The sequence below is a fragment of the Nicotiana tabacum genome, chromosome 14 (assembly GCF_000715075.1).
Source record: "Nicotiana tabacum cultivar K326 chromosome 14, ASM71507v2, whole genome shotgun sequence".
Lineage (NCBI taxonomy): Eukaryota > Viridiplantae > Streptophyta > Magnoliopsida > Solanales > Solanaceae > Nicotiana > Nicotiana tabacum.
This window is the reverse complement of record NC_134093.1, coordinates 55126719-55198807: the sequence shown is the minus strand read 5'-3', so window position 1 is coordinate 55198807 and position 72089 is coordinate 55126719. Positions and strand designations below refer to the sequence as shown.

The 72089-nt window shown below is 39.0% G+C and overlaps 1 protein-coding gene and 1 non-coding gene across 4 annotated transcripts; one reads left to right on the top strand and one right to left on the bottom strand.

Moving 5' to 3' along the window:
* Window positions 1-21296: 21296 nt before the first annotated feature.
* On the bottom strand, window positions 21297-21403 carry LOC142169251 (small nucleolar RNA R71). The gene has a single exon (XR_012698962.1). It is a non-coding gene; the product is annotated as a small nucleolar RNA R71 (small nucleolar RNA).
* An 18039-nt stretch (window positions 21404-39442) lies between these two features.
* Window positions 39443-46492, top strand: LOC107818208 (protein TIME FOR COFFEE). Of its 3 annotated transcripts, none has more exons than XM_016644159.2 (13): window positions 39443-39891; window positions 39975-40520; window positions 40608-40810; window positions 40897-41143; window positions 41234-41618; window positions 41695-41749; window positions 41847-41933; window positions 42017-42326; window positions 42412-42478; window positions 42580-42646; window positions 42758-43102; window positions 43212-45690; window positions 45832-46492. In XM_016644159.2, exons 1-13 carry the CDS (start codon window positions 39777-39779, stop codon window positions 45873-45875), a joined length of 4950 nt encoding a protein of 1649 aa, XP_016499645.1. In that variant the 5' UTR covers window positions 39443-39776; the 3' UTR covers window positions 45876-46492. The 3 variants fall into 3 exon arrangements, with proteins under 3 accessions (XP_016499645.1, XP_016499646.1, XP_016499644.1); XM_016644160.2 differs by having other exon boundaries at window positions 41832-41933; window positions 45861-46492; XM_016644158.2 differs by having other exon boundaries at window positions 41832-41933.
* The last annotated feature ends 25597 nt before the right edge of the window (window positions 46493-72089 follow it).

The following is a 72089-nucleotide window of genomic DNA, read 5'->3' as shown; positions in this document are numbered from 1 at the left end:
GGAGGGATTTTCCTCTATCTCTGCACCATTGACGAAACTGACACATAAGGGAGCTAAGTTTCAGTGGACTGAGGCATGTGAACAAAGTTTTCAGGAACTAAAGAAAAGGCTTACTACGGCACCTGTCTTGACTCTTCCGGATGGCACCGAGGGTTATGTTGTATATTGTGATGCCTCGAGAATTGGCCTAGGTTGTGTTCTTATGCAGCATGGTAAGGTTATCGCGTACGCCTCCAGACAGTTGCAAAAACATGAACAGAACTATCCTACGCAAGATCTTGAGTTAGCCGCAGTTGTATTTGCCCTAAAGATTTGGCGACATTATCTATATGGGGTTCATATTGATGTTTTCACTGACCACCAGAGCCTTCAGTATTTATTTAAATAGAGGGAGCTGAACCTACGACAAAGAAGATGGCAAGAATTACTAAAGGACTATGATGTTGATATTTTATATCATCCCGGCAAAGCTAATATTGTTGTTGATGCCCTTAGCCGGAAGTCCATGGGCAGTCTAAGCCATGTTGAATCTAATAAGGTCAAGATGACCAAATATCTATGCCAGCTAGCTAGTTTGCAGGTGCGTTTGGTAGATGTAGAGGGTGGACGCATTCTCGTTCAGAATACGGCAAAATCTTCTTTTGTTACTGAAGTGAAAAAGCGACAACACGAGGATCCTGAGCTTATAAAACTGAGGGAAAGTATTCCACAGCAGCGACAACCTTTATTTGAGCTAACTGGAGATGGAGTCCTTAGATACCAGGGCCGCTTATGTGTACCGTCAGTAGGAGAGCTACGTGCCAAGATTCTTTCGGAGGCCCATTATTCTAGATATGCAGTTCATCCCGGAGCGACAAAGATGTATCGGGACCTTCGACAGATCTTTTGGTGGAATGGAATGAAAAAAGATATCGCGGAGATGGTAGCCCAATGTCCCAACTGCCAGCAAGTTAAAGCCGAACATCAGAGGCCTAACTCAGTGTATTGAGCTTCCATTATGGAAATGGGACATGATAAATATGGACTTCATCACTGGTTTGCCTCGCACTCCACGGAGGTATGATTCTATTTGGGTAATTATTGATAGGCTTACAAAATCTGCTCATTTCCTGCCAGTCAGGACGACATATTCAGCCGAGGATTATGCCAAGCTTTATATTTGAGAGATTGTTCGCCTTCACGGAGTGCCGTTATCTATTATCTCTGATCGAGGGGCTCAATTTACAGCATATTTTTGGAAATCTTTTCAGAAGGGTCTAGGCACGCAGGTAAATCTTAGCACCGCTTTTCATCCGCAAACTGATGGACAGGCAGAGCGTACTATTCAGACAGTTAAGGATATGTTACGTGCCTGTATGCTAGATTTTAAAGGAAGTTGGGATGATCATCTACCTCTTATTGAGTTCGCTTATAATAACAGCTTCCAAGCTAGTATTCAGATGGCTCCTTACGAAGCACTATACGGGCGGAAGTGTAGGTCGCCGATCGGTTGGTTCGAGGTCGGGGAAGCAGAGTTGCTAGGTCCTAACTTAGTCCAGCAAGCAATGGAAAAGGTAAAACTTATTAGAGACCGGCTGCGTACAGCACAAAGTCGGCAAAAGTCTTATGCAGATATTCGATGACGAGACTTAGAGTTTGATGTAGAAGATTGGGTTTTCCTGAAAGTATCGCCTATGAAGGGCGTCATGCGATTTGGAAAGAAGGGGAAGCTCAGCCCCAGGTATGTTGGACCGTATAAGATTATTCGGAGGATTGGTAGGGTGGCGTACGAGCTTGATTTGCCTTTAGAATTGGAAGTAGTCCATCCTGTGTTTCATGTATCTATGTTGCAGAAGTGCATTGGAGATCCTTCACGTATTACGCCCATTGAGGATATTCACATTGCTGAAGACTTATCTTATGCAGAGGTACCAGTAGTTATTTTAGATCGGTAGGTAAGGAAGCTTCGAACTAAAGAAGTGGCTTCCGTGAAAGTGTTATGGCAAAATAACAACATCGAGGAAATGACCTGGGAAGCTGAGGAGGAAATGAGGAAGAAGTACCCCCACCTATTTACGACTTAAGGTGAGTCGCATTTAAATAATTGCCAATTATTTCTTTACAGCAACTTAATTGGATTTTAAATGACTTGAAAGTGCAATTTAAATTTTTTTATTGCGAGATAGCTATACGAAGCCTAGTAGTTGGAATCTTCAGAATTTGATTTATGCTTTGCAAATGTAACAAATATAGCCTCGCAAATAACGTATTAGCGGACAAGGATTGACTTGACCCATTCGCGGACGAATGTTCTTAAGGGGGGAGACTGTGAAACCCCAGGTGTTTCTCTCTTCTCTTACGTAATATACGTAACGTGGCGTGGTTATATTAGGTATATATGATTGGGTATAGCACATTGGGAGAATAAGACTGAAAATGTGTGGTAATATCAAGGAACTAAGCTAAAGCTTTAAGTCAAAGGAATCCCTTAAACAAAGGTTCATGGTTAAAGAAATGGCTCGGGTAGCACCCCGCGCGTTCGAAAGGTTTAAGTTAACTTGCACCTGTGGGATAAGACTAAGAGTGTATAATATACTAAGAATAATGTGTTATGAGGTATTATAATATCACACTGGTCACATGTTAAGTTTTGGAGTCAAGCAAGTTGTGAAATAAAGGTCGGCAAAAGTTATCACAAATTTCTCTAATAAATTTTCTAAACTTTGGGTCACATGTATCAGATCATTTCTCTCAATATATAAAGAGTTATGGGACCCGAACAACTTTTGTGAAGGAACTACAGGCATTCGGACGTTCGTTGGAGAGGTATGTTAAGGCTAAGCTTCGTCCTTCCTTTTAGCAAGAATTTTGAGAAATTCCTAAGATGCCAAATGTGATATTTTACTATTCTGTTGCTAGAAAGACCTTCTGTGAAAGGCATTGGTATCATAGCTGAAGTAATTTCATGATGCTATTAGGTTGATATTCCACTCGTTCAGTTAAAAAGGGTATTCGACATCTATATATGTCATTTTGTCGCCTTTCTTAAATATATATCCATATATATGAATTCTTATTCGTCTTTGGGTTGTGTGACTTAAAAATAAAGGTATTTAGTATTTGCGATCAGTCCTTCTTCCTTGTTAAAGTGTATTTTAAAATCTCTAAAGTGACACGTCAATTTTAAAATTTTCAAATATAATTTTTATGTTTAAACTACTAAAACATTTTTTTTTTTTTGAAATACTTTCTTTTACTAATTATCAAGAAATCAGGTATAAGGACTAAGTGAAGCACCTTAAACTTTTTATGAACATATTTAGAGTTAAGTTATCTTTCTAAAAGTCGAGTTAAGTTTTCAAACTTATTAAAAAGTATATGAGGTTCCACGAGACATTTGTATGCGATACGAAGGTGATTATGAGATTATGAGAATAAGAGTACCAATGAGCCAAGGTTGGCTAAGTTCTTGTTATGGCCTATTATGTGCATTCAAAATTCATATCATACATGACATATTATGTATGGACTTCGAGCTATAATCGGAGGTAAGGGGCCTATTTGCCCGAAAGACTATATATATTGTACAGATGGCCACAGGTTGGCAATATGATACCGGTTAGCTACCGGGAGAGACAGCCATTGCTAGCATTTGGTTGGGTATGTCATGCATTTACATCAATATATATGTATTCACGACATACGATTACACGAGCATACCATGCATATTTTATTACTATGAGGTCGGATGTCGGCCATGGAGGCTATCAGAGTTTCAGTGTCAAGTGGTATCTTTATTACCTTTTTACATCAGCTATGTATGATTCTACTTTATGCCTTAGATACTAGTACATTTTTATTCGTACTGATGTCCCGTTGCCTGGGGAAACTGCATTTTTGTTTCGTGCATGCAGGTCCAGGTAGGGACTCTGATCGACCCCTCCGCTAGGATTTCGGGGTTCAGCTGTGAGTTGGTAAGCTCCACCTCTTCCTGGAGCTTTCATATGATGGTTACTTTTGTTGTACAGTTTGGGTATAGTTGGGGCCTTATCCCGACAGTGCTTATGATACTCTTAGAGGCTATTGTGGACATAATATTTTGGGTTTCTTTTTGCTGCTTTCAGTCTCCAGCCCATAGGCTTGGCATGTATATATAGGTGTGTAGGCATGTATGTCTTTAGTTGCGGCCTCGTCAGCCAGCTAGTATTTTATTATTTTGGCTTGTCTACCTATGTTTATATGGCTTATTGTTATTCATGTCATAACCTTACGGTCCAGGCTTAGTATTTCAGATGTTGTGCTGCCCGATCTGTTGGGCCCCCAGTCTAGTTAGCTAGTATGTTTAGTGGCTAACTCGATCGAATACAGTATCGAGTGCCAGTCGTGCCTCCCCTAGTTTGGGGCGTGACACAAAGTCCCCAGGTTCGGCATGGTCCGAAGTATCTCACCTCTATTGATTTAAAGAAGGTGATAAAGATTTGGCAGTTTTTTAAGAAGAATTTTGCAGAAAAGAATCACAAATATGTGAATGAACTCAGAAGAGGAGAAAAGGAACTTAGAAAATTTGGAGGATTGAAGAAGTAAAAGTGATAAATAGTGAAAGGAAGGACTATTTATAGATTGAAACAATAACGGTTCAATATCAGCGGTGGCCGACCACCTTCTGACATGCATTAAATGCCTTAGGAAGCTAAACCGACGGACAGCTATCGTATACGTCACGGTCGGGCTCAATGCAAACGTCAGCTTATATCTGATCGAGCCATTGTGAAATCATGTCGTTTTTCACTATATCCTTCTCGAGAAACGAGGGGACTATCTGTATACTGTAAAAATTGGTTAGTCCTTCGTACGGACTGGTTTGAATGGTAATACATTGGATCAGAGAAGCGTCTTCATAGTATCAAGGTGAGGTCCGAAGTCGGGTCACCAAGCTTCGAGCCCGAAGGACCGATCAACGTCGAGCTCGAATCCAAATCGAACTATAATGCGAAGTAAAGTTATCGAGCTTATGATTCAGAGACCGACCAACACTGACCCCGAATCAATATAGGGATCCAAGTCAGACTCGAGCTCAAGTCAAGATCGAGAGCTCGAGTTAATATCGAGCTCACAGACAAGAGCCGTTGCAATCCCACTAGAGGAGAGAATCTTGGCAGGAATCATGAAAAAACTGATTTATCATGGGTCTCCCACTATATATTTTTAATTATATCTAAAAGTAGGATCCTCCACTATAAAGAGGATGACTATATTTGTGTAAAGGACAGTTTTTGTTTACATTGTAATTTAAGCATCATATTCTTCTATATTCAAGAGTTATTCTTTTAAGCTTCATTAATTGACTTTCTTGCTTAGTCTTAAAAATCATCTTTTTTCCAACCTTGTTTATTTTGCATTCTTTACAATCCATATTTGATATTTCTTTTTATCCTTACGATTTGTATCAAGCTATATCACATATCCTTAGAACTACGTACAAATTCAACTCTATCCATTTTTCGGATAAACAACATTTCAGAAATTAATTATGTTATTTTTTCAGCCAAGATTCAGACAATAATTATGTCAAAAACAATTATTGTATTATAGATACATTCTTTTGTTTATAGTTACTTCATCTTTTGAAATTAATTATTTAGGTTATAGCTATTTCATAGCCTAGTCTGGGTGATATTCAGAAAATATATAATTAAAGTACTTTTACTGTTTCCCTTGGAAAGTAGAGAGAGACTAAGGTTATGTACGTAATTACTACTGAAGTATTTATACAGCCAGGCAATTACTAAGTATAGCAATTAGAATAGCGTGTTTGTTTGCCAAAACATAATAACACTATAATCCTACAATTATTTTTTGTTGCACAAGTGTAATTTCATAGTTAGATTTTTTATTTTAAAATAAAAGATAATTATAAAAATTAAATAATTTTTCAGGAGAACATGTAAATAAATTTTAATATGTGACAAATATATATATATATATACATATAAGACAGAAATATTATGTATTATCTAGGTATTTAAAGTATATATTGACTTTAAGATTTATTAATAATTATCTATTAGTAATTAATATAGTATATAATAATCAATATCTTTCGAATAAAAATATTTTAACTTAAGTTGTTTAAAAACTTCCAATAAAAATTTAATGTCTTACCTGTGAATATAATATGAAAATTATGATTTTTTGCACTTTTAAGTTAAGTAAATAAATAAATATATGAGTTTAAAAAGCACTAATATTTATATGAATAAAATAAAACTATCTATAAAACAAAATACAAACAATACTTATTAATCTATCCACAACATAATTTATATAAAACTCATTATTATAAAGCTAGTGATAAAGCATAATATTATTTTCAAACTATCATATCATCCAGATACAAAATCCTACCACCAGTATTAGTGTGCAACGATTGCATTTGCAATAAGAAAAAAAAAATAAAAGAAGAAAAATATGTAAGTAGTTATGAAGTGCTAAAATCTGGAGTGGAGCGATAAAGTGGCACGTTTTGAAAAGAAAATTTTGAGAAGAGGAAAGAAAAGAAGAAATGATTTGAAAAATTATGTGGTAATTAAACTAAATTATCACTAATTCTCACGTTTTCCTCTAAAATTGAAGCGTATAATTACTCCTCTCAATGAACCTTATTTTATATTGACCAAGTAATTAGTCAAACAAACAAGTTAAACGGTATAATTATATCCAATTATATTCAAATTCAATTATAAGGCAGCCCAAATGAAATCAAAAGTTTTCCATTACTTTTATATTTATTTGTTTATTTGTTTGAAGAATACTTTTTACCTTGATATCCAACTTTTTTTTAAAAAGAATCATGCCCCATCAATAGTAGGATAGGAAGTTCCCGAAGAAAATGACTTCTTTGTTGTATAAGGAGCCCATCCATAATAAACTAAATATTTAAGTGCCAATATTAAATACATTATTTTATTTTATTTGAAAGACTGAGAAAATTAAAGAAGAAGCCTATGACCCACACACAACTTGCTTGCCAGCCATGTCACAACTACATTGCACAAAGAATTAAAAATAGTGCAACCATTACTGTATTTAAATATTCTATCTAGGTGTAATAAAACAAATCATTACGTGGTTTATTAGCTAAAAGATTGTGATAAGCAAAGCTAAGTTCCCATATTTAGAATTTCAAGATGGCATATTTTATATGATGCTAGCATTAAAGTAGTAAATGGCATTACATAATAAAAGTAATATACACTATATATAATCAAAACTTTAATTATTCTAATTTTCGTGTATTTATAATTAAGTATTTTATTTATCAAGGAATAAATGTACAAGTAATTGTTATTCTAATTTTTGAAAACTCTATTTATATAAGGTTCATATCTTATGTGAGCAACTTTATCTTTACAAAATCATGAAGAACAGCAGCGATAAATTAATTTTGTATTAGTAAATTGTGATAAATTTGATTTTAAAAAGTACATAAATTAATTTCAACTAATTAATTATTGAGGTACAATATTTCTTACATAATTCTGAAAATAAAATGTATTACTCGTTAAGTAAGCTAGCTAAGGGCATTGGTGGTGTCAATAGGTTTTTGTATCCTCGCACTCCCACGGTCATAGGGCAAGCCACGTAAGCTAAGATGACGTAGCATGTCGTTAGTACACGTGGCAGAACAGAGCGAATTTTTTAACGATAAAAAACCAGAAGCGACAAGAACAAAAGCAAAATGGCGGGCTCCACGTCAGTGGGCCATTCTCTTTTCCGGTGGTCCCACTGTGGGTCCCACCATTCCTACGTGGCCTCAACAGTCTATAATTATAATGGTTTTCCGAAATGGGAGGGCCGGAGCCGGTGTTAAATTTACGCGCCTGTGACACAAAGCTGCTTGAAGCTAGCGGAGATATTTGACTGCCACGTGCTCCTATTAGGCAGTGACGTTATCATTTCCGCAATTTTCTTAAGCAAAAAGATATTTACAGGTGAGAGTGAAGATGAGAAAGTAGTGGGCAGCCAATAGCAAGATCCAATTAAGAGATTCTTTAATGAAAAAATGATTAAATAGGTGTCAGTAGATTTAGAAAGACACGTAATGAAAAGATATGCCACGTAAGACACGGCAAATTTAGGTGCAAAGTTAGGTGCATGAATCTGAACCGCAATAGTTGCCCAGTTAAGGAAATGCATAAACCAGGAAACCAGTAAGATGCTTTGACCAAGTGTAAATGTGTAATAGTTGGCAAATATTCACACAATTATATAGGCAGCTAGGTATATATATATATATATATATATATTAACAAAAATTATATTGACAACAACAACAACATACCCACTAATATCCCACACCGTGGGGTCTGGGAGGGTAGTGTGTACGCAAACTTTATCCATACCTTGTGAAGATAGAGAGGTTGTTTTCAATAGACCCTCGGCTTAGGAAAGCATAAGCACCGCATTACAACAACATACCAAGTAATATCATATTAATGAAAATATAGACAAGAAGGGACAGTACCAACAAGCCATATAAAAGCAGAATAAAAACAACCAGATAGTAAGGTGATCAACAATGAAAGAAACAACAGTTAGTCATAAAAACCTACTACCAACAGAAAGCGAGATTGCGTGCCAATACTACTGTTATGAACACTCTAGACTACCTACTTTACTACCCTAATCCTTGACCTCCATACCTTCCTATCAAGGGTCATGTCCTCGGTCAGCTGAAGTTGTGCCATGTCTTGCCTAATCACCTCTCCCCACCTCTTCTTTGGCCTACCTCTACCTCTTCGTAGGCCCTCCAATGTCAATCTCTCACACCTCCTCACCGAGGCGTCTGTGTTCCTCCTCCTCACATGACCAAACCACCTAAGTCGTGCTTCCTGCATCTTGTCCTCAATAGGGGCCACATCCACCCCACCTCTAACTATCTGGCCCCTACCTAACCTGGTGTGCCCCCACATCCATCTCAACATCCTCATCTCTGCTACCTTCATCTTCTGGACATAAGTGATATTGACTTGCTAACACTCATCCCCATACAACATCGTTGTTCAGACTACTACTCTGTAGAACTTACCCTTAAGTTTCGGTGGCACCTTTTTGTCACACAAAACACCGGAAGCGAGTCTCCATTTCATCCATCCCGCCCCAATACGATGTGTGACATCTACATCAATCACCACATCCCCCTGAATAATAGACTCAAGGTACTTAAAACTCCCTCTCCTAAAGATGACCTACGAGTCCAACCTCACCTCCCCTTCCCCTCCTTGAGTCTCGCCACTGAACTTATACTCCAAGTATTCTGTCTTGGTCATGCTCAACTTGAAACCTTTAGATTCCAGGGTCTGCCTCCATACTTCTAATTGTGCGTTGACATTGTCTCGCGTCTCGTCAATCAATATAATATCATATGCAAATAGTATTCACCACGGCACCTCCCCTTGGACGTGGTGCGTCAGTACGCCCATCGCTAGAGCAAACAAAAAAGGGCTGAGTGTCGACCCCTGATGCAACCCCATCATAACCGAAAAATGGTCTGAGTCCCCACCCACCGTCCTCACTCGGGTCTTTACTCCATCATACATGTTCTTAATCAACCTAACATAGGCAACGGGTACACCTCTAGCCTCCAAACATCTCCACAAAACCTCCCTCGAAACTTTATCGTACGCATTTTCAAAGTGGATGAACACCATATGCAAGCCATTCTTTCTCTCCATATACTGCTTCATCAATCTCCTAATAAGGTGGATGGCTTCTATAGTCGAACGCCCTATCATAAACCCAAACGGATTCTCAGAAATAGACACACGCATCCTCACCCTTAGCTCTACCACTCTCTCCAGACTTTCATAGTATGACTAAGCAGCTTGATACCCTGATAGTTATTGTAATTTTGGATATCATCATTGTTCTTGTATACATGAACTATCGTGTTCCACCTCCACTCTTCGGGCATTTTCTTCGTTCTAAAATTGACATTAAATAACCCAGTGAGCCACTCCAAGCATGCCTTGCCCGCACTCTTTCAAAACTCCACCGAGATTTCATCCGGTCTGGTTGCTTTGCCCTTGCTCATCTTACGCATAGCCCCCTCAACTTCATCAACTCTAATCTGCCTACAATACCCAAAGTCACAACGACTCCCGGAGAGTTCCAAATTACCCAGGATAATGCTCTTGTCCCGCTCCTCGTTCAAGAGACTATAGAAGTAGGTCTCCCATCTCTGACGGATAAGTACCCCATCCAACAAAACTCTACCTTCTTCGTCCTTGATGTACTTCACTTGGTCCAAGTCCCGCGCCTTCTCTATCGCGCCTTGGATAACCTGAACAACCTCTTATCCCCACCCCGGCCCTCGAGTTCCTCATACAAATGACTAAAAGCTGCAGTCTTGTCCGTCGTAACTGTTAACTTTGCCTCTTTCTTAGCCAACTTATAATGCCCCTATTCGCCCTCTTCTCCTCATCGTCTACACTTTCCACTAGTTTCAGATACGCTACTTTCTTGGTTTTCACTTTTTCTTGCATTTATCCATTCCACCACTAGTCTCCCTTGTGACCACCAGAGTAACCCTTTGAGACCCATAATACCTCTCTTGCGGCTTCCCTAATGCATTGCACATTCGTGGTCCACAATTATATTGAAATTTAATTAATTTAAATTAGTCCCTTTGGGGACATCTGATAAAAATAATTAATTTAAATTTATATCATGTAAGACCCACTAAAAGGAAATGCATTCCATAAACTAATTTATTTCATTTTCATGTCTAATTACATTTATTATATAATAATATCATACCAATATAGTCCCACAAGTGGGGTCTGGAGAGGGTAGAGTATACACATACCTTATTCCTACCTTTAAGAAGGCGGAGATATTTTCGGTAGACCTTCGGCTCTAGAAAGATAAATGGAAGGGTCATTAACAAGCAAACCAAATCTAACAACCAAAGCGAAAATGCAAAACTAACACGGAGTAATGCAAACAGAAAATCGAAACAAAGACAACATCAAGTAATAACAGAAGTCTAGGATTACAAAATACATAAAAGACACGGAGCGACTACCTAAACCTTTACCTTTATTCTCAACCTCCACACCTTCCTATCCATGGTCATGTCCTCAGTAAGTTGGAGCAACGCCATATCTCGCCTAGTCACCTCTCCACAATACTTCTTCGGTCTGCTTTTACCTCACTGTTGGCCCTCCAATGCTAGTCTCTCACACCTTCTCACCGGTGCATTTGTGTCTCTCCTTTTCACATGTGCGAATCATCTAAGTCTCGCTTTCCGCATCTTGTCCTTCACAGGGGCCACGTCCACCTTGTCCTAGATAACTTTATTTCTAATTATATCTAACATGGTATGTCCGCACATCTATCTCAACATCCTCATTTTAGCCACCTTCATCTTCTGAACATGGGAGTTCTTGACTGGCAAGCACTCCACGCCATACAGCAGAGTCTGTCTGACCACCACTTTATAGAACTTTCTTTTAAGTTTTGGTGGCATATTCTTATCACATAGAACACCGGAAGCGAGCCTCCATTTCAACCATACCGCCCAATACAGTGTGTGACATCATTATCGATCTCCCCATTTCCTTGTATAACTGACCCAAGGTACTTGAAACCTTTTCTCTTAGGGATGACTTGTGAATCAAGCCTTACTTCTTCGTCCACTTCCTGAGTCGCGCCAATAAACTTGCACTCCAAGTATTCTATTTTGGTCTTGCTCAACCTGAAACCTTTAGACTCCATAGTTTGCCTCTAAACCTCTAACATCTCATTAATATCACATCATGTCTCGTTAATCAATACAAAGTCATCTGCAAATGACATGGCCCATGGGACCTCCCCTTGAATGTGTCGCGCCAATGCGTCGATTGCTAGGGCAAATAGTAATGGGTTAGGGCTAACCCCTGGTGCAACTCCATCACAACTGAAAAGTGTTCTGAATCCCCTCCCACTGTCTTCACCCGAGTCTTAGCTCTGTCGTAAATGTCCCTAATAGCCCTAATGTATGTAACATGAACTCCTCTAGCCTCCAAATATCTCTATAGCACCTCCATCGGCACTTTATCATAAGCGTTCTCTAAGTCGATGAACACCCTATGTAAATCTCTTACCCTCTCCATATATTGCTCCATCAACCTCCTAACAAAGTGAATAGCTTCCGTAGTCGAACGTCCCACTATAAATCTGAATTGGTTCTTTAAAATCGACACAGTACTCCTCACCTTCAGCTGCACCACCATCTCTCATACTTTCATAGTATGGTTTAGTAGCTTGATACCCCAATAGTTGTTACAATTTTGGATATCACCGTTGTTCTTATACAACAGGATCATCGTACTCCATCTCCATTCTTCAGGTATCTTCATCGTCCTAAAAATGACATTGAATAACCTAGTGAGCCATTCTAAGCCCGCCCTACCCACGCCCTTCCAAAACTCAATCGGTATTTCATATGGCTCGGTCACTCTCCCCATGCTCATCTTATGCATAGCCCTCTCTACCTCATCGACTCTTATACACCTACAATACCTAACGTCCCGACGACTCTCGGAGTGTTCTAAATCACCTAGTTGTAATGTTCCTATCCCCTCTTCGTTTAAAAGATTACGAAAGTAAGTCTGTCATCTCCGTCGAATAAGTGTCTCATCCAACAACACTCTACCTTTCTCGTCCTTGACGCACTTCACTTGGCTCAGGTCACGAGCCTTCCTTTCTCGCACTTTGGCTAGCCTGTACAGTTTTTTACCCCCCTCCCCTCCCCCCCCTCTTTCTCCAAGTTCTTCATACAAGCGTTCAAACGCAACAGTGTTAGCCGCTATAACTGCCAGCTTCACTTCCTTCTTAGCCACCTTACACCGCTCCCTATTTGTCCTCTTCTCCTCCTCGTCCGCGCTCTCCAAAAGCTTCAACTATGCCGCTTTCTTGGCTTCCACTTTACCTTGAAAGTAAGAAAATGACCAAGAATAAATATTAATTATCTTTAATTAAATAATGAAAATGTTCTTAAAAATACATGTGATGTATTAATTAGCTTAATATAAGCGCTAAGTAAGAGTAAATGTGTTTCTTTTAAATTATTATCTTAATTAGCTTTTTTTTTTACCGCTCCCTAAGTGCTCCCCATTTTACTTTTTTGGTGACTCATACCCACAACATCAAGGTTGGAGGTAAATAGTGCTTACCATTTGAACAACCTTCTCTTGTCATACTACAAATATCATTCTTCTTCTTATAAATATTGATTTAAGATTAAAAAGAAAACTACCTTAATCAAACATCATCATATAAACCGAAATGAACAAAATATTTTATTTTGGTGGGGTTAAGTTGTCAATAATTTACCATTTACGTCGAATGACAACAATTGAAGTTGTAACTTTATTCCAATTGTGAGTTATCTTTTTTGAAGAATTAACCCAAATAGTTGTCCATCCAACAACTTAAACTAAAAATAGTTGATGGAGGTATAATATAGACATAATTTATGTATTATATATATATATATAATCATGTATAATCAATATGTAATCTATGTACATAGCTAAAAAAAAGTAAATAGTGAATATGACTGACTATTTATGTAAAAATCCCTTATTTTTTCCCCGGGAATTTATAATGTAGTTTGAGACTTTTGAGTATTAAATACAAGTTAGCTGCATTGGGTGCTTCTCACTTTTAATTGTGATCGTCGGATTCATAGATTAATTCATCAAGAGTTTTAATAAGTAGTTATGTTAGTCAATTATTTATTTTATAATGTAATTTTCTAATATTATCAGTTTTATAAGACTAAGGCTATTTAAAATATAATTAATGCGTTTATTTGTTTATTCAAAGAAATAATATCTAGGTAGAACTTTTGATTATCCTCGTCTAATATACTTTAGCCAGCTGACCATATCTTTTTAATAACTTTATGAAGCCAAGCAACAAAAGTTGGGACCTAGGTGGTGGGAAAGTGAAATAAAGAGAAAGATGTACTAGTAAGCAAGACTCGATCGACACAATTTATTTATATTTGATATTTCTATTAAATCAATATATTCGTCATATGTTTACATATAAAGTTATTTTTAATTATAATTAACGAATATATATTATTTTAATCATGATAAAATAATATATTTTGGTGTAATACCAGATATATAATTTTTTTTGAACTTGCTCGTAGTAACTGGGGTGATTGATAGGAACGACCTCATGATGGGTTAGTCTTAACTGAATGTCTCCAAAATTAACGGTATTTGAAAAATAGACTTGACCCGAACATAGTTATTGCTCTTCATCATTTCTCCATCAAATTGGTAGTGTTTATGCTATATTATCTATCTATTAAAGTTGTTGATCAAAGTCTATCAGGTTTGCATAATTTTTCTCTTTAGGAATTTCTTTACCGGATTAGTAGAATTTATGTTATATTTATTACTCTACCTATCTGTTAAGTTGTCCATCGAAGTCTAGCCAATTGTCATAATAGTTTTGATGTTGTTTTAACAAAGTGTTCTTCAAATTTACAACTTTAATTTCGATCAAACTACCCTAAATTTGCTCCAAATAATCTTAAATTTGAATTAAAACTTCCAAATACCAACACAATGGTCCTCAATTATCAATTTAGTCAAATAATCAAATTAAAAGGCCAACTTTGTCTTCTTCAATACTTTCTAAGATTTAATAATGAAGTAGTTTTAAGCTTTTTATAGTAAATTACCAAATTAGTATTTGAACTTAAAATTTAAGCATAAATTATCAATATTTAAACGATTTTAACAATAATGGACTTTAACGTGCTATTTCTCACCATCAAACACGAATTTCAAGCTTTAAATATTGAAAAACTATGATGTTCAAATAAAAAATGGGAAGATTTTGCTAAGAGCAAAAAAACGTGTACATTCGGCAAGACTAGTCCTGTTGGGGGACATGCCCTGCGATTACTTGGGTAACTGATACCAATTTATAACATTTGATATTGAATCTTGAGTTTATTAATAATACAGAATATCCTGTTAGACACTTCTATGTATTCGATTGTGACATCAAGGCCTTTTTACTCCATAAAATTTCAACAAAACACTTTGTAACTCAACTAAAACATGAATTTTAAACCGATTTGATATCGCATGTTGCTCACTCACCCTAACGTGGAAGATAAATTAATGCCACAACATCATTTACTTTTAAAAAATATAATCATGTATTTTGTACCAAAATAATGTCTTCTCCTATATAAACTCTGTATTTTCCAATAGCACTACTATCTCCTTCAGATCCAAAATCCTTAGGCGGAGAAAGAGCTCCAACATAGCAAGTCCTCAAGTCTTTCAAGACTCTCCAACTTAGCATCCATTTGAGCATTGTCTCCAAGTTTGAAATTGCTTCTTAACACTTAATTATATCCTCTTTAAATAACACGTTCAAGCTTGCTGTATAAGCAGCTTAAACGCTTGGCCATCTCAACCAAAGTCCAAAACGGCTTTGTTGTTGACCTTAAGAAAATTTAATAATTTTATCCTACATCTTTCAATTTATGGGGGGAGATGGCATAAACTCATCATAAATAATGTTGCTACTGTACCGGCAACGTCAACCATCCAAATCAAATATTTAATATTTTTAACCTACTTCCTCGCCTAAACGAGCCCATAATCTCTAAATTCTCCATCGACAAGATTTTGAAGAACTAATCAAATTCAGCTACCGTTCATGTGAATAATTCCGACCAAAAAATTTCGTACAAATAGTATTGAAAATTGGGCATTTTTGTTGTGATTTGTGGAAAGGATGATGGCCACGTGGTGAGGAAAAGAATAATTTTAGTGGCTTTGAAGGAATTTTAGGAATCAATTAATTGAGTTTGGAAGGGGGAAAACAAGAAGAGATAGGGAGGGGCAGAGGAAAGGAGGGGGTGCTGAGGAGAAATATGTTTAACAATTTTTTATTGAGTTTAATCTCTTTATAATAAAAATTACTGAAAAGGGCCAAAGATGCCCCTAAGTTATTGAAAATGGCTCAATTTTGTCCTCCTTCCACCTATTGTACTTACCCCTATATATAACAGAATTATCAATTTTTTGACTTTAATTTCGTCATGTGGCATTTTCTTAATCTGCCACGTGTATTATTTGTATTAAATAAACCCACATGTATCTTTTAAAATACCTAACGACCCTAACCCGCTCCTATATATTTAGACGGTCAACTAAAAATAATTACATTTGCTAGTTAAATATATAAAAAAATATACATTGATTATATATAAAAATATGTATATTATACATTAATATTTTAATATATATTTTACATGATATTATTTTTAGGAGAAATTATACGGTGTAGTTTTCCCTTCAAATTTTGCAAATCTTAACAAGTTTAACAAATATAAATTTTAATTTGCAAACATAAAAATGATAATGTTCTATTTATATGATTCTAAAGGAGAAGCAAAGAAACAGATGGAAAGAAAATTATTTAAAACCTTTAATTATATACATATCCAACTGCTTAGCACGTTAATGGACTTTACATGATCTTTTCAATGGGAACTAATAGTGTTTTAATATGTAACAATAAAGCTAAAATATTAGCAAAAAGATGTCGTTCCATTGTCATATTTGCTTAATAAATTAGAGTTATAGATCATAATTAATAGGGAAAACTACATCGTATAATTTCTCCTAAAAATAATATCATGTAAAATATATAATAAAATATTAATATATAATATACATATTTTTATATATAATCAATGTATATTTTTTTTATATATTTCACTAGCGAATATAATTATTTTTAGCCGACTGTCCAAATATATAGGAGCGGGTTAGGGTCGTTGAATACTTTAAAAGATACGGGTGGGTTAATTTAATACAAATAATACATGTAGCAGATTAAGAAAATGCCACATGGCGAAGTTAAAGTCGAAAAATTAATCAGGTTAGTTCTGTTAGATATAGGGGTAAGTTTGAGCCCAAAAAATAAACGTTAGGGGCATTTGCGGACCAAAAAGGTTAACGGAGGGTATTTTTGAGCCATTTTCAATACGTTAGGGGTATTGTTGGCCCTTCTGTTAGATATAGGGGTAAGTTTGAGCCCAAAAACTAACGTTAAAGGCATTTATGGCCCAATAGGTGGAAGGAAGGCAAAATTGAGCCATTTTTAATACCTTAGGAATATTTTTGCCCTTTTTCGTAAAGATTAATACCATTAGTTGCTTTTATAAGCGTGGGTTTTGCCGACTCAGCAAAACAAAGACTACATAAGCTTTGCCAATAGTTCGAGGGTTTAAAATTTATGATTTGATCGAGTTCGTATGTCTTATTGAAACTTCAAGTAAGAGGGTTGGGATGTCAACACCGAACAAGTGCTACTATACCTATTACTAACGGCCAAAGTCTGTAATATAAATATGATGATGTTGATTATTTATATAAGATCTAGATTAGTTGAATTTATTGAAGTTAACGTATCATTTTGGGAAGGATAATGATTTAGTTGGTAATTCTTAATCACCCAATAACACATCGCAGCCAAGTGGCCGCTATATTTTGATCGCATTGCAAAGAAAATTACATTCTCAAATTTTCGCACATGCCCAGCCATTGAAAGCATATCAACGGGCTGGGCCTCCCCTCTAGGGCGCCCTCTACATGTCTGTCCTTCATCCCTAACTGACTGTGCAGATGGAGTAGCAACTGGAATGGAGCATATAGCGTGAGTGATCTGATGAAATCCGCCCTTCCCGAGTCTAGGACAATCTCTAATAATGTGCCTAGTATCACCACACTCATACAACCCCTCTGTGAGCGTGGATGCTCGCACTGAGTCCGTGTCGAATAATTGGGATAACCGTTGTAGGAACCCCATGCCGGTGGTGCACTAAAATATGACCGCCCCACATGAGTACCGTGACTAACTGGAGTACCACGAGTAGTCTGAAGTGCGGACTGGACTGGCCGACTGCTCTAGCCTCCGCCATGATGGATCATAGCTGAAGAGTAGAATCCACTGAACCTCCTTGTCTCCTTATCCCCTCTCTCCTCACCCCGAATACGCTCTAACATCCTGACAATCCCCACCACCTGCAGATTTAAGCATTTCTTTGTTGAGCCAATGATATGCTCTTACCCACTTAATTGTTATGTATCTTAATTAACCCCTTTGACCTTGTAATCGTATTTCTTTAGCAACCACATTACAAGCCTTACCCATTTGCTTAAATTGACCATATATTTGAACCTTGTACCTCTCGTGAGCACTTGAATTTGTTATGAACTTTGTAAAAGTGAAGTGTGGGGTGGGTGGTTTGGCTTTTGAGCGGAACTATTGAACTAAGGAGAAAAGTGTATTGTATTGAAAAAGTAAGAGCCACTTGAATTGAAAAAAAAAACAAAAATAATTATATTATTATGCAAAATATTATTTGATAGTGGTAACTTGATGTAATTGTACTTAAAGAAGTAGGGAGTTAATGTATATTGATTGTGAAGGTGAAGTTTTGGTTTGACATAAGTATGGGGTTTTGACAATGAAATGTATGTATTAAAGTGCTTAGGGAGGTGTAGTTACCCTTATATCTAAATGTATCCTACCCATCCAGCAGCCTACATTATAACCAGTTAAAGTCCTACTTGATCCTTGACTGAATGATCTCAATTAGTAGAGTAGTACACTACGGGCAAGCTTATGGTACGTCTTTTGTGGCATATGAATGTTGTTTCTGAGAGTGAGCGAATTCTTTCTATCTTGAGTTTCTAATTGTTCTTAATTTCTATTGTGTGGAACTACTCTCTATTGTTGTGTGAGGGCACTTGATTCCCGAAGAAAAGAAAATGCTTGACCTCTATGTTAGAGTAAGTGAGCGGGTTATAAATAATGCGTGGTGTTTTTGAGTCAAATTTTGAGGCTAGGATGTTACGGTATTGTACTTAATCTGTTTTAAATATTCTTTGTGTGATGAGTTATGAGAGTTGTTAAAAAAAGGTCGTGTTCTATGTGAAGTGTAGTTTGATTACTCGAGGACGAGCAATGGTTTAAGTATGGGGTGTTGATGGTAGGCTATAATCTCGTATTTTATTCACTTATCGCACTCTAATTCACTACACTTTACTTGTTTTGAGCTTTAATTGGAAGTGTCTTGCACTTATTGTGTGTTTTATGCCTTGTAGGAGTGATTCCGAGCTATTTAGATGTTATAGAATGAATTCGAGCGATTTGGAGCTTTGAAGTCTGAGTAAAAGCCCAAGAGATTAAGCCGGGATCGTGTTCGGGGGTTGAGGACCAAGTTTGGACGTCAAAAATCGAAGTTTGATCCGTACTCTTAGAAAATTGCACTACCACCCCGCGTCATGCATAGCGGGGCGCGGGGAGCTAGTGCAAAATTCCTGCAAAGTGAAAAAATCAGCTCTCTGGATTTCCCCACTAATGCCCTGCATTGCACGTCAGCCCATGCGGCGTGCCTATGTATTTTTTACAGAGTAAATATCCTATTTCGGCTAGGAAAAGGTGATTTTGTCTGGGCTCCTACTTGGTATAAATACATGAAAAAACTTTATTTTCTGGACTTTTGGACATACTTTAGACCTAAGAAGGCAAATGAGGAGTTGGAAGAGCAAAAGCACAAGGATCTCATCATTCCTTCCTCACTCGAGACTCGAGATTGGATTGAATTTATGTTTTCCATTACTTTAATTTTATTTGTGATGAATTGCTCCATATCTATGGAGTAGTTCTCTTTAGGGTTTGATGGATTTGGTGTATTGATGATTGTTTGTGGATTATAACTCTAGTTTTATGTATTGAATCGTTCTTGAATGATTTAATTATTGCATCTATATTCACTTGTTCATGTAATCGAGAGAGGCATAACTTGTGATATCTTTGCATTATATTGTTGGTTGAGTTCATAGATTCTTCAAAGTAATCGAAAGAGGCTAGTTGAGTCATTGATTAAACCTAGTTAGGAGGATAATCGAAAGAGGTTCTCCTAAAGACCAATCCACTACGCATTCTTGCATATCTTCACATGCTTAAATTGGTTCATCTTATGAGGTTAAGACTTAATCGAGAGAGGAGTTTTTGCTGAACGGTTGAACTGATAATTGAATGAATTCGAGAGACTCGCTTAAACATTAGAAATGAATTACCTAGAGTTAGATCCCAAATATTTATCTTGCACCTATCCTATCAACCCATATTTTCTCCCACTGATAACTTTATTGCTTACCTTTGTTGCGATAGTCATTAGTCAATAGCTTTAGATTCTTAGTTAATTTTAGTTATTAATCATAAAAATCTCAATTTTTGATTCTCCTAGATAGCAATCCAGCTAGAAACAACGAAAGTACTATTTAACTGCAATCCATGTGGATACGATATTATACGATACTATCTTTGAGTAGCGAGCATAATTTAAGTGTGTGTTTAGAGCTCGTCAAATTTTTGGCGTCGTTGCCGGGGATTGGCTATCAATAGTGTTTGAAATAGTTTGTAGTGCTAATTCAGGAATTTTTTTTATTTAATTATAATTTTTTTCTCTTTTTACGGTTGTTGTTCTTTGATTGTGAGCATGTTACAGGGTAAGATTGGCACATGACTCGAGCTTCTGCTAACTAAGTGCTACCATACGAGCCAGAAATTGAAAAACAACTGCGACAACTGAGGAAGGAAAGAATCTCACCGAGACGCTAGAAAAGTTGGGTAATCCTAAACCAAAGAAGATATGGTTGGAAACGGTGATGATAATGTAGATTTGGCTGCGATAGAAATAGCCCAACGACGCGAACAAACTGCACGGGATGCTGAAGAAGCAGCTATTAGAGATGCATATATTATCTACGAAGAAGAGAGGGGTCATAGAATTGCTCAAAATCAACACTTGGGTGCATACCAGTTCAGAAATATAGCTCCCATGCCTAGGAGACTACTTGGCGATTATGCTAGACCGGTCTATAATCAGGGTTTATCAAGTTTAGACCACCTCTAATTGCAGCAAATAATTTCGAGTTGAAGCAAGGGTTGCTTCGAACTCTTCATAATTGTTGTGTCTTCAGAGGGAAGCCAAACGAAGATCCAAACACACATCTAATGGACTTCGAGGAGATTATGAATACCTTTCAATACAATGGTGTGTCTCGAGATGCAGTGTATCTAAGGGCATTCCCTTTTCTCTTAAAGATGATGCAAAGTAGTGGCTTCAAAAATTACCCATATGTTCGATTAGAACATGGGAGGAGATGACCAGAAAATTCCCTGATAAATATTTCTCCTCAGCTAAAACAGGCAACTTTAGAAGAGAATTCCATAACTTCTGGTAGAAAGAGACAGAAACTATTTTTGAAGCATGGGAGAGGTTTAAGGAGATTGTTCGAAAGTGTCAACATAATAGAATTGAACTCTGGATGCAACTTCAGGACTTTTGGGATGGATTGACACCGTCCTCACGTAGAGTATTGCGCAATGCAACTGGAGGCCCGTTGATGAAGAAGACTCCAAAAAAGATAGTTGCAATTCTTAATGAGTTATCTAAAGATTCTAATCAATGGCCCTCTGAGAGTGCGGTAAGAAGAAGATCAACTGGTGTTCACCATGTCGATGCTATCACATCTCTGTAGGTATAACTTGATGTTATGGCCAAAGAGATAAAGAAGCTAACCTTAGCCTCGATACAAAGTGAGCCTCACACATCTTGTGATATATATGGAAGAGGACACCCTACTCATGAGTGTCAAGCCTCAACTGAGGAAGTAAATGCTGTGGGAAACTACAATTTCAATGCAATGGGTCAGAGGCACCCCAATTTTTCATGGAGTTCACCTGGAGGTACTACGAATGCTTGGCAACAAAATAACTCTAGACCGTAGGGACAAAGAGCTCCAGCATACCAAAATCAGCACAGGCAGCAATTTCAGCCTCAACAACCCATTCAGCTTGGTCTAGAGGATCTAATGAAGGCTTTCATTATCAAGACAGATGAGAGGTTGGACGTTCATGGAGTAGCTATCAAAGAATTGGGCACTGGTTTGCAAAACCTGGAGAGACAAGTGGGACAGATTGCAACAATATTATCTAAGCGAGTTCCAGGCACTCTCCCTGCTGACACTGAAAAGAATCCCAAAGAAACAATGAATGTTGTAACTCTGAGAAGTAGGCAAGGGCTGAAAGAGCCCACCCCAATCCAAAAAGAGGTGATACTTGAAAAAGAAAGTGGGGAGCAACTGAAGAATGATGTTGATAAAAAGAATAAAGGCCCGATGAAAACTGAGAAGAAGAAGGAAGAAAAATCAAGAAGGGAGGAACCGGATGAGAGTGAGCATATGCATGCTCTACCTTTCCCTTAAAAGCTATGTAGAGAAAAGCTAGACAAGCAGTTTGAGGAGATTGCATAAGCAGGTTCATATGAAATTACTATTCACATAAGTGCTCTCACAAATGCCTTCTTATGCAAAATTCTTGAAGGAGATACTCACGAAGAAGAGGAAAATAGAGGAGATTGCATTGGGGAAGCTCACGGAGCATTGCAGCGCGATATTACAAAATAAACTCCCACAAAAGTGTGGAGATCCGGGGAGTTTTACTATACATTGCTCATTAGGAAATATTAACTTTGATAAATCATTATGTGATTCTGGTGCTTCAATTAATTTAATGCCTCTATCTATTTATAGGAAACTGGAGAAGGAGATTGCATAGATAAAGGTCGTTGCCAATATCTTTGCTGCTGGCGGACCAGACGACTTTAATACCCGAGGGGATAGTGGAAGATGTGTTAGTTCAGTTGGATAAGTTCGTATTTCCTATAGACTTTATAGTGGTGAATATGGAAGAGAACAAGGAGGTCCCTCTCATCCTAGGAAGACCATTCTTAGCAACAGGTAGAGCAATATTGGATATACATGAGAGGAAACTCATGCTTAGAGTGGGTGAGGAGACGATGACTTTTGATATGAATGTAAAGCCCATTCTTAGTCCGAAGGCGGGGAATGGAGCCCGTCTTCGACTCAAATCCCGACTAGATGTTCAGGGAAGTTTTCTTTACGTTATGCTTTTTAATTGTGTGTCATGGGGATATCCCACAACTTAAAGTGTGGGGTGGGGGATGATTGTATGTATGTATATGTATTAGTTTTGTTATTTGTAGTAGTTGGAAAATTGAAAAAAAAAACAAAAAGAATTTAAAAAATGATTTTTCCCGATGATGGATATCATTCGACGGGTTTCTTAAGGGAGTAAAGTCTAAGGAAAAAGACAAAAAGATTTCTTTTGTTAGGTAGAGTAATAATTCCCCCTTGATTTTTCTTTGTGTCGCAGTTCTTTTCTAAGGGTTCTGTTTGAACCCGGTGTAGTTAGTTTTTATTTTTATTAGTAGTAGGAAGCCTTCTGATGTGATTTGAATTGAAGGCAATATCTCTTAACTTTATTATGCCTTAAGAATAGTAAATTCTTTAGTCGTGACGCTTAGGCTTAGTTCTTGACTCTTGTATAAATACCTTAAATTGTATGATCTTAACTTTGCTTAACTGCTTTGACTAGAGTGTCTTGATGATTTCGATCCTCAGTGAGTTATGTGCCATGTGTGTGTGAGGTTTTGTGTATTCTGTGTATTGCATTTGATGTCTAGAACTTACCCCGTGTGTTTGCAAAGTGAAATAGTAGTTGTATTCAGTCTTGGAAGTGATTTAGGCATTTCTTTGTTGAGCCAATGATATGTTTTTACCCACCTAATTGTTATGTATCTTAGTTAATCCCTTTGATCATGTAATCATGTTTCTTTGGCAACCACATTATAAGCATTACCCATTTGTTTAAATTTACCATATATTTGAACCTTGTACCTCTCGTGAGTACTTGAATTTGTTATGAACTTTGTAAAAGTGAAGTGTGGGGTGGTTGGTTTGGCTTTTGAGTAGAACTATTGAACTAAGGAGAAAGGTACACTGTATTGAAAAAGTAAGTGTCACGACCCAAAATTTACCTAGTTGTGATGGCATCTAACCCAACCCGTCAGGTAAGTCAATTAACAACTAACCAATTTAAATGAGATTTATTATGAAAAGAAATGCAAATACAACTGCTTTTATACAAGAATTTTCCAAGGATTGGTAGTACAAATCATGAGCTTCTAAGATTTAGACTTTACAAAGTTGGTATAAAATAAATACAATATCTGTTTGAAATGTACATAAATAGATTCTCATAAATCTAAAACTACCATGAACAAGAGGCAGCTACAACCGGAACGCAGATACGTCGTCAAATCCCGCTCCCATCGATCACAGCAACATCAGCATCCAATATCTGCATGCAAGGTACAGAAGTGTAGTATGAGTACAAACGACCTCATGTACTCAATAAGTAACAAACCTAACCTTAGGTTGAAAGTAGTGACGAGTTGGAACACATGTCAAGGTCCAACACCAATAGCCAACAACAACTCATAACAATATAACAAAAGTGGTACAAGAAATAACTCAGAAATAAAATTTTCAGCTCGTTCACAGTTCTAGAAAATATACATGGTTTTCAAGTATAAAGGTGAAAACCCTAATCTTTTACCGAAAATACCAAAATATGAGTAAGTTTGTAAAATCGTGATTTTTCTTCCCAAAACTTTTCCGCATGTAAATGTGTCATTATCAAATGGCATGAGGAAAGTACATCTCTTTGCCTACATGTCAATGTGTATGAGAAGTCATGAATGACATGATACCGTATAACATAAGGAAAAATGTGTCTCTATACTTGTATGTCAAGTGTGCATGTCAATGCAGTACAACATAGTGAACAACCATATACATACTCTTAGAGTATCAATCCACTCAGTCCTCCCAATCCTTCAGCACTCGCACTCGCACTCAATAGGTACATGCACTCACTAGGGGTGTGTGCAGACTCCGGACGGGCTCCTTCAGCCCAAGCGCTATCATCCACACGGACAACTCACGTGCTATAGTATCAATATCCGGAACCGCACGGACAACTCACGTGCTGCACCGACAACTCACGTGCCATAGTATTAATAACCTCACAATCAGGCCCTCGACCTTACTCAAATGTCATGAAGCTAACCTAAAATGATGATATGAGGTGTCAATAAATAACAATAGAGACTGAGATATGATATGCAATGAATGAATATGACTGAGTATGCAGCTGCAATGTGAGCAAATAACTCAACAGCAACAATAACCTCAGTGGGTCCTAACAAAATAAGCATGTAGCCTAGACATGGTTTTTAACATGGATCACAGCTCAATAACTATAGTATGTAGATATTTCATGGGTACAGATAAGCTCAAGTAACTACACAGTACCACAGAAATAACGGAGTTATGATTCACACGGTGCACGCCCACACGCCTGTCACCTAGCATGTGCGTCACCTCAACAGCAAACACATAATATGAATTTCGGGGTTTCATACCCCTATCACCAAGTTTAGAAGTGTTGCTAACCTTGAACAAGCCAATTCCAATACCGAACAAGCCAAACGATGCTCCAAAATGCCATCCTGCGTGCACCGACCTTTGAATGGCTCGAATCTAGCCAAAAGGAACTCAAATACATCAAATAAAGCCCCAATTGATAAAGGTCGAATCTTAATAAAAAAACACGAAATCGACCCAAAAGCCCAACCCGGGACCGCGCCTCTGAATGACTGAATCTGATGAAACTCACAAAATCTGACAACCCATTCAACTACGAGTCCAACCATACTAGTTTCACTCAAATCCGACTCCGAGTCGACATTCAAAACTCAAAAGCTCACCCTATGAGACTTGAGGCTAAAATTCCCAATTTTTCTCTCTAAAGCCCATAATCCAATTACCAAAATGAAGATAAATATCGAAATATAATCAAAACCGAGTTTAGAACACTTACCCCAATCCTTGTGATGAAATTTGCCTCCAAAATTGCCTCAATCTGAGTCCCACGTCTCAAAAATATAAGCAAAATGACTAGACCCTCGATTTAAAGCTTTTGCCCAGTCATTCCGCTTCTGCGAACACAAGAGCCGCTTCTTCGGCGTCACTTCTGTGACACGAGCTCCGCTTATGCGGACTCCACTAGTCAGTTAACTCCTCGAACATGCGGATCTCCATCCGCTTCTGCGCAACCGCAGGTGCGAAGCCAAACTCGCTTCTACGCTCCTTCTCGCTTCTGCGCCCAAGGCCCTCGCTTCTATGATCAACTATCTACATCTCTGCCCATTCTTCCGCAGATGCGGAAACACCAGAACCAACATAACTACAACAATGCAACATGAAACGAAAATGATTCGAACCTCATCTGAAACTCACCCGGGACCCCGTCCGAATATATCAACAAGTTCCATAATATAACACGGACCTACTCTAGGCCTTAAATCACAAATAACAACATCAAAACGACGAATCGCACCTCAATTCGAGCTAGAATGAACTTTGAACTTTCAACATCCAAAACTCGCGCTGAAACATATGAAATCAACCCGGAATGAACCCAAATTTTGCACACAAGTCCTAAATGATATAACGAAGCTATTCAAATTCCTGAAACCGTAATTCGAACCCGATATCCTCAAAGTCAACTTTCGGTCATACTTATGAACTTTTTAATTCTTCAAATTTCCAACTTTCGCCAATTAGCATCGAATCCTTCTAGAAATATCCAAATACAAATGCGAGCATACACTCAAGTCCAAAATCACCATTCAGACCTAGCGGAACCATCAAAACTCTGTTCCGGGGTGAAATTCACAAAAGTCAAACTTGATTAACTTTTCCAACTTAAAGCTTCAACAATGAAATTTATTCTTCTAATTCGATTCTGAATAACCTGACGTAAGTCATAATATATCATACAGAGCTACTCACGTCCGCCAACTACCGAGCGAATTATAAATACTCAAAACGACCGGTCAAGTAGTTACACTAAAAGCCACATAAATTGAAAAAGAAAAATAATAGTTGTATTGTTGTGCAAAATATTCTTTGATAGTGGTAACTTGATGTGCTTAAAGAAGTGGGGATTTAATGTATAATAATTGTGAAGGTAGAGTTTTGGTTTGACATAAGTGTGGGGTTTTGAACAATGAAATGTATGTATTAAAGTACTTAGGGAGGTGTAGTCACTCTTATATCTAAATGTATCCTACCCATCCCGCAGCCTACATTACAACCAGTTAAAGTCCTACTTGATCCTTGACTGAATGATCTCAATTAGTAGAGTAGTACATTACGGGCAAGCTTATTGTAAGTCTTTTGTGGCATATGAATGTTGTTTCTGAGAGTGAGCGAATTCTTTCTATCTTGAGTTCCTAATTATTTTTAATTTCTATTGTGTGTGGAACTACTGTCTATCGTTGTGTGAGGGAACTTAATTCACGAAGGAAAGGTAATGCTTGACCTCTATGTTAGAGTAAGTGAGCGGGTTATTTATAATGCGTGGTACTTTTGAGTCAAATTTTGAGGCTAGAATATTACGATATTGTACTTAATCTGTTTTAAAGATTCTTGGTGTGATGAGTTATGAGAGTTGTTAAAAAAGGTCATTTTTATGTGAAGTGTAGTTTTATTGCTCGAGGATGAGCAATGGTTTAAGTGTGGGGTATTGATGGTAGGCTATAATATAGTATTTTAGTCGTTTATTGCACTCTAATTCACTACACTTTACTTGTTTTGAGCTTTAATTGGTAGTGTTTTGTACTTATTGTGTGTTTTATGCCTTGTATGAGTGAAGATGTTATGAAATGAATTCGAGCAATTTGGAGGTTTGAAGTCTGAGTAAAAGCCCAAGGGATTAAGCCTGGATCGTGTTCGGGGGTCGAGGACCAAGTCTGGACGTCAAAAATTAAAGTTTGATCCGTACTCTGAGAAAATTGCACTACCGCCCCGCGCCATGCGTAGTGGGGCACGGGGCGCTAGTGCAAAATTCATGCAAAGTAAAAAAATCAGCTCTCCGAATTTCCCCACTAATGCCCCGCATGGCACATCGCCCCATGCGACGCACCTGTGTATTATTTATAGAGTAAATATCCAATTTCAGCTAGGAAAAGGTGATTTCGTCTGGGTCCGACCCTACTTGGTATAAATACATGGGAAAATGTTAGACCTAAGGAGGCAAATGAGGAGTTGAAAGAGCAAAAGCACAAGGATTTCATCATTCTTTGCTCACTCAAGACACGAGTTTGGATTAAATTTATGTTTTTCATTACTTTAATTTTATTTGTGATAAATTTCTCCATATCTATAGAGTAGTTCTCTTTAGGGTTTAATGGATTTGGTGTATTGATGATTGTTTGTGAATTATAACTCTAGTTTTATGTATTGAATCGTTCTTGAATGATTTAATTGTTGCATTTATATTCACTTGTTCATGTAATCGAGAGAGGTATAACTTGTGATATCTTTGTATTATATTGTTGGTTGGGTTCATAGATTCTTCTAAGTAATCGAAAGAGGCTAGTTGAATCATTGATTAAACCTAGTTAGGAGGATAATCGAAAGAGGTTCTCTTAAAGACCAATCCACTACGCATTCTCGCATATCTCCACGTGCTTAAATTGGTTTATCTTGTGAGGTTAAGACTTAATCGAGATAGGAGTTTTTGCTGAACGGGTGAACTGATAATTGAGTAAATTCGAGAGACTCACTTAGATATTATAAGTGAATTAGCTAGAGTTAAATCCCAAATAATTATCTTGCACATAAGATAGTATAGTATAACTTCCTTGCTTACCTTTGCTGCGATAGTCATTAGTCAATAGCTTTAGATTCATAGTTAAATTTAGTTATTAATCATATAAATCTCAATTTTTGATTCTCTTCGATAGCAATCAAGCTAGAAATCACGAAAATACTGTTTAACTCAAATTCCTGTGGATATAATATTATACTATACTATCTTTGACTAGCGAGCATAATTTAAGTGTGTATTTCGAGCTCATCAAATTTTGCCCCCGACCTCTCGCGGTTCTAGCAGGGGATGCGGGTGTCTTTCAGCTGATGCGGTAGCGCGTGTCCTCACCATCTGTGTGAGAATAGAGATACAGAGGCTCAAACTTCGAAATCAACAAATTCATATGACAAGAATGAAAGATGTGAAAATTTTCCTGATAGTTATGTAGCCTCTAGAAGATAAGTTACCGATCCGCAAGACTCTACTAAATTCGCTCGTGACTCGTAAAACCTATGAACCTAGAGTTCTGATACCAACTTGTCACGACCCCAAACTCCCTCCGTAGGATATCGTGATGGCACCTAGTCTCTAAGACTAGGTAAACCGCTTACTATAATAATTAATCTAGTTTTTAACAATGATAATTTGAAATAGAGTTTAATTGAATACCGAAACCAAAGCATAATAAGCCTATGTGGCATTAATCATAACAACCTCCCAAGACTGGTAATATAGAGTCACGAACTCTAGTTGAATACATGGAATGATCTCAAAGATCGAAATACAATATTGTTCAATGACAAACTGACAGTACATTGTAAAGAAAGGACTCCAAGGGACTGCGACGACCAAGCAGCTCTACCTTGAATCCTCGTGATCAACAATCCAACTATGTCCGAGTCCGATATCTCCACCTATCTCTACACAAAAATGTACAGAAGTGTAGTATGAGTACACCACGGTCGGTACCCAGTAAGTATCCAGACTAACTTCGGTGGAGTAGTGACGAGGTACAAGTCAAGACATTCTCTAGACAAAATAACCTGTGTAGTATAGAAGTATAAAGCTATTAACGGAAAACAGAAATCAGTAAATGGCAACAAGAATCAACAAGTGATATAAACAGTAAAGCAATAAAAGCATCATTAAGTATCGTTGAAACCAAATAAGGAACACAACGGATAACCAATTAATCAAGTCATTATAATAAAAGTTTCACAACAAAATCACTCTATAATACCCCATCTCATAATGACAAGTCATAAGTCTCAACCCACCATCTTATGCTTACGACACCTTGTGCCCACATTTCAAATCACAACCGCACGGACAACTCACGTGCCAATATCTCAATCCGCCTGGCATGATCACAAGCTCACATTCACAATTCGCCCGGCGTGGTCAACGACTTACAATCACAATTCGCCCGGCAAAGACACGGGCTCAATATCAACATAAAAACAGATAATACAAGAACGCATGGGCATGATCAATAAATGTCATGTTCCAACTCCTGAGCTAGTATAAGTGGCATGCTACAGTGTATGCTTGTACGAGTGTACTACTGCAGCCCAAATCAACAAGTAATATCAAAGACATCGAGTAGCTCATCGGAGCAACACCACAAATTACGTAAGGTGTATGACATACACAAGGAAAAACACACCATCACACGAAAATTACCAATACAATATCCCCAAGACATCACACAATATCCCTGACATTGCCACCCTTATCTCTCCAATAGTCACTCGTATCACTCTGCCCTGACAATTTCATTAGCCACCCCCATCACTCTGATAGCCACCCGTATCACTCCGTTTAATATCCACCCTTATCGCTCCGCCCGGACAATAACACAATAGCCACCAGTATCACTCTGTATATTCAACAACAGTGAGATGCTACCCTTATACCCCGTATAACAACAACGGTGAAATGACACCCTTATACTCCGCAAAACAACAATCAAACCCCACAACAATTCACATATACTATCATCACAACAGTGAAATGCCACCCTTATACTCCGCATAGCAACAACAGTGAAATGCCATCCTTATACTCCGCCATAACAACAACCAAACAACACAACTATTCACATGTGCTACCATCACAACAACACGACATATCAAATCGTATGACAAGTTCCCAAAGGCCACAACCTTTCCAAATATCCAACAATAATAATATTTCCACAACAAATAGCCTACGGCTCAACACAATGTGTATAGAATCTCAAAATGAACGGGAAAGTAACTTAGCAAGGAATAAGGTTGGCATGTGGGTCGGTCCCGGGCCTAAACGGGCCAAGCGGGTCGGTCCAAACAGTCTCGGGCCGGTCCCAAATTAAACGGACCAAACGGTCCCGGGCCAAATGGTCTTTTTGTAGGAACCGGTCCGGGACTGGGCCCACGAACTCATGGTCCCAGCTCGCGGGCTAAATGGGCCCAACAGATTTTTAAAAAAAATTAAATAGAAATTAGAGACAAAAAGATGTTAAAAAAAAATCTCTAAGGCAATGCCTTGTAAATTTTATTATAGAATTGTGACCTAAATTATTTAATTCAAATTTAAAGTCTAAAGACAAAAATATTGTAAAGAGATATTCAAAGCAATGCCTTGTAATTTTATTATAGCATTAAAAAAATATGGCAATATCTTTCTTAGTCTCCCCCTCCCCTATGAAATAAGCACAACAAGGTGCTAATACTACCATTGAGAAGAAAACGAAACTAATCAAGATGTGCCAAAATACAAGTTACATAATATATATTAATTTTTGTTCATACAAGTTACATGGTATCTCTTAAAAACTTTATAAATCCATCAAGGTCCGGAGGAATTTTCGTTGGTGGTGGCGGAAAAGTAGCTTGGTCATCGTCGCTTCCGGGCGAAGCAGCATCCTCCGCAAGTTCAGCTAGCATTTCTTCGTAAGCTTCGTCTTCCTCTGGTTGTGATTCAGCAAGTCCAAAATTTCTTCTTTCCGAACGGATCCAATCTCTGAAAAGTACTGATTTTTCCAAGCTCTCCCTCATAGATGGTCTATAATCACCGAGTTGAAGTCTTGTTTGACTGAAAGCGCTCTCCGATGCCACTGTTGAAGCTTGAATAGTTAAAATATCTCGGATGATCCTTGAAAGAACCAGAAAGTATTTTTCTTTGTCCTTCCACCATTCCAAAAGATTAAAGGAGCCGTTGGGATTCACTTCCTCAATTTCCTGCGACAAATAAACTTCAAGCTCATTTAGTTGTAAAAAATCAGTACAACTAGAACCTTGAGAACCCCTAAACCCCGTCCAAGCACTAAGTGCTCTTACTCCCGCAGTTCTTTTAGATGATTGAGAATCAGAAGAAGAAGGAGTTGGAACATTTGGTCTAGCATGATTTAATGCAACTTGATACGCATTAAAAATAGTTTGAGCATTTATTCTAATTGAGGCTATTGCTTCCGGAAGTTGAGACAACTCCTCATATTCAAGTGCTAAACCATTATAAATAGTTTCATACCAAAATTGAGGACCTCCTAATTTCATACAAGGATTTAACAAAGCAGCAACACCATAAATAGGTGAAATAGGGGAAAAAATACTTTTTAAACTTTTTTCTCATTGAATCAATAACAAGTTTATAAATTTCCCCACCCTTTGAAAAATGAGCAAACAAATTTGCAAGTTCTGCAATATAAACTAAACAGTTAGTAGGATAATATTGCCCAAAAAATTTATTTGTAGCAATATGGATTTTTTCTAAAAACTCTACAAGCATTTTAACATTAGCCCAATCCCCATTCGTAAGGTGCTCATCATCATCACTTACATGTGCATTAAACATTGAGTTTATGGGGTTTCTATATTCATATACAATAACCAAACTTTCATACATGTAATTTCATCTAGTTGGACAAGGTTTAGGAACTTTTCTTTCTCTTAGGCCAAATTCATCACATTTTTTAAAATATTCTCTAAGCCTACTTCTACGGTTTGAATAAAAAAGCCAGTTAAGAGCTATTTTAACCTTTTTAATTTTAATATTTAAAATTCTCATACCATCACCCATAATTAAATAGTAAATATGACAAATATATCTAACATGAAAAATGTCACTAAATGCAGGATTTAGCGTAGTGGTAAGCAAGGCTATAACATTTGTGTTACTAGTAGCATTATCCATTGAAACTGACATTATTTTATCACTAATGCAAAAATATCTACAAATATCCGTAACTGTGTTAGCAATAAACTGCCCTGTGTGACGTGAATTAATTATTCTATAAGCAATAATACACTTTTGCATTATCCAATCCTCATCAATCCAATGACTGGTAACAGTAAGGTAATCACAGTCGTTACCACTTTTACCAAAATCAGTTGTAATAGCAACATAATAATTTATATGAGTAAATAAATAGCGCAAATATTATTCATATTCATGTTTATATTTATAAATATCGCTCTTTACAGTAGTACGGGGAAAACCTTTATAAGTAGGATTAAAAAAATTTCTAATATAATGCACAAAGTTAGGGTCAGAAGGAAAACTATAGGGTAAGCACATAACAGTTACTATTTTTGCCAATTTTTCCCGATCTTTTTTTGGATCATAATATAAAATACCACCGGTAACAGTGTTAATTCCCGGTTGAAATTGATTTGAACCGGTACTAGGGTCAACCTAATTGGGAGTATGTACACTTTTCCCCTCGGCCAAAGCTTTCAGACGAAGATATCTCACTCTATCTTGAGGGTGTTTCAATATGTGTCTAGCCAAAGTTTCCCCCCTCCCCCGCGATCCAAAATATTTAAAAGCTAACTCCGTGCCACAAGTTTTACACTTAGCCTTATTTTCTGGAATTAGTTGAGTAAGAAATGGCCAAACAGGAGATGTTTCCGTCTGTTTGGTAGGTTGTCTAGAAAAAGTTGGGGTAGTAACAGGAGTATCAGATGGGGCATCATTTGGATTAGTAGGGTTATCACTAGTTGGGTTAATATTAGGAGCAGGACTAGTGGGTGTATCATCATCCGGTTGAGCTTCATCAAAATCTATTTCCTCATCATCATTTTCATCAATAGTTGGATTAGAATAAAAAGCATTCATTAATTCATGGTCTAATTGTTCACCAACTCCAATATTATGATAAAATTGACTCTCACTAAATTGTAATAAACTATTATCGCTATCAAGAACAGCAGGCGTAGGACGGATATGAGGTTTGGTTCGGGGAGCCCAGGGCAGCGGAGGAGGAACAGATTGAGCACTAGATTCGCCATTCTTGGATTTTTCCTTATTTTTACCAAAAAGGTTTTTAAGGACCATCTTAATTAATCAAGTAATAGAAAATAAATAAAACAAATAAAACTATAATATTAAAACTCAAGAGTTGGAACGCGTTTACTGAATTGACGAACAACTTGTTGAAAATTGATTATCATTGAAGACTTGAAGACTTCAATTCACCAACTTCACAATTTTTTCACAAATTGTAATAATAAAGTAAGCAATAGTAACAAATATAGAAGAAAATTAGAGAGAGATTGTGATAGATTGATAATTTTGTAAGAAAAATAAAAGAATGAAGGGGGTATTTATAGTTGAAAATAAGGAAAAAGTATAATTATAAAAAGTTTGGGGTTAAAACAAAGTTGGGAGGGGGGATATTATGCTATTTTATAAATAGCCTTTAAATGGCTATTTACCAAATAGCCAATGACTATTTTGTGAAATTACAGTTTTTTTTTTGAAATTTGACCGTTGGGGCCGTTTGGCCCGCCAGGGACCGGTCCGGTCCCGGACCGACCCACTTGTCACCCTTAAGTGAAAGTATTTCCATGAATGGCACACTTCGGATTCTAGTGTATGAATTAGGCTAACAATGAAGGAGATGGCACGAACTAGTACTACGTATAAATGCACGAGAATAACCCAGCAACAAAAGGATATCATGTACAACAATTTTCACTAAGAGTAACTCAACATTAAAAGAAATCACATAATGATAAAAGCGGTAACAACTTCAAATAAACCATATAAGACCAAACTCGACAAGTAAAGAATGTGACATGTAACGACAACTTCAAATAAAGCATCTGATAGCAAACATGACGAATAAAAGATACAACATGTGTTAACAATTCTAAATAAATATATGAAAGAAGCCTAAGAGTCTAAACATGTCAATTTCCACATATAAGCCCGAGTACGTACTCGTCACCTCACGTACACGACCGTCACATAACACAAATTGCACAACAACTCCAATCCTAAGGGGTAGTTCTCCCACATAAAGTTAGGCAAGATACTTACCTCAAAGAAGCTAAACTGATACTCTAAAATGACCCCCTCGTATGGAACAATCTCCGGACGGCTCAAATCTAGTCAAAATAACTTAATATCATAAATAAAAACCATAGGAAACAGTTCTCGACAATAAACCTTCCATCTTTAATGAAAACTAAAAATTCAACCCAAAAGTCAACCTCGAGCCCGCACCTCCGAACCCAACAAAATTTACAAAATCTGAACACACATTCCGATACGAGTCCAACCATACTAAAATTATCCAATTCCGACATCAAATCGTCCTTCAAATCATCATTTTATATTTTTGAACGTTTTCACAAAAAATCCCATTTTCTCCAACTCAAATCACTAATTTAATGACAAAAATAATTATGAAATCATGAAACATAATCAAATCAGAATAAAGAACACTTACCCCAATCCAAATCGTGAATAACCCCTCCAAAATTGGCCAAAAATGAATTCTACAACCCAAGATATGATAAAAATAGTCAAACCCTCGATATATCATTATGCTGCCCAGGAGTTCCGCATTTGCGGACCAAAAATGCACTTGCACTCTTGCTTTTGCGAGCCATCATCCGTACCTGCGCTTTCCACTTACCAGACCAGACCACGTGCCTGCGCAAAAAGGGTCGCAACTATGACACCGCAAAAGCGCCCAAACAAATTGCGGAAGCGAAATCGTGATCATCTACAATCACTAAGCCGCAGAAGCGACCATCGCACATGCGCGCCTAAATACGCAGAAGCGACCATCGCACATGCGCGCCTAAATACGCAGAAGCGACCATCGCACATGCGCGCCTAAATCCGCATAAGCGAAGCTTCCGCCCAGACCTCAACATTGCAAAAGCGACACAAAATGCGCAGAAGCGCCCCCGCACCTGAGCTCCAAAATGCGCAGATGCGACGTACCAGAATCGGACTTGCCCAAAAACATGGAAATCACCCGAAACTCGTCCGAAACATACCCGTGGCCTCCGGGACCCCGTCCGAACATACTAACAAGCTCCATAACATAAAACGGACCTGCTCGAGGCCTCAAATCACATCAAACAATATCAAAACTACGAATCACACTTCAAATTAAACTTAATAAACTTATGAACTTTCAACTTCTACAACTCGCGCCGAATCATATCAAATCAACCTGGAATGATGTTAAATTTTGCATGCAAGTCCCAAATGATATAACAGAGCTATTTCAACTCTCGGAATCGAAATCCGAGCCCGATATCCACAAATTCAACTCTCGGTCAAATCTCTCAACCTTCCAAATCTTCAACTTTTTAATTTTTGCCAAAATGCATCAAGTCAATCTATACGGACCTCCAAAACAAAATCTAGCATATGCCTAAGTCCAAAATTACCATACGAAACTATTGAAATCATCAAAATACAATTTCGGAGTCGTCTACACAAAAGTCAAACTCCGGTCAACTCTTACCGCTTAAACTTCTAAAACAAGAAATATTTCTTCCAAATCAATCCCGAATCATTCGAAAATCAAACTCGACCACACACGCAAGTCATAATACATGATACAAAACTGCTCGAGACCTTAAGCCACCGAACGGGACGCTAATTCTCAAAACGATCGATCGGATCGTTACACTTCAAGGCATTTAATTTCCTTCTAATAATTAGATTACACTATCTCCCAATAGGAACTAGATATATCAAATAGAAGCTACTGGTTATGTTGGACTCCTTTTCCCTTAAATATGACCGTCAAATTTATCGATCATTTAAAATGAATTCTTGTAGGAGCCTATAATAAACATATACTGATATTCATTAACTTATTTATGTCGTACTACAATAGTACAGTTAAAGTTCATTATAATACTTTAAACTAGCTTAAGTTTAAAAATATATATAGTTTGAGTCTTTGGGCAAGCTCCGCGAATTTCTATACTTAAATCATATATTTGATGGCGAAAACATGTTCTAATTGTATCGTTAACCAAACATAGTATCTTACTTGGTGATTTTGAGAAGATCAGGTGGAAAGTTTTTCTAAGATAAAAACTAAAGCACCTTGATTTAGCAAACCTAGATTCCTTTCTAGAAGTCAAATTATTTTTATTTTGCTTTAAAAAAAAAATCAAATGTAGGTTGTTACAAAGTGAACACAAATAATGTACAAAAAATACATTCTCGAATGTTAATTCATACAAATAATTCTTCCTAAAATGTTCTCCAAAAACTTACTGAAATCTAAATCTAAATGCTTTGATCTTATCATTATCTCAAATTTAGATTACAAGGGATTCCGAAGAACATTATACGACAAAAATAAAAGCACTAATGAAATCCAATTGAAAAAATGAAAGTATCAACTCCTTATTTTATTGTAACATGTACTGCAAAAATTAATTTGGATTTAAGTAATCTAAGTTGATTTTTTTGAATTAGATTACATCATCACACATGTTATTGAAATAACTTTTTTTACAAACTTTTTTGATAAGGCATTGTGTAAATTTGAGTATTTTTTTGTTATGAAAATTTTCAACATACCAAAGATCCAAAAGAAATAGAAAAAATAAATAAATGAAAGGACTTGAATACCTTTTAAGCTCTAACAAAGTATCAGACTCTTATTAGGGGATCAATTAACGCACTTATTAGGTATAACTAATTCATTGGTTATAATACGAATTCAATGCGAAAATGATAGTGCCAACTAGGTGTACTCAATTACTAGGAAATTAAATAAAATATATGACTAAAAGTGATCAAAATATATTTGCACTATTTCGTGCTCCGAATATCCTAACTAAATGCTTATCGTAATTTTTGTTTTGCTGTATATTTTTTGGTAACCAGAAATGTAGTAGTTACATTAAAATAACGTAACACAATATATGATACTTATACAATATTTACGTTTACTAGTGACATTGACTACCTCAAAAGTAGATTTATACTACTTTGGAAAACATTATTAGCGTCTAAAACTTGCTTCAATATATGCTAACATCTCCAAGTATTTTGTTGTGCAATTTGTTGTACATTCGCTAATAGTTGAATGCTGAAATTTACACCATGATCGTCCAAGCGATTTTAATAACATGTGCAACAACAATTCAAACTATTTGTGATACTGTCAGTTTTGTCCAAAACGTTACAACTTCCTAGGAAAAAATTGATATCTTATCTTATAAGTGTATAATTCAATTTTCATTAAATTTTATGCTTAATTCTCTTTTAATGAGTGTATTTAGTCGATCCAATTTGATTTCATTGTAGTGGATTCATTCAAAATATAAAAATCAAACGGAACCAAAAAAGTCAAACTTTTATAAACATTATATCATTATTTAAAAAAAAGGAAAAGAAGTTTGATTCAATCATTTTCCGGTTAAAACGAAATTCAATTCATTTGCCTACTTCTTTGTTCTTTCTACCTCCAGCATTTTCACTTCAACCACAAGAAATAAAAAATAAAATAAAATAAAACAAAACAAATGTGGGGTTTGGGGTCCACATCTTAGCTACCACAAATTACAAAGCACTACAGAACGTGACAATATGGCTAACGCAAATTGTAAAAGAAAATTAATTAATTAATTTCTTCCCTATGGGCAGCGCCAAAATAACTTCTGGGCCCCATTCTTTTTCTGGGAAGTTCCGTGACCGTGACTGCCCTTTTTCCTTCCGCTGCCCGTCCAGTTTTAACCGTTCGATGTTTCTATTCCAACGGTTCAGATTTTGCCTAACATGCCACGTAAGATCGGCCTTAATAATCGGAATCTAATAAAGCCTTTAATTAAACAACCGCATATGGCCACGTCACTTATCCATCTAACGCCTCAGGTGGTTTCCAACTAGACAATCGGATGATCTACACCGTTGATTTGACTTCTAGATCTTCATCATACGGGACCCACCTGTCTATTTCTGGAAAAAAGTTACTGAACTGTACTAAATGTACTCACTTTAATAATATAAAAAAAAGAAGGAAAAAAGCCATAATTATTTTGAATAGCGAAACAAATGTAGTAAAACCCGATAATTAAAGAATTTGACCGGCTGGAACGATATTTTCTGCAGTCACCTAGATTCCTTGTGATCGTCATGTTTTTTTTGCTTTTACCAAGGTCAGTCACACACATTTAACAACCGGCTATAGCCGGTCACCTAAACAAAACTTGGAGGGGTAACTTTTGTTTGTTCCATTCAATCGTGAAAAGTGCCCCCAGCATCGGGCCCCACGAAAATTAAATGTATAGTTTTGTCAGAATAACAAAAAACTCCATCCTTATTTTAGTCACCCACCCACGCAACTTTATTTAAATCAGGAACATGGTAAGGAGATGACCGACACGTGTCAGCCTGAATCTGACGGTGCGAGCACATGCCATGCTGGCAAGATGGAATATGAACCGTAGGATGAGATGGTGAATGGACGGTGGGAGATGTAAAGGAATTGTCAAAAGTGATAGATCTCAACCTTCCACGAGGGTTTGAAGAGTGTGATATAGCCAAAAGCTGATGAAGATAGAGAGCAGAAAAAGGAGACCCAACAAAGATAGATAGAGAAAGAGAGAAGAGAGAGAAGGGAGAGAAGAGGAGAAGAAATCCAAGAAAACACCACGAACACAAACCCATTTGTGAAAAGTTAAGATCTTTGAAAGAGTTAATTTGTGGGGTTGTTGTTTTATCTCCGGCCTGAACGTGAAAAAAACCCATTTCCTTTGAAATTAGCCATAAATTCCGGTGAATTATGCTAGACCTCATCTGGGGTTAGTTTATTCCTTTCACCGGAAAAAAGCTTTTTTTTCTCTATCAAACAAATGGATAGGAACAGAGAAGCAAGAAGAAGTGGGGGTATGGTAGCAGCGGCAGCTACATCTAATGGATTGTCATCAAGACGTAGACATAGAACTAATAGTCTTAGAGATTCCCCTGGTACAAATCTCAGATCCATAATTTTTTTTAATTTTTTTTTCTTTTCTTGATGGTCTAATTGGTTCTTTTTTTTGTTGTTGCAGATGAAGATGGGGGTGTAGAGATACAAGAATCTGTAAGGTTAAGGGAAAGAGTGAAGAAAGATCGAGATCGTGAACGAGAAAGGGAACGAGAACGAGAACGAGAAAGAGAAAGAGAAAGGGATAATAGGGATAATAGAGATAGAGATAGAGATAGAGATAGGATAAGTCGGAGTAAAAGGAGGAGAGGTGAAAGGTTAATTGGTGGTGTTGATGATAGTTCAGAAGAAAGTGTAAACGATGATGAAGAAGATGATGATGAAGATACTACTACAACAACTACTACAAACAACGTTGGTGTTTCAGGTAGTAGTAGTACAAGGTTGTTGCCGCCGAATCCTCCGGTACCGGTGACGGTGGGGTCCATTTCAAACCACCACCATCATCATAATAACCATAATCATACTAATAATCATTTACAGCCTCCGAGAAAGAGTTTTCCACCGAATACTACGAAGGTTTTTAGGACAGCAGCAGCAGCAGCAGCTCCTGTTTGGAAACCTGGTGATGAAATGATTGGTGTTTCTGTCCCAAGAAAAGCCCGTTCTGGTACTGTTTGCTTTATTATTGCTGTTTTTTGAGGATTTTCTTTGAGGATTTCTTGATTGACACTTTTTGATTTTTGGTGATTTTCAGCATCTACTAAGAGGTCACATGATTGGATTTCTGGGGTCAGCGGTGGTGGTAATAGTAATAGTGGTGTTATTACAGGAGAGCAAATACATCAGCAAGTTTCGACAGCATCGCCGGTGAGACAGAATATTCCGGCAACATCAACACAATCACCGGCAGCTCCTTTATCTCCATCTTCTTCCAATGTTTCAGTCAGAAAGAAAATTGTTAGTCTCATTTTCTAAATCTGATTTGCTACTATTTTCTTTAGTTTGATGTATTTTTAACTGATTTTCTTTAAATCTTGATGCAGAAGCCTAATGGACAAAAAAGGCCGCCGGCAAAGTCACCACCAAAAGCTTCTTCATCCAACAACCCTGAAGAGCTAGAGATTGAAATTGCTGAAGTGTTATACGGGTTGATGACTCAGTCACAAGGACCTTCCAAGAAAGAAAGTGGAGGAGGACCAAATGATACGACTAGAGAAGTCAATAACAGATCCAGAGTTTCATCTCCTGTTTCAAATTCTAACTCGTCAGCTACTCCTTTATCTGCTGTTGGTGAGCATAACTAAAAAAGTTCCAATCTTTTGCCAAAAAAACAAATTCCCATTTCTTGATTCTGTTCTGATGAGTTTTGGTTTTGTGCAGCTCCAAAGAGGAAAAGACCGAGGCAAGTCTTGGAAAATCCCGGAGGATTTGGTGCAAGGAGCAGCCCCATTTCGTCTTCTACAGCTACTAATAAAGTGGAGATGGATCAGACAACAACAATGAAGATGGAGGTTTCTTCTCCTAATTTGGAGAAGACCCCACAATCTGCTGCTGAAAATGGTGTATCTTTATATGATTTAAGTGCTTCTGTACAAAGTTTGCCGGTTGCATCAGATCCGGTACCGGAGACTATGAAGGTGGAATCCGAGGCCAAGAGGAGGCCTGAGGAATCTGAATTTATGGAGAGTAAGGAGGAGGTGAGGGAATCTTCTACTTTGGGAGCAGAAAATAGTAATCGTGAGGATGCTGTTGCAGTTACCCAAGTGTGAGTATCTATCCTGGTAATTCACAACTTTTTCTCCATGTTCTTGTGTCTGATTCATGTGTTTTTGGAATTTCAGGATTGTTTCAGAAGTTGAAAGTCAGAGAGAGGAGAAATTCCAGATAGATCTTATGGTGAGGATGAAGATATGCCTAAAGCAATCTATTCAGTTTTTTTTTCCAAGTTTGGTAATTGATCTTTTAAATCTCTTTTTAGGCTCCTCCACCACAGTTAAGATCATCACCTGAAAGGGAAGCTGAGATAGATTTTGGATCAGCAGCTGTGGATAAGAAGCCTATTTTAGCAGAAAATATAGTAGTGAGTATTCACTTTTTCTTTTCCTTTTTTCCCTCGAGGATATTGAGAATGATCTGATGAATGAATTTGGCTGATGTGTACAGCAAATGAAGCATTCAGTGAGGGAGAAGGATAATGAGAGGATTGGCAAGGCTGAGAAAGAAGAAGGGATCAGTGTTGAAGCTGAGGAAAAGAAGACAAAAGCAGCAGCCCTTGAGGAACTTAATCCTCATAAGACAAGTGAGGGTAGCAGGGGTAGGAATATTGATCTTCAGCTAGATTTGGAAAAGCCAGAAAAGGATAGTGGTGTAAGTAGCAAATTCCAACAGCAGAGTCAAAAGTTGCAGCAGCAGCAGCACCAACCACCTCCACCACAAAAAGCTACTAAAGAAGAACCAATTATAGAAAAAACTGGTAAGTGTTGATTTTAGGGGTTGATTGTAATGAAATCTTCCCTTGGATTTTTTTAATTGATGGGGGTGATGTTTTCTATATTCAGGTCAATCAAGCTCTTTACCAATGCCAATGTCTATGGCTAGCTGGCCTGGTGGGCTTCCTCCCATGGGGTACGGTCGGCTTGACTTAATTGCTCATTTAATTGATATTACAAAGTATTAGATCCGTGGTGTAAATGCTTCTGGCGAAATAACTCAATTCCTGTCAGCAGATACATGGCACCTTTACAAGGAGTTGTAGCTATGGATGGAACCACAGTTTCCTCTGCTCCAATCCAGGTATTTCTCTCTCACTTCTCTTCTCTTCTCTCTTTCCACCTTAGTCATTTTCAGGCTGGAGTTTGATTCATGCTCTTCTGCCCCTTTTTTGCGCTTTTCAATGTTATGCAGCCTCTGTTTTCTCAACCGCGGCCAAAAAGATGTGCGACACATTGTTACATTGCTAGGAACATACATTGCCTTCAGCAATTCATGAAGATGCATCCTTTCTGGCCACCAGCTACTGGCTCTGCACCATTCTTTGGAGCCAAGACCAATCTCAATGTTCTGCCGCCGACAGATCTAGCTGGGAGAGCAAGTGCTGGGCCAGATAAGGGTCAGGGGCTTGCCATTTTCCCTAATAATATTGGTAAAGACAAAGTCCAGCCTGCAAACATTTCAGATGCTACTGCTCAGAGAAAGCAGCAAATATTACTCCAGCAAGCATTGCCACCTGTTGCGCCTAACAATCTACTGGTACAGTCTCTTACAGATTATTAGCACCTTAATTTCTTGGTTTTCTCTATTTTGGAACTTTTTATCAAGATCAGAGTACCTAATTGCTGATACTTTTATGAATTTACAGCATGGGCCTGCGTTCATCTTCCCTATAAATCAACAACAGGCAGCGGCAGCGGCAGCTGCTGCTGTGCGACCCGGTCCCACAAAGTCACCTAGCACAACGGGCACTGCAGCCTTGTCTAACACATCCAATCCTGCTGCTGGCACTGCTGCATCAGCGGCAGCTGGTGGAGCTGCCTCTGCAATTAGTTTCAACTACCCAAATATGTCTCCTAATGAAGCTCAGTACTTGGCGATCTTGCAGAATAATGCTTATGCCTTCCCAATACCGGCGGTAGGAGCACCTCCAAATTATAGAGGAGCTCATCCGCAGCCTATGCCATTGTTCAATGGGTCTTTCTATTCTTCCCAGATGATTCATCCATCCCAGGTTCAGCAACAGCAGCAGCAGCAGTCGCCTACATCCCAGTCGCAACAAATGCAACAAGGTCAACAAAACACAAGCATGTCTAGTGGATCCTCTTCATCCCAGAAGCATTTGCAGAGCCAGCAGCAGAGGTCCCAAGGCAATGCTGTTAATGGTGGCAATTTGCATAATTTTCCTGGGTCAAAGAATCATCCTTCTCAGTCCCCAGCACAGTCACAGAATCAGCATATTCCTCAACAGACACGCCATATTGAAAATGAGGTGGGTAGCGAGGATAGCCCATCAACTACAGAGAGGAAAAGGTCTCATGGACCTATGAATGTGTACAATCAGAATTTTGCTATGCCCATGCATCCCTCAAACTTTGGTTTGATGACTCCTCCAGCTACTTTTGGTATTGCGTCTTCTGCCGGTGGTGGCAGTAATCATCAAACTGAGAAGAAGCCGCAGCAACAACAAGGTTTAAAAACGAGTCTAGAATCAGTGCCGCCTCAACCTTTTGCCATGTCATTTGCTTCCTTAAATGGAGCCACTGCTGGTCCGGGCATTGACATGTCCATGGCACAGAATCATGCTATTTTTCAGAGTCTCCCTGAAGCTACAAGGCAAAATTTACAGATGGCTGCAGCTGCTGCTCAGGCTGTGCAGCAGAAGAAAAATTTCAGAATATCCGAGGATGGTAAATCTGGATCCAGTGACCAGACTGGGGCTGATGCTGAAAGGAAAGGTTTAGCTATGAAGCAGCCTTCAGGAAATGCTGGTCAGTCTATTGCATTTTCAAGGTCTGAGATGTCCGATGCCTCCGGTTCTAATATTGCAGCCAACAGTGTCATTGATAGCTCATCAAGGTCCTTAAATCTTCCATCTGGTGCTTCATGGACTGCTCGAGCTGCAATGCCAAATGCTATGGGAGCTGTAAATGTCCCTAATGCACAGTTACAAGCTCAAATTCAGCATCAGCAGCAGCAGATGATTCAGCTTCATAAGCAACAGCAACAGCAACAGCAGATGGCTGCTGCTGCTGCTGCTCGGAGTAAGACACCAGCATCTAGTAATGGGAATGCCTACTCTGATCACTTGACATCGTCGGCTTCTGCTGCTTCAAAGTTTCCAAATGCAATGTCTGCTTTTCCTCAAAACCTTGTACAGACTGGTAACAACAGCAGTCAAGCTCAGTCGCCTCAGTGGAAGAATTCTACCAGAACATCTACGTCCCAAGCTCCATCTTCTTTGTCATCCACTTCTTCTCTGAAAAACCTTTCCCAGCAGCAGGTTAGATCCCAGCAAAGCCACACACAAATATCTTTTGGCACAAATCAGAAATCAGCTGCTCCTCCACAGGGACAACAGCCCCCTAATAATAACCAGTCTCCCTCTTCCCCCATGATGGTTGGCTCTCCTACCACTTCTTCTATCTCAAAAGGTGCAAGTGGAAGTCCAAGGAATGCAAATTCTGCTTCTGCAAGCAATAAAACCAGCGGCCAAAACTCATCGTTGTCAACACAGCAGGGTAAATCCTCGCCTTCACTTCCCAACCAAAAGTCATCTCCTGCTGGTGGAAGGAATGTGCCGTCAATTCTTGGAAACCCTCATACTGCTTCAACTTCAGGCAGTGGAACTAAGTCTCAAATGCAACAACAGCAACAGCAACTACAGCAACAACAGCAACAACAGCAACATTTACAGAAGAGTATGCAGCAAGCACAACTGTTCTTCTCAAGTCCATATATGCAAGCTCAACCTCCGCATTCTACTGGTACAAATTCTACAGGTCAAGCTACTGGGGGATATTATCTTCAAAGAAGGCGGTCAGACCAGCCGGCTCAACAACCGACTGGTTCATCAACGGCATCATCGTCAAGTGGGATGTTGACTTTGTGTCCTGTTACTCTAGGTGGTGGCACCACTTCTGATCCTGCAAAAGCGATTGCAGCAGCAGCTGCTGCTAGTAATATGAAAGGCGGAGTCTTGCCTTCGCAGGGCATCCTTCATGCTGCCCAATATACAACACCAACATCTGGAAGTCAACATCAGCTTTTGCCTGCTGGTTTCTCGTATGTTCACCCTGTTCCTGCAGCAGTTCAAGTGAAGCCAGCTGAACAGAAACAACCTGCGGGTGAGTAGATTCATCGTCATCCTTTATTTGCATTTCAGCTCCATTTCTAGGTAGATAAGTTTAGGAGTTAAAGCAAAAAAATAAATGATTTTAGATTAAATGGGGAAGTAATTCATGAAGTGAAACATAATTCTTGACCAGGAAATGACAATTTGCATGCGTGCTGGCAGCCTGAGAAGAAATGAACACTGTACAACTTGATGTCGGGGAGGCGCATCAGTGAAAAGCATAAGTTGGAATGAAGAGCTCGCATTTTTGAAGGAGCACTATGCGGGTTTTTGAGGACTGATTCTCCATGCATTTTGCCTGGAATGCAAGTCGATCAATATGTGGATTGATGTTAAATGACATGTTCCCGTGGTGTATAATCTGACTGACTTGAGGGGGAGGATATCGCACGAATGATAGCCCTGCTCGACCGCTTGGCTTTGATGATTAAAGGATGGTTTGCAGGATAATTGATCAGCTCTTTCCTGCATGGTTGATGGAGGAGGTTAGATTCTGGGGAAAAAATGGTTTTGGGTTCCTTTTTTCCTTTTTTTTGGGGTGGTGGTGGGGGAAGCAGGTCAGTGATAAGAACTAAGAAGAGTGAAGGCTTGAATTGAATTGCCTTCTGTTTTTTAGTAGGAATTCTGGTGCTTCAGTAATTCATTATTCTTTTCCTTCTCTTCTCATTAAAAGCGTTTTCTACTGGGCAGTACCTTTTTGGACATATATAAGTAAGTAATGCAAGGTGTATATGTGTATGTCTTGGCACATATAAATGGATGGATAGCCCTCAAGATTTTCTTTTGCTTTCCAATTCTTATACGCACTATCTTTGTTTTCCTTTTGCATTCTTTACTTTATGGCTGAAAATAGTCTCTGTCAGGGACAGAAAGACAGGAATCCGTGAATGATGGTATCAGTGCTTTGTTTTTGGGAAGGACATTATGTCATTGGTTATGAATTATGATGTTACTCTCTTTTTGCTTAGATGAAGACTCTTGTGAATGAACATTGTGATTTAGCAACTTGTTTTATTTGCTTCTCTTTTCTTACTTAGGAAAATAGTTGACAAGCTATTCCCTTGGTATTGTCTGATTGGGTACATGTATATTATCTGTGATGTGATGAATGAGTAAGTTATTTTAATTAGTAATGAATCACTTTTTCTGGAACATATTAAAAAGGAAGAGAGAGACTAATGAAAGGAAAATGAAGCATCTTAACAGCTTCTGATAGAGATTGTAGGGTGATGTAAGGGGCAAGTTGCTTATCATTGGTTGGTGTGATTTATAAATGGGTAAAAAAGGACAAAGGTGGATATCTTTGAAACACATGTAATCACACACGCACACACCTAGATAGATTGAGATTGAGATGGGTGGCTTTAAAGAACAGTTGATTTTATGCCCTACATGTGTGTGAATTATATAGTTTGTCACTAACTAGTTGGAAAAAAAGTGTAGGACCTTATCTCTTAAAATTAGTAGTATTTCATTTTCATTGGGGTCCCATTTTGTGATTTTATCAACAGCTCAATACTCCAATAAATTCTTGCTTTTGTTGCTTTGAAAATCACTCACTACACAGACTTTACCCCAGGTAGAAAAGTTGGTTTGTAGAAAAGGCCGCTTCTCTTTTAGATTACACCATTTCCTTTCTTCATTTTTTTCCCTCCAAGTATTTTACATTTTTACTACTCCTAATATTCATTTCGCTGATATTTATTACAGTTACAGATTATTTCTCTTTTTTTTTTTCTCAGGTTATAAAAGTCCATGCACACAGTACAAAGTACTTATGCCGACTTTAAATTTTTTACATAGTCACTGGCTCACTGCATAAAAATATGCTTCTTATTTTAATGTCTGATTATTTGGATTACATGGACTTTGATAGGTATGTAATTTTTATACGGACAAATTTGCCCTTCTTTTCTGGTCCCACTTTTCCAAGTTGAACAGCATAGGCCCCTTGAAAAGGTCTGCATATTGTTATGTTAATGGGTGGCTTCCAGAAGGTCACTTATGGCACATGTGTCCAGATATCCTTTTGCCTTGTAGGCTAGATACTTTTTTGGTCTACTATGGGACCTACTCTTTTTTCTTTTATTTGCTCACTAAAGTTAAAAAATTCCACTACGGGACCTACTATATTGTTTATTGTTCACACCTTCCCAAAACTTAAATGTTTGTGGAAATTTAGTTATAGGTTGTTTACTCATGATAGACTATTTGATGCAGCAGGCTATTCCTCTTGATAATATATATATATATACGCGAAACCAAAATGATGTCTTTTTGGACTAAAAGCATCAAAATAGTTGAAAAACATAACTTGTAACCTTTTTATATATGGCACATGAAATTCATGCGCTATAGCTTAACGACATATTTGTACGTTAAGGTATAGCGCATCAATTTCATGCGCTATACCTGTTAATTGTCTGACCCCCAATAATTGATGGGTATAGCGCTATACTTACGGCGCATGTAATAAATGCGCTATACCCACCAATTATTGTACCCATCACACTGAATATTTGCTTACTTAAGGACCATCATTCCTTCTTTAAAAATTCATTCAAATGTAACGACCCGACCGGTCGTTTTGAGGTCTAACGCGTCGTTCAGCGGGTTGAGCCCCTGAGCAACTTCACTTCAGGTATTATGACTTGTACGCGTGGTCGGAATTTAATTTCGGGAAGTTCAAAGTTGATTTGGAAAGAAAATTCTAATTTCGAAAGCCTTAAGTTGGAGGAATTGACTAAAGTATGATTTTTGAGTAAACAATATCAGAATCGGGATTTGAAGGTTCCAACAGGTTCGTATGATGATTTTGGACTTGGGCGTATGTCCGGATCGAGTTTTGGATGACCCGAGAGCGTTTCGACGCCTATTATAGAAGTTGGAATTTTGGAAGAATTTCATGAAAATTGGGTTGAGGTGTATTTCAATGTTATCGATGTCCGTTTGGGATTCCGAGCCTGGGAATAGCTCCGTATGGTGATTCTGGTATTGGAAGCATGCCCGGAAGTGGATTTGGAGGTCCGTAGGTCATTTCGGGATCATTTGGCGAAAGTTAGAAATTTGAAGGTTTTGGAGAGTTTGACCGGGAGTGAACTTTTGATATCGGGGTCGGATTCCGATTCCGATTCCGAGAGTCGGAGTAAGTCCGTAATGTCAAATGTGACTTGTGTGCAAAATTTGAGGTCAATCGAACGTGATTCGGTAGGTTTCGACATCGATTGTAGAAGTTGAAGTTTCAAAGTTCACTAAGTTTGAATTGGAGGGTGATTCGTGTTTTTAGCATTGTTTGATGTGATTTAAAGGTTCGACTAAGTTCGTGATGTATTTTGGGACGTGTTGGTATATTTGGTTGAGGTCCCGAGGGTCTCAGGTGGATTCCAGATTGTTAAAGGATCGAGTTTGGACTTGGATGAAATGCTGAGGCAGCTGATACCTTGTGCTATCGCACCCGCGTGAAAAGGGCCGCAGGTGCGAGCTCCCAGGTGCGAGCCACGAGTCGCAGGTGCGAAGGAGAGGAGGCTGGTCAGTAACCGCAGGTGCGTAACATTTGGGCGCACATGCGAAGTGGGCAACGCAGGAGCGGGCGATGGGCGTAGGTGCGGCGCATGGACCGCAGAAGCGGACGCGCAGATGCGCTACATGGAGCGCAAATGCGGGAATGTTGGGCTGAGCTTGAACCACACCTGCGATGGAATTTTCGCAGGTGCGGAGCCACAGAATGTTTTTAAAGCGGGGTTTGGGTTCATTTCACCCATTTTTTATTTGGTTGGGCGATTTTTTGAGCTCTTGGAAGGGAGATTTTTGTCATCTATGTCAAGGTAAGTGATTCCCACCTATTGCAAGTTAAATACTTGGATTATATAAGGATTTAGATATGGAAATTAGTAGCAACTTGAGATTTTGAAGGAAAACCTAGAAATTGGTATTCTTGAATTTTGATCACGAATTTGGGCATGGAATTGGAAATAAATTATATATTTGAGTTTGTGGGGTTATGGGTAAAGTTGGTCTTCGATAATTTTTGGAATTCGGGCACGTGAACCCGAGGGTGATTTTTATCGACTTTTCGAACGGAGTTGGAAATTATTGTAAATAGGATTATAATGAGTATTAGAGTATATATTTATGAAATTGCTCATTTATTGACTAGTTTTGGAGTGTTGGACATCAATTTGAGTTGTTTGAAAGGCTTGGGAGCCGGCTATGGAACTTCGGAGCGAGGTAAGCCTCCTTTCTAACCTTGTAAGAGGGAATTAACCCCATAGGTGAATTGATTAACTATGTACGCACGAAGTGACGAGAGTCCGTACATAGCTACTAGCTATGCCTATGTTCGAGTAGTTTTAGGTTTACATCCTGCCTTGTTGATATTGTTATTTGATTTGTGGTTACTGTTTGCCATGAAAGGAAGCAAGATTGAGGTTTGCGTATTAATTGTCTTGAGAAGAATTTAAATTGAGGAAATTAAGTTTTCAAAAGTTTTCATTTGGACTTCGTATTTTCGAAAATAAATTTAGGAATATTATAATAACTTAATAAATTTATATTTGACCGCGTCACATGTATGATCCGCGAGCGGGGTAATAGATGCATGATTTATTGATAAATTTATATTTGATCGCGTCGCATGTATGATCCGCGAGCGGGGTAATAGATGCATCTATGGTTCATGCCGTTCGACACTCGGCAGTGCACTGTTTATATTTATATATTGGATCGGGCCGTACGACCTCGACATGACTTGCACATGATTGTATTAATTGCTTTGGAAATTATAATAATTGATACTGCTTCATTGGCCTGAGATATAAGTCGTTAAATGATGATAATGAATTTGGAAAAATTTCTTATTAACAAAAGAATTGTTTACTTATTTTATGATATTAGGCTTACAGCCGTTCTATGTGATCCATGCATAATTATATCATTGATATATTAATTATAGCCCATAGTAAGTGTCCAAGACGACCCCTCATCACTACATCTTCGAGGTTAGGCGGGATACTTACTGGGTACGCGTTGATTTACGTACTCATGCTACACTTACTGCACATTTATTTTTGTGCAGGTACATATATGTCTAGAGGCCTTGTGAGCACAGAGGCACGATTATTGCGGGGGACTTAGGTGAGCTGCACTCTTTACTACGATCCGCAGCCAGCAGAGTCTCCTTCAGAGTATTTATATTTCTCCTGTCCAAATTTGTATTCCGGACAGATGTTGTATTTCATTTTACTTCCTAATTGATACTCATGCACTTGTGACACCGAGTTTTGGGATAATTATGGGTTGTCCCGTATTGAAATTTGTTGAAAACATTATTACTTATCTTGTAAATTCCATCTCTTATTATTTAATTAAAGGAAAAATGTGATTTTAAAATATTAAAAATGAGAACCAAATGGAGTATTTATTGTTGGCTTACCTGACAGCGGTGTCCGACGCCATCACGACCTTTAATGGATTTTGGGTCGTGACAACATGGTATTAGAGTATTAGGTTCACTTAGGTCTCACGAGTCATGAGCGAGTCTAGTAGAGTCTTGCGGATCGGTACGGAGATGTCTGTACTTATCTTCGAGAGGCTACCAAGCTGATAGAAGCACTTCCCTTCTTGATTCTTCATCGTGCGATTCGATTCCTTTGAGGCTTATGCCTTTATTTCCTTCCTATTCAATCTTACGCGACGCGAAACGCTTATTATAATTTGGAATCGAGGAATTTTAATGGCACTACTGATGTACAACAGGATGTTTCTACCTGCGTATTCGATTGGGCTAACGTCGTCGCCTTGTGGAAGGATGTTCTGTCATCTCAGCTCAGTAGCTGTATTTCTGATGGTTTTGGGGCTATGCGCCAATTGCTATGGCGATTCGTGCATTGCTATCCGTGTTTGTGTAATGGAAGGATGCTTGTCTATGCGTCGAAGCAGTGAATGACTTGGAAGGAGGTTTACTCAGTGCATGATTCAGAGATCCAGTATTTTATTTCCGGCGAAGGAAAGGCAATCAGACTAGGAATGTTTAGATTTGGGTTGATGGAATAACGAGATTTGGTATTTTCGAGCGTGGTAGAATTTTCATCAATAGTGTGGTGTCGTCGCCCTTGATTGAGTGTGTTAAGTTCTCCGGTGTTATAGTCTTCATCAATTTGCCTTTAGGGCAGGGTATTGTGAAATGGTGCCGGGGAAGCGGCTGTCAGAGATTGTAGTGTGTGGTGGTTCAGGATTGAATCGGTGTACCGGGTGTTGAGAGCTCAAGGAAGATGATCTTCGGGGAGGTTTAAAGTTGGTGGCGATCTATTGGTTCAAGTGCTACTGAGATAGATATTGATTTAAGGCAACAACTGGGCAGTGAAGGATGAGGAAGGACATGTGGGAGGTGTCTCGCGATGGTTAAACTTCTAGAAGGCCAAGTGCGAGAAATAAGAGTCGAGTAGTTGCTTAAAGGAGAGGGTTTGACCATAGTGGGAGAGTGGCAGAGTATCAGATGGGTTACGTGGTAGGATAACTACACGGCTTGAGGAAAGTTTGAAATGATTTGGGATTCATGGTGGACAGTGACTAGGTCTACGGGCTTAATTTGAAATATTGGCTGCTATATTGAGGAAGATTGGGTGTGACAGGAGGGAGTTGCTTGATATGAAGAAGGATACAACATGACTTTGGATTGGAATGTATTGTCGCACCTTTAGTTAACGTCCAATAGGAAGTGACGAACTGGTACAGCTGGTGAACGAGCACGGGCTCGGGATAGTTTGTTGGCTTCGTGGTAGTTGTACTCGGTGCAACGTGGTTGGAGGATGTCGGCATGGAATTTCCACAGATGGGATATCTCCTGTGAGCAGGTTAGCGGTTGCGTGGTGTTGATGAAGCTTCTACGAAGAATTTTACTGGTTATCCAGTAAGAGGTCGAATATGTAAATATGGCTAGTGATTCAGAATGTTCATGAAATGTTTAACATAAGGATTTTGAGGAAAATTGGCGGGTTGATTGTGCAAGATCATGTCAATAGGAGATAAGGAATCTTGGTGTGATCCAGGGTTATGCAATGGTAGCTTCAGGCTAAGTGGGAGAGCCCCACCGTCTATGATTGGATTGTGTAATTGTCAACTAGTGTAGTTTCTAGTTATCAGGGTATTGATGGGTCGCCATGACTAAGGGAAGAGAACATTAACGGTAATTTGAGCAAAGGATTTGAGGAATGTGTGCTATATTTGGCCTTGTCGATTTGTGTTCAGGTTTGAGGAAGACTCAGAGTCTAGGCTTCGTGTGGAAGTGTTGTATAAGGAAAATGATACAGCCGAGTCCTTCTTTGAGAGGGCGTTCATGTGCTAGTGGAGCCTTGGAGTTTGATTATATTCGGGACCAAGTCAGAGTGGGTGACTCTCAACAATGGTCCTAGTAGGTTCAAAATTTAAGGTGCAGTGCCTAAGGATTTCGAGCTCGTGGTATGGTTAAGTACCGAGTTTTGGCAGCGAATTATGGAAAAAGGGACTTGGGATGTTCTATGTTATCGTCGTTTGCGGTGTGGCATTTGAGGAATGGGAGAAAATAACTTCGGGTTCATAGAGGGGTTTTCAGAAATGGGTGTACCAGTTGAATACGCGAATATGCGCACAAGGAGAGTATGGGATGGTTCATGGATTTTGGGGACAATGTGGTCTCGTGAAATGGGGTCACTCAGGATGAGTGCAGATTGAGTTCGTTATATTGATAAAGGAGCTGATGTTATTTCTAAGGAAGATCCAGAGTAAATTAGGTGAAGTCGGGTTTGGTTAGCAATGATTGAATTGGCATGATGATGGTAATGATCAGCTCCTTCAGCGTGTTGAGTTGTACATGTGATTTGTGGTGGTACGTGCGAGGCTTGACGACCGTCGCAGTTAATTTTATTCGGAGGCATTAGAGTATTATGGCATGTTATGTATAGATGGATCCCGAAAGAGTTATGGTGGTTTAGACAATACTTGAGGTTGTGTTTTCTGCAGTTATGTGAATTCAGTCACATGTTGCAATGGTTCTCCTGAAATGAGTTAAGTAAAAGGTTTCTATATGATGAAGTGTTTATCCTATTAGTGGGTCAGGGGTTATTATGCAATTTTGGTACTCTCACATATTGGAATGTTAGGTGCAGTGAGTGGCATGGGAAATTGGAAGCTGAGGATCAAGGTTGCGGTTTGGTGTTGACAAGAATGTCACGAGCTCGGATGGTCAGGGAAGAATTCAGATGTTTAGAGTAAGCTGGTATTGTCTTTAGCGTCAGCTGAGATCGGTGTCCTGTGTAAGAGGCTCTGTGTACTGAGTTGCAGATTCTTGATTTGCTTTACAACATTAGAGTGGCCGGCAGTATGGAGGTGCAGATTTGTTACCTGGTGCGAAAGATCGTAGGGGTGTATCCCACGGGAAGATTGTATAAGTGTGACATATAGTCACTGGATTGATTAAAGATTTAAAACCAAGTATGAAGATTGTGGTACTATCGCTAATGTGAGAATTTATGCCTGAAGGGCGCTCGGTTCGTTTGATTATGGACTGTGGAAGTTTGTTCTGGATTTGACGACTGTTCTTATGTGTCGTGAATAGGTTAGTGTGGGTCCTTGAGAGGCTATTTAGCCAAGCATGGTATGATCAGAATCGATTTGAGGTCTGTGGATGGATCTAAATGTGAATGTGGGCTCTATATCAGACCGGATGTGCTCATCTCAGCCTAGCATTATTTTCGAAAGGGTCTTCGGGCCTTGGATGTTATTTCTGTCATCAACTATTCCGTGTAATCTATATTATACCAGGTGGGTTGTGAGGTGGTTTGATTATTCACACTCGTATTGAGATCCCGTATAGTTTGTGGTATTATGTGAGTAGAATGGCTTTCGAGATGCAGATCATATATCGCAACTTAGTCGTGCTTGAGTTTAATAGCGTATGACGCTACCCGTCTCCCCAGGATTTGTATTATGCGCTTGGCGTGCTTATGGTTGATATTCAGGCATTTCGTGAGTATAAGCATTATGGCTCGATGTGTGTTTTCCTTAGATTATTATTTGTGAATCGGGTGGTACGCCGCCACAGATATGTTGATTAGATCGGGTGGCACGCTGCCACGGGTATCATGGTTGGATCGGGTTGCACGCCGCAACAGTATCATGTGTGGATTAAGTTTAACGCCACAACAGTGTGTTATTGAGTACAATTTCCCATATCTATTATTGCGTGTTTTGCTTCTTATTTCCTAAGGAAGGTTCATAAAATCCTTTCAGTTGTTTAATTAGTTACGTGGGTTGAGTAGTTCTTTCCAGAGTTCATTTCCTTATGTATCACATTCGAGTCCGTAGCTTGTTAGCACATTATGGCATCATATGAGGCTTTTGCAGTGTCTGAGGTGGCTTATTGCATGAGTAGCTTGTACTGGGGTGAGACACGATTATTGGACCTGAGATCAGTGCGATCAAATTTATATGAAGCATACTAAAGAGTAAATATTGTTATTCAGTCCAGAATGAGGTGATGGTTCTTGTCGGGAGGAGAAACTCCACAAATTGTAATTCGGCAGGTGGCTATGAGTTCCACATATCTTCTCTGTCGTGGCAGTATTGCGAGAGTTTAAGCAAGGCTTAATTGGTCATGAGGTACACTACGGGCTTCGGTTAGTGGAAATTTTAGCTAATGTGCTCTGGAAAGATTGCCTTGGGCAAGTGAGTTACGTGGTGCATGGTAAGGATTCAGTGAGAGTATACAATCATGTATTGGTACGTCGTGTGGTGATTGAAACGGTGTTTGTATGTTGGAAGCAGGCCTAATAGAGAATTTCGGACGTTGGAATTTGGCCCTAAGGCTTATTTGCCCAAATAAAGGGGAGGATCTTCAGATTTGCTCGAGTTAATGTGCTCAACTGGGTTGTGGTAGCACGGGCAGGTGCACGAGGTGCTAAACAGTGATTTCAGACAACTCCAGAATAATTCTTAGCACGTTTGAGGACGAACATATGTTTAAGTGGGAGAGAATGCAATGACCCGACCAGTCGTTTTGAGATCTAGCGCGTCGTTCAACGGATTGAGGCCTAGAGCAGCTTCACTTCAGGTATTATGACTTGTACGCGTGGTCGGAATTTAATTTCGGGAAGTTCGGAGTTGATTTGGAAAGCAAATTCTAATTTCAAAAGCCTTAATAGGGATTTTTGAGTAAACGACCTCAGAATAGGGATTTGAAGGTTTCAACAAATTCGTATGATGATTTTGGACTTGGGCGTATGTCCGGATCGGGTTTTGGATGACCCGGGAGCATTTCAGCGCATATTATAGAAGTTAGAATTTTGGAAGAATTTCATGAAAATTGGGTTGAGGTGTATTTCAATGTTATCGATGTCCGTTTGGGATTCCGAGCCTTAGAATAGCTCCGTATGTTGATTCTGGTATTGGGAGCACGTCCGAAAGTGAATTTGGAGGTCCGTAGGTCATTTCGGGGTTATTTGGCGAAAGTTAGAAATTTGAAGGTTTTGCAGAGTTTGACCGGGAGTGGACTTTTGATATCGGGGTCGGATTCCGATATCGGGAGTTGGAGTAGGTCCATAATGTCAAATCTGACTTGTGTGCAAAATGTGAGGTCAATCGGACGTGATTCGATAGGTTTCGGCATCGATTGTAAAAGTTGAAGTTTCAAAGTTCACTAAGTTTGAATTAGAGGGTGATTCGTATTTTTTGCGTTGTTTGATGTGATTTAAAGGTCGACTAAGTTCGTGATGTGTTTTGGGACGTGTTGGTATATTTTGTTGAGGTCCCGAGGGCCTCGGGTGGGTTCCGGATGGTTAAAGGATCGAGTTTGGACTTGGATGAAATGCTGAGGTAGCTGATACCTGGTGCAATCGCACCTGCGTGAAAAGGGCCGCAGGTGCGATCCACGAGTCACAGGTGCGAAGGAGATGAGGCTGGTCAGTAACCGCATGTGCGTAACATTTGGGCGCACCTGCGAAGGCGCAAGTGCGAAGTGGGCAATACAGCAGCGGGCGATAGGTGCAGGTGCGATGCATGGATCGTAGAAGCGGACGCGCAGATGCGCTACATGGAGCGTAGATGCGGGAATGTTGGGCTGAGCTTGAACCACACCTGCGATGGAATTTTTGCATGTGCGGAGCTGCAGAAGCGGCTATTTGACAGCAGGTGCAAAGGTCGGGCTGGGCAGAATGTTTTTAAAGCGGGGTTTGGGTTCATTTCACCCATTATTCATTTGGTTGGGCGATATTTAGAGCTCTTGGAAGGGCGATTTTCGTCATCTATGTCAAGGTAAGTGATTCCCACATATTGCAAGTTAAATACTTAGATTGTATAAGGATTTAAACATGGAAATTAGTAGAAACTTGGGATTTTGAAGGAAAACCTAGAAATTGGTATTCTTGGATTTTGATCATGAATTTGGGTATGGAATTGGAAATAAATTATATATTTGAGTTCGTGGGGTTATGGGTAAAGTTTGTCTTCGAAGATATTTGGAATCCGGGCACATTTTTATTGACTTTTCGAACGGAGTTGGAGATTATTGTAAATAGGAAGATAATGAGTATTAGAGTATATATTTTTGGAATTGCTCATTTATTGACTAGTTTTGGAGCGTTGGGCATCGATTTGAGTTGTTTGAAAGGCTTGGGAGCCGACTATGGAACTTCGGAGAGAGGTAAGTCTCCTTTCTAACCTTGTAATAGGGAATTAACCCCATAGGTGCATTGATTACATATGTGCTTCTACTTGCGGATGGGGGGCTACGTACGCACGAAGTGACGAGAGTTCATACGTAGATACTAGCTATGCCTATGTCCGGGTAGTTTTAGGTTTACATCCTGCCTTGTTGATATTGTTATTTGATTTGTGGTTACTGTTTGCCGTGAAAGGAAGCAAGATTGAGGTTTGCGTATTAATTGTCTTGAGAAGAATTTAAATTGAGGAAATTAAGTTTTCAAAAGTTTTCATTTGGACTTCGTATTTACGAAAATAAATTTAGGAATATTATAATAACTTAATAAATTTATATTTGACCGCGTCACATGTATGATCCGCGAGCGGGGTAATAGATGCATGATTTATTGATAAATTTATATTTGATCGCGTCGCATGTATGATCCGCGAGCGGGGTAATAGATGCATCTATGGTTCGTGCCGTTCGACACTCGGCGGTGCACTATTTATATTTATATATTGGATCGGGCCGTACGACCTCGGCATGACTTGCACATGATTGTATTAATTGCTTTGGAAATTATAATAATTGATACTGCTTCATTGGCCTGAGATAAAAGTCGTTAAATGATGATAATGAATTTGGAAAAATTTCTTATTAACAAAAGAATTGTTTACTTATTTCATGATATTGGGCTTACAGCCGTTCTACGTGATCCATGCATAATTATATCATTGATATATTAATTATAGTCCATAGTAAGTGTCCGAGGCGACCCCTTGTCACTACGTCTTCGAGGTTAGGCGGGATACTTACTCGGTACGCGTTGATTTACGTACTCATACTACACTTGCTGCACATTTATTTTTGTGTAGGTACATATATGTCTAGAGGCCTTGTGAGCGCAGAGGCACGATTATTGCGGGGGACTTAGGTGAGCTGCACTCTTTACTATGATCCGCAGCCAGCAGAGTCTCCTTCAGAGTATTTATATTTCTCCTGTCCAAATTTGTATTCCGGATAGATGTTTTATTTCATTTTACTTCCTAATTGATACTCATGCACTTGTGACACCGAGTTTTGGGATGATTATGGGTTGTCCCGTATTGAAATTTGTTGAAAACATTATTAGTTATCTTGTAAATTCCATCTCTTATTATTTAATTGAAGGAAAAATGTGATTTCAAAATATTAAAAATGAGAACCAAATGGAGTATTTATTATTGGCTTGCCTGACAGCGGTGTCCGGTGCCATCACGACCTTTAATGGATTTTGGGTCGTAACAAAATAATTCATTCTTCAGCATCCTTTGTATTTTGCCTACTCATTCCGAAATATTTGCTTACTCAATTTTTTCTGCATTTTCCTATAATGTATGAAGAACAAAAAATTAGGGTTGCATTATATTGGGTGGGGGAGGGTGAGGTTGTCGTGGAGAATAATTCAGTACACTATACTTGTTCTCCACAGTATACGGTAGATTGGTATCTTTGATTAGTAAAAGAATGAGTATGAGTAAACGTTCGGTTAATAATAAGGTAACCGAAAGATATCCATATTCGCGTATTTCGCAAGGAGTTGCCTGTTATGTTGAGTTTAACATTGAAGACGATGAAACTCTAAAATTTTTTTTGAGGACTACGGATGAACACTGAGAACTTCTTGTGATAAAAATGTTGGAAATATACGTCAAGTCTGAAGACGTCCGCAATATTGATGTTCCGCAAAATAGGGATAACCCTCAATCATTTGGCGGTATTTTTGGAGTAGTTTTATCCGAAGAGGTTCCTTTTGTTTGAGTCTATCTAGATGTAAACTTATCTCCATGCGCAAATGAGGAGCGAGGACATAATTTCTCCCCAAGTTTACATAATTCACACGCATGTGGTAAATTTTAATTTTTCTTGTTGTAGTATAATTTTTGATGTATCATATTCGTACTAACACTCATATCTTCCAAATGGGGTACCGACCAGATATAAATTTTACAAGTTATGAACCAACCAACATTTGAAATATGCCCAATGTTGGTGGTTTGGATCATGCTGGTCCATCCGCGAGTCATCTGCAACTCGATAATGTGCATCATGTGCTATCAATAGATTATGAATCGTAAGTTAAGAGATAAACAGGTGTAGAAGGAAAAGAGGTTGTAAGAAAAAGAGTACTAAGATGAAAGTGCAATTTCTTGGTCATTGGATCAGCAAGGGTGTGATTCATATGGATCAAGAGAAGTTCGAATCGGAGTTTCCTTAGGTAGCCACCGACTAACAGTTATCCTTAAACTTCCATGCTTGATGGAGAAGAAGCGAACAAAAGTACGCTAGCTTGCTGTTTTGTTCTTTGTCGCAAGCTGGGATCGCTCGCTAGCTAGGTCAGATTGGAGCAAAATTTTATGAGAACATATTCCCCATATTTGGGGACAAGGGGAAGAACGACCTCTCGATCTACTTACTGTAGCAGTTAATATATAATGTTGTTATGACTTTGAGAAACTCATTATTTTATTGATTGTGCAGTGAAAACGAGCAACATGATGGTCCTGTCCTTACTCAGTTGCCAGGAGATGATATATTTAATCAAAATCTGGAAGATGCACAGAGTCGGAAAGATAATAGTGATTATGACAACAATGCTGATGAGTCTGGAGATGAAGCACCATTCCCTGATGAGGGTGACGATGATGAGGAAACGCGCTTCGCTTATGAGAATGAGAATGTAGCACCCCAAAAAAGTTCAAAATACTTAAGCGCTATTAAGAAAATTGATGTGTGCTAATTATATTATTTTGTGTGTAGATAAGAACTATTAATATAATGGATATTAATTTGATATGATAATAATTACATGATAGACTAAAGTTTCAAATAAGTACGCACAAGACCTAACATTAGATGATCATATCTACATATATATATATATAAGGATCTATGTGATTTACAGCCTATCAAATAAAAGATCGTTTAGTCTAGTTTCTAACACTTCAAATCGTTTGTCATTTGGATATTCCTACAATAAGTTATGACCAAATTACCAAAGGCTGGCAGAGGAGTGAATTGGGGATGCGAAGCATCCGGGGCCGCGTCCGAAAGAAAGGCTGGCAGTGAAGTACTGCCATAGCATCTGGGTCTGCATCCGAGATTCAAAGAGGAGTGAACTGGGGATGTGAAGCATCTGAGGCCGCGTCCGAAACCCAGAAATCTGGGCCTATAAATACAAAATCAAGAGAAGAGAGTATTTTGTGTATTGGGGGTTAGGGTTCTTGAGGTGAAGAGGTGATTTTGAGCTCAAATCAAGTCCAATCAACTAAGGTACGTTGTTAATGATGTTTTGGATTGATTCTTACTCAATATACATGAGTTCTAAACATCATTCTTACATCCAAATACTAGATTTCATCATCAAATCCTCAAGAACACAAAAATCACCAAAGTTGTGATTTTTCAAGATTGATATATTAGAGGTAATTCCAATGCTTCAAACTCGTTTATTATGAGTAGTTAGAAGTATTTGAAATATTTGTTACAAGTTTTAATGGTTGAAAGATTGAATTATGAAATACTAGTTCATGGCATGAATAGTACTTTTGAGAAAATAAGAGAGAAGATGAATGGTAATCTCGGCGATGAAATTGATGAATACAATGAACCTATGGAATTATTTTTTAGCAAAAGATGGAAATGATCAACTAAGTAATCACCCGAATTCTACATTTTGCAAGTGTTGATTATAGAAAATGATGAATAGTAACTTGGTGGCATTGGACAATTGATGTAGTATCATTAATGACTTTGAATGTGTATTAAAATATAAGAATGAAGTTGAATGGTCTAGCGTCTGAATCTATTTGGCGATTTGAGTTGTTGGAGACTTGTGGCCAACTTATGAGCCATATTTGAATATTGATCAATATTTTAGGTCATATTGTGATGTAATTAGTATATCTAATTGTAGATATCGACTTGTTGGTGATGCTTGGGCATTTTAATCAATATTGGAATGATGGAAGAGGATTGAAAGCGCGTGAATGTTAATAAAGCGAAAGCGAGGTAAGTTGATTAAAACTTACTCTACTTGAGGGACTTTCTCTAAAAGCATATTTTGAGTTAATACTTAAGTTGTTTGCAAATGTGCTTTCGTGCTTGTTGGGATAAACAAGTACAGATGTCTCCATATACTAAAATATTATGTTGCATATGTAGTGTCATGCTGTTTTATAAAATTTTATTTTAAATCTTTTTGGCAAAATGACACTCAAGGTAAATGTTATAAGTTTTTATCAAAACTTACATATTGAAAAGAGTATACATATTTGAGTGCTAAAGATAAGTTTTCATGGAAAGTAATTTTTTGAAAATTGATGAGCAGAATATCACTGGTGGTATCTTTTAAAAATTGATGTTAAATTGCTAAAGGCTTTAGCATGTAAAAGGTTGTTTATTTAATTTTGTTCAAATGATTTAGATTTTCTATAAATACTATGATTTGATAAAAATAGATCCTTTGAAGCTACTATGCTATGAATCAATTTTTAAAGTATCAAATGTTTTGGGTGTTACTTGTCATGAAACTACATGTATCGGTGTAGGCGTAGATGGCCACTTTGTGGTATAGACTATGACAAAGTCCTCTCCCTCGAGAGAGTACTATTGTGTGCTATTATTAGCATGATTGGGTCAATTCGTACGACACTACGATGAGACGACTTGAGCAAGTAGGGTATAAGATACTTGTCGCTAGGTACATAATCTAGTTGACCTTCTTATGTCGGTGATAGTATAGTACTCCTAGTGAAAGGTAATGATGATTTTCTTATGTTTAGGCCTAAGGAGCCGAAAGTGATTTCGATGACTTAAAGTAAATAGAATTATTTTGTATGATTTTATCCAAAATCTTGGGTTGATATAAATATTTTAAAAGTATATATTATGGGTTATGTTTTACTTGTCTTTTATTTTAATTGACAAGGATCATGAACTGATAAAATTTCTTATCGTTTTATATCAAATATTGATGCATTATTTTTGTAAAATGTGTCCCAAGAACTTAAGTTAGAGAGAGTCTATGACACTTATTGAGTACCATTGTGGTGTACTCAGTCCCTAGGACCCCCCTCCAGGGTCCCGCTTACTTAACATATTTCAGGATGATGTATGATACGTGGCATGCAGTTAGGCTAGGATGACTCTCTTTCTAAGGTATTATGAAGCACCGCTTTTATTTCGTGGTAGCTATCATGTTTTTTCTTATTTTATTTTGTTGGAATTACTCCAAGTGTTGGTTTTATTATTTGGAATAGAGGCTCCATAGATAGTTGTGGGATTGTAAAAATAGGATTGTGGACATCATGCATAAAGTAATAGTCATTTAATTTAATTATATCATTTTTATGAAAAGTTTCATGTATGACTTTGGAAATAAAAAAAATATGTTGTGACTTGATTTGAAAATGTTCAAGATTTTCAATTGGCTTTCGTAATTATACTTGGTCTGGACATATGGGTTCGTTCACTCAGGTCAGGTAGTGTGCCAGTGTCGGTCACGTGAATTTGGATCGTGACAAACTTGGTATCAGATCACTAGGTTCTAAGTCGAGTCCTAGGCAGTCTATGGAGACGTGTCAAGTAAAGTCCCTCTTATCGGTATGTTGCCGACCACATTTATATCGGGGAGGCTACAATGACATCTAGGGAGTTTCACTTTCTTCATACTCTAGATCGTGCATTTGTACCTGAAGTGAGAGTACGGATTCTCGATCGCATTGATTACCTGTTGTGGAAGATATAGAAGTGACGAGAATAAAGCTCAAGGTTCAAGTTATAATACAAGATGTTTGGGCTAATAGCCAGAAAGTGTCAAATTTGTTCAAAATGGAAAGATACATTGAGAATAGATTGGGACAGATACAATCAACACGTATGACTTTGGTCAATAAGATTTATCATTCGAATACAGAGAAGTCATGGAAGAAAATAAGGTGATGATGTCAGTTAGTATTGTCAGGATGGTGTCATGACTTATAAAGAATTTTATTAAAGGATGCGAATAAGGGCACCTATGTTAGACCCTAGATTTTAATTCAAGATTGTCACGACCCAAAATCCTAACCTATCGTGATGGCACCTATCGTTGTACTAGGAAAGCCGACATTTAAAATATTTCCAACACTTTTAACAGAAAGCGAATTAAAACAGTTTAAATAATAAAAGTATTCAAAAAGGGGATAGAAACCCAAAATACAATGCGGAAATTCCCAACATCGGGGTGTCACTGAGTAAATGAGCATCTATACATCACAAGTTTGGAAAATACTATCTATGATAATCTGAAGCTAAATACAATAAGTGGAAAGATAGGGAAGGAGAAACAAGGTCTACGAAATTCCAAGCAGCTACCTCGATAGTCTCTGAGAATCCTAACTCCACAACTCAGCAACCGCCGTGACCGGATGCACCTGGGTCTGCACATTAGGTGCAGGGTGTAGCGTGAGTACAACCAACTCAGTAAGTAACAATACTAAATAAAGAATCGAAAGTAGTGATGAGCTTCACAGTTATAGTTCAATTACAGTGATTTCAACATAGGAAAGTAGGAATGCTCTCAAGTTCGATAAATTAGGTCAAACATGTATTCCATGACAAGTTTAAGTGAAACAGAGTGTAATATCTTTCAAAAATTTCAAGAAAGTGATACATGGCAGTTAAGTGCAACAATAATGAAATCAAATGCAACCTCTCAGGGCCACATTCACTCAGCCCTCCCATTCACTCAACACTCGGCACTCGCACTCAGTAGGTACCTGCACTCACTGGGTGTGTGTGCAGACTCGGGAGGGGCTCCTTCAACCCAAGCGCTATAATTCGCACGGAAAACTCACGTGCTATAGTATAATAACTCACAATCAGGGCCTCGGCCTCACTCAATTATCAATCTCTTCAGTCTCTCGGGCTCTCAATAATCATGAAAATCAGCCCCAACAGAAATGATATAATGTATCAACAAGGAACAATAGAGACTTAGATATAATAATCAAGTAAAACTATGACCGAGTACAAAACAGTAATTTAGCAAATAATGCAACATGTACACGACCTCTGTGGGTCCTTACAGTGCCAACACATAGTCTAAACATGATTTCTAACATAATTTGTGGTTTAATTTCTCTACTACATGGAGAATGTATAGATAACAATAGATTAAACAACTACACAGTTCCACGGAATTCAACCAAGTCACAATTCCTACGGTGCACGCCCACACGACCGTCACCTAGCATGTGCGTCACCTCAAAACCAAATATATGACACGTAATATGGGGTTTCGTACCCTCATAACCGAATTTAGAACTGTTACTTACCTCAACCCGAGCAAATCTCTATTCCAACACACTATTGCCTCGCGAAACGGCCTCTCAATGCCTCGAATCTAGCCATAAACAATGCGATATAATCAATACGGGATAAAGGAATCAACTCCATAAGAAAATGCTAAGCTATTAATCAAAATAAAAAATCGGCTCAAAAGACGCCCCCCGGGTCCACATCTCAAAATTCGATAAAAGTCACAAAACCTGAAAGCCCACCCAAACAAGAGTCTAACCATACCGAATTTATCAAAATCCGACACCAAATCATCACCCAAATCCCCAAATCAAACTCTCCAAATCCCTAACCTCAAACTCCTAATTTACAACTTAAATACATACCAACTCGGTGGAAAAATCAATGGGGAGCACAAGGAACTTACATCAAGAATCCCCTCGAAAACCCTCTCAAGAATCTCCTAAATCGTGCTTGAAATGTTTGAAATGAAGCCCAAAATCGTGAACCCTTATTTTAATAATCTGCCCAGGCTTTTCGCACTTGCGGACAAATATCCGCGCCTGCAGAACCACTTCTGCGGTAAATCTTCCGCTTCTGCGGAAATCGCTTAAGTCCCCAGGCCCGCATCTGCGTTCTAGGTTCCCCACCTGCGGAGGCGCTTCTGCGGACTTCTATCCACTTTTGCGGAAAAAGGCCTCTCCCTCAACTCCGTTTCTGCGGAGCCTCGCTCGCACCTGCGGGCTCGTAGATGCGGTTAACATATCGCACCTGCGCCCTGCCCAGGCCAGCCCAACTCCGCTTTTGTGTAAATCCAGCCGCATCTGCGGCATCACAGGTGCGTAAATAACCTCGCACTTGCGACCTCTGCTCACTTCCTCCCTGGCCACTTCTGCGGCTCCTTTCTCGCTTCTACGAGAACACACCTGCGATCCCCACTCCTCATGTGCGATTACACCAGAAGCTGGTGAGCTTCAGCATTCCCACAAACTTCAAATCGATCCGATAACCATATGAAATCAACCCGAGCCCCCCGGGACCTCAACCAAACATACCATCAAGTCCCAAAACATCATACAAACTTAGTTGGCCCCTAAAATCACCTCAAACAACATCAAAAACATGAATCACACATAGATTCAAGCCTAATGAACTTCGAACTTGCAATTTCTACCAACGATGCCGAAACCTACCAACTCACGTCCGATTGACCCCAAATGTTTTACACAAGTCACATTTGACATTACGGACCTACTCCAACTTCCAGAATCGGAATCCGACCCCTGATATCAAAAAGTTCACTTTCGGTCAAACTTTCCAAAAATTCTAACTTTTGCCATTTCAAGCCTAATTCATCTACGGACCTCCAAATCACAATCCGGACACACTCCAAAGTCCAAAATCACCTAACGGAGCTAACAAAACCATCAAAACTCCATTCCGGTGTCGTTTAATCAAATATCAACATCCGGCCAATTATTTTAACTTAAGCTTTCAACCCTGAGACTAAGTGTCTCATTTCATTCTGAAATCTCATCGGACTCGCACCGACTACCCTACAAGTCACATAATAGCTATAAAGTACTCAATGAGTAGTAAATAGGGGAATGAAGCTACAACTCTCAAAACGACCGGCCAAGTCATTACATCCTCCCCCCAAAACAAACGTTCGTCCTCGAACGGGTCTAGAAACATACTTGGAGTCTCAAATAAGTGTGGATATCTGCTCCGCATCTCCCACTCGGTCTCCCAAGTAGCCTCCTCAACTGGCTAACCTCTCCATTGCACCTTCACTGAAGCTTTATCTTTTGACCTCAACGTTTGAACATGCCGATCAAAAATAGCGACCAGCTCCACATTATAAGTCAGATCTTTATCCAACTGAACTGCGCTGAAATCCAAAACATGTGACGGATCGCCGACATACTTCCTGAGCATAGAAACATGAATTACTAGATGCACACTCGACAATCTAGGTGGCAAGGCAAGCTTGTAAGCCACCTCCCTAATCCTCTGAAGTACCTCAAACGACCCAATATACCGAGGGCTCAACTTGCCATTCTTCCCGAACCTCATAACACCCTTCATGGGTGAAACCTTGAGCAATACCTTCTACCCAACCATGTAAGCAACATCACAGACCTTCCTATCGGCATAACTCTTCTGTCTAGACTGCACTGTGTGAAGCCGCTCCTGAATCATCTTAACTTTGTCCAAAGCATCCTAGACCATGTCAGTACCCAATAGCCTAGCCTCACCAGGCTCAAATCAACCCACCGAAGATCTACACCGTCTACCATACAAAGCCTCATACGGAGCCATCTAAATGCTCGACTGGTAGCTGTTGTTGTAGGTAAACTGCGCGAGTGGCAGAAACGGATCCCAAGAACCCCCAAATTCAATGACATAAGCGCATAACATATTATCCAATATCTGAATAGTGCGCTCGGACTGCTCATCCATCTGAGGGTGAAACACTGTGCTCAACACAACTTGGGTACCCAACTCTCGCTGCACGGCTTTCCAAAACTGCGATGTGATCTGTGTGTCCCGATCTGAAATGATGGACACTGGCACGCCGTGGAGGCGAATAATCTTTCAGATATAAATCTCAGCCAATCGCTCCGAAGTATAAGTAGTCCCAACTAGAATAAAGTGCGCAAACTTGGTCAGCCAATCCACAATCACCCAAATAGCATCGAACTTCCTCGAAGTCCGTGGGAGCCCAACTACAAAATCCATGGTGATCCGCATCCATTTTCACTCTGGAATCTCTAGTCTCTGAAGCAATCCGCCCTGTCTCTGATGCTCATACTTCACATGCTGATAGTTGAGGCACCGAGCTACAAAGCCCACTATATCCTTCTTCATTCTCCTCCACCAATAATGTTACCTCAAGTCCTAATACTTCTTCACGACACCTGGATGGATGGAATACCGCGAACTATGGGCCTCTTCAAGAATCAACTCATGTAGCCCATTTACATTAGGCACACAAATCTAAACTTGCATCCTCAATACTCCATCATCCCCAATAGTAACATCTCTGGCATCGCCGTGTTGAACCGCGTCCTTAAGGACAAGCAAATGAGGGTCATCATATTGGCACTCTCTGATGCGATTATATAAAGAAGACCGAAAAACCACACAAGCTAGAGCCTGACTGGGCTCTAAGACATCTAATCTCACAAACTGGTTGGCCAAGGCCTGCATATCAACTGCAAGAGGTCTCTCACCAATAGGAATGAATGCAAGGCTACCCATACTCACCGCCTTTGTACTTAAGGTGCCGGCCACCAAATTGGCCTTCCTGGGATGATACAGAATAGTGATATCATAGTCTTTTAGCAGCTCCAACCATCTCCGCTGCCTCAAATTCAGATTCTTCTGTTTGAACAAATGCTGGAGACTTCGATGATCTGTAAATACCTTACAAGACACACTGTAGAGATAATGCCTCCAAATATTCAATGCATGAACGATGGCAGCTAACTTCAAATCATGGACATGGTAGTTCTTCTCATGAGGGTTCAACTGAAGGTAGAATTAGAACTAGAGTTGTGGTCAAGGCAGTCTTGAGCTTCTGAAATCTCTCCTCGCACTCATCCGACCATCTGAAAATAGCACCCTTCTGGGTCAATTTGGTCAATGACGATGCAATAGACGAGAAACCCTCCACAAAGCGACGATAATAACCGGCCAAGCCGAAAAAGCTCCAAATCTCTGTAGCTGAGGACGGTATGGGACAACTCTAAACCGCCTCTATCTTCTTCGGATCCACCTAAATCCCCTCACTGGACACCACGTTCCCTAAGAATGCTACTGAACTAAGCCAAAACTCACATTTGGAGAACTTAGCATAAAGCTTCTCCTCCCTCAACCGCTGCAACACAATCCTCAAATGTTGGGCATGATCCTCTTGGCTACGAGAGTACACCAGGACATCGTCAATGAACACTATGACAAACGAGTCAAGATGAGGCTGAAATATACTGTTCATCAGGTGCATGAATGTTGCTGGGGCGTTGGTCAGCCCAATATACATCACAAGGAACTCATAATGACCATAACGGGTCCTGAATGCTGTCTTTAGAATATCTGAGTCCCGAATCTTCAACTGGTGATACCCAAACCTCAGGTCAATCTTAGAGAACACCCTCGCTCCCTGAAGCTGGTTGAATAGATCATCAATGCGCATCAAATGATACTTGTTCTTGATTGTAACTCTGTTCAACTGCCTATAATCAATGCACATCCGCATGGTACCATCCTTTTTCTTCACAAACAGGACCAGTGCACCCCAAGGCAAAGCACTAGGCCTAATAAACCCCTTATCAAGAGGTTCCTGAAGCTGCTCCTTCAATTTCTTCATCTCAGCTGGTGTGATATGATACGGTGGAATGGAAATAGGCTGGGTGCCCGACACCAAGTCAATACCAAAGTCAATATCCCTATCAGGCGGCATGCCCGACAAGTCTGTAGGAAACACATCCGGAAAATCTCGCACCACTAGAACAGAATCAATAGCAGGAGAATCAGCACTAACATCCCTCACAAAGGCCAAATAAGATAAGCAACCCTTCCTAACCATTCGCTGGGACTTCAAATATGTAATCACTCAGCTGGGAACATAGTCTAGAGAACCTCTCCACTCGATCCTTGGCAACCCCGGCAGCGCCAACGTCATGGTCTTAGCATGACAATCCAATACAGCATGACATGGAGACAACCAATCCATACCCAAGATCACATCGAAGTCCACTATACTAAGTAGTAAGAGATCAACTCTAGTATCCAACCCCCCAATAGTCACTACACACGATCGATATACATGGTCCACAATAATAGTATCGACCACTGGCGTGGATACACGAACATATGAAACTAAGGACTCGCGAGGTATATCCAGATAATGAGCAAAATACGATAATGCATACAAATAAGTGGAACCGGGGTCAAATAATGCAGAGGCATCCCTGTGGCATACTGAGACAATACCTGTAATCACTGCATCAGAGGCAACATCATCTGGTCTAGCAGGGATTGTATAGAATCGGGACTGGCAGCCACCTGATTGGCCTCCCCATCTAGGGTGACCCCTATTAGACTAAGATCCACTCTAGCTGGCTGAGTGGGTGGTGTAACTACTGGTGCCATCGGCCGAGAACTATAATGTTGATCCCCACTCAACAACCTAGGGCAATTGCTCTTGATATGACCAAAGTCTCCGAACTCGAAACAACCCCTCCTCTTACGGAGCTGCTGCTCCTGATAACCCTAAGAAATACCTATAAGAACCTAAGCGGATGAGGCATGGTGAGAACTCTGCGCTGGTAGTGCACTAAATGAAGACTGGCCTGAGTGAGCATTGTAAGAACCGTGGATAACTGATGCACCACGATGAGCTAGATGAGTCGTATGAGCGGGCCTATAAGGATGGCCCCTGTTGTGGTAGGACTGCCCCCAGAAGGTACACCACCCGAACCCGCCCGAACTTCAAGGCCTCATGGACTCCCTCTCACCCTGCTCATGGCTATGAACCATCTCTATCTACCGAGCAATGTCAACCACCTTGTCAAAAGTGGTACCAGATACCTCTCCATAGTCATAAGCAGCCGCAACTAATACGTGAGGCCATCAATGAACCACATGATCCTCTCCCTATCAGTGGGAACCAACCAAATTGCGTGGCGATCTAACTCAGAAAACCTTATCTCGTTATGGGTCACAGACATACCATCATGCCGAAGTTGCTCAAACTGCCTGCGCAGCTCCTCCCTGCGAGACTGTGGCACAAACTTCTCCAAGAAGAGAACAGAGAACTCCTACAAGGTAAGTAGTGCTGCACTGACCGGCATGCACCTCTCATAAGCCTCCCACAATCTGAAGGCAGCCCCAGAAAACTTAAAAGTAGTGAACGAGACCCCACTGGTCTCTAGAATACATGTTGTACGAAGCATCCGTTGGCACTTGTCCAAGAAGACCTGGGCATCCTCCGACTCAGCACCGCTAAATGATGGAGGCCGAAGCCTCCCAAATCTCCCAAGTATCCTCTGCTCATCATCAGTCATAACTGGGACTACCAGGGCATGAGTAGTTACAATCGGCAGGGCTGGTAGTACCTCCGGTGTCTGAAGTCCATGCATCACCTGCTCTGGAGTACGAACAACGGGGTATGAGTACCTCCCCCGTCCTGAGCCGAAACCACCTGAGCAAGACCAGTGCAAACTATCAATATCTGGGCCAACGCCCCCTGAAGGCCTGGAATCATAATGGGCACAGCTGTTGCCTGAGCTGTCCCTACTGGCTTAAATACATCTAGGACCTGCTCCTGAGCTGGAGCAACTGATGGATCTGCAGGTTCTACTCTAGCTTCTGTACGAGCTGCACTTCTACCCTTACCGCGGCCTCTACCGTGACCTCTGCCTATCATGGCCCTAGCTAGTGGTACTGGTGGTTGTCCATCCTATCAGGTAGCACGTGTCATCACCATCTATGAGAGTATAGAATATATAAATTTAGTTAGCAGAATAAACAAATCCGCACGACAAGAATACAAGAATGTGAAATTTCCTAAGGTTTCGGCAGCCTCTTGAAGATAAGTACAAACGTCTCCATACCGATCCGAAAGACTCTACTAAGCCTGCTCATGTCTCGTGAGACCTATGTAACCTAGTCTCTAATACCAACTGTCATGACCCAAAATCCTAACTTGTCGTGATGGCGCCTATCGTGGTACTAGGCAAGCCGACATTTAAAAATATTTCCATCGCTTTTAACAGAAAGCAAATTAAATCAGTTTAAATAATAAACGTTTTCATAAACGGGATAGAAACCCAAAATACAACGCAAAAATTCCCATCATCGGGGTGTCACTGAGTACATGAGCATCTATACATTACAAGTCCTAAAAATACAGTCTATGATAATCTGAAGCTACAATAAGTGGAAAGATAGGTAAGGAGAAATAAGGTCTGCGAAACTCCAAGAAACTACCTCGATAGTCTCCGAGAATCCGAACTCCACAACCCATCAACCGTCGTGACCAGATGCACATGGGTCTGCACATTAGGTATAGGGTGTAGCGTGAGTACAACCAACTCAGTAAGTAACAAGATTAAATAAATAACCGAAAGTAGTGACGAGCTTCACAGTTATAGTTCAATCATAGTGATTTCAACATGATAAAGTAGGCATGCTCTCAAGTTCGATAAATTAGGTCAAACAGTTATTCCATGACAAGTTTAAGTGAAACAGAGTGTAATATCTTTCAAAAATTTCAAGAAAGTGATACATGGTAGTTAAGTGCAACAATAATGAAATCAAATACATCCTCTCAGGGCCACAGTCACTCAGCCCTCCCATTCACTCAGCACTCGACACCCGCACTCAGTAGGTAC

What these genes read in the sequence shown, in the direction of transcription:
- LOC107818208 (XM_016644158.2), top strand. Translation starts at nt 39,777, where the DNA reads ATGGATAGGAACAGAGAAGCAAGAAGAAGTGGGGGTATGGTAGCAGCG. An exon ending in GCTGTTGCAGTTACCCAAGT is followed by an intron (nt 41,619 to 41,694) that starts GTGAGTATCTAT and finishes TTGGAATTTCAG; the next exon opens with GATTGTTTCAGAAGTTGAAA. An exon ending in TTGCGCCTAACAATCTACTG is followed by an intron (nt 43,103 to 43,211) that starts GTACAGTCTCTT and finishes ATGAATTTACAG; the next exon opens with CATGGGCCTGCGTTCATCTT.